At 26.9% G+C, this 72,089-nt stretch overlaps 3 protein-coding genes across 3 annotated transcripts in view; 2 read left to right on the forward strand and 1 right to left on the reverse strand.

The window, feature by feature from the left end:
* Positions 1 to 18,614: 18,614 nt before the first annotated feature.
* Positions 18,615 to 21,038, forward strand: LOC145835983 (uncharacterized). The gene is made up of 3 exons (XM_082943756.1): positions 18,615 to 18,909; positions 19,170 to 19,236; positions 20,086 to 21,038. Exons 1-3 carry the CDS (start codon positions 18,630 to 18,632, stop codon positions 20,483 to 20,485), a joined length of 747 nt encoding a protein of 248 aa, XP_082799882.1. The 5' UTR covers positions 18,615 to 18,629; the 3' UTR covers positions 20,486 to 21,038.
* A 2,693-nt stretch (positions 21,039 to 23,731) lies between these two features.
* LOC145836583 (sperm-specific sodium:proton exchanger-like) lies at positions 23,732 to 51,950 on the reverse strand. The gene is made up of 28 exons (XM_082944376.1): positions 51,947 to 51,950; positions 49,141 to 49,277; positions 48,592 to 48,704; positions 47,322 to 47,542; positions 45,697 to 45,822; positions 45,312 to 45,478; positions 44,791 to 44,885; positions 44,367 to 44,494; positions 41,341 to 41,534; positions 39,709 to 39,855; positions 39,445 to 39,531; positions 39,135 to 39,215; positions 38,997 to 39,056; positions 38,624 to 38,721; positions 37,676 to 37,832; positions 37,251 to 37,301; positions 34,170 to 34,405; positions 33,644 to 33,757; positions 32,991 to 33,142; positions 32,240 to 32,347; positions 31,664 to 31,801; positions 31,293 to 31,420; positions 30,830 to 30,900; positions 30,447 to 30,558; positions 29,916 to 30,044; positions 29,806 to 29,845; positions 29,426 to 29,577; positions 23,732 to 23,803 (listed from the first exon to the last, which is right to left on the reverse strand). The coding sequence occupies exons 1-28, from the start codon at positions 51,948 to 51,950 to the stop codon at positions 23,732 to 23,734; spliced, it is 3,318 nt and encodes a 1,105-aa protein (XP_082800502.1).
* A 15,288-nt stretch (positions 51,951 to 67,238) lies between these two features.
* Positions 67,239 to 72,089, forward strand: part of LOC145835885 (AP-3 complex subunit beta-2-like) — a 22,438-nt gene continuing 17,587 nt past the window's right edge. Inside the window, exon 1 of the mRNA XM_082943636.1 lies at positions 67,239 to 67,363. Within this exon, the coding sequence (XP_082799762.1) occupies positions 67,263 to 67,363 (101 nt within the window). The 5' untranslated portion in view covers positions 67,239 to 67,262. The remainder of the gene's footprint in view (positions 67,364 to 72,089) is intronic.

Here is a 72,089-nt window from a genome sequence, read left to right on the forward strand (position 1 = left end):
TTTTTGCACATTTTATTACGTTTTTGTTTTAAATTTAATAATAATTACTATATTTACTTTTTGTGGTCCTCAAAATATTTTTTTATATAGAGTAGCCAACAAGCAACTTTTTCTAAGAAAATTGGCCTGTGACTTACAAAAGACTTGGCTGTCTACTCCTTATTTAGAATTTAATAGAAAAAATTAAAAGTACATTTAAACATAAAACAGGGTTGCCACTCTTAGAGCCAAAAAATAGCCCGAGTCAGGGTTGCCACTCTTCGTGTCAAAAAACTGTACCAAGTGACATTCAACTGTCTAAAGTTATCCTAAGTATTTTTTTTCAAATCCTTAGAAAAAGTTACAAAACTTTTCAAAACCATGAAAAATCAACTCAAAAATCTACAACAAAATTGGTTATAAAATATTAAAACTAAATCTCAGTTAAAACCTATAAAAAAACTGACATAAGATTTTCATAAATCTTAAAACTGTTTGAGTTTTTTGTAAAAAAACAAATTGATCCAGAGTCAGCCTGAGTTTGTAAAAGAAATTCAAAATATCTTATCTTGAGTTATACTGAGTAATTCTGAGATTTTCCATAATTTTAAAATATACTGAGTTTGTGGCATTCCTGCTGAGTGACCAAAATTTAACCTGAGTTACATCAAACTAGCATGTTTATGAAATTCAAATAAGTATTTATAATGAGTCACAATTTGAAAAAAGAAACTATTTTAATATCAATTTTAAATACCTAAAAATAACATATCAGGGTTCGTGCGCGAATTTTTTTTCATTTAGTCTGACTGAGACTAATTTAGCCTGACATTTTAGAAGTAAAGAAAATCCCCTTTAGAAGTCATTTTAGGTATTGGGGGGGGTTTTGATTAGTACTATTGTAGTCTCTGACTTCAACCAGCTTGATCTCAAAAATATTTTGAGCTCTAAAAATCTGCAAAAACCAACTCATAGCTTAGTTACAACTCAATAAAATAAGACTAAACTAGGAAAAAGGTGATTGACCCTACCCTATGCCTTTAACATAACAAATTCAGTGATAAGTTGTAAAATAAGTGTTATATCTGATCTATTACTAGTGTAAAAATTTAATATATATTACTAAACACAATTGTTCAATTTAATTAAGCACTAAGTAAAAACTTTATAACCAGAAGATTTATAATAAAACAACGTGCATTGTCGTGTTTTATTAAAATTAAAATGAAACCCTTACACAAGTATTAAAGGAAGTAAAAAATGTATATCAAGTATTTTGACTAATACTTAAAATGATACATAATTATAAATCCTAAACTCTAAATAAAAAAGTGATTGTTGATATTATATTAAATTTTTAAAAGCTTACCCTTAAATTTGAAAAAAACATATAATATTCTTGTATTCTTAACTATTTGTTTTTGTATAGATGAATTGTACCTAAAATTTGTACTCCCACAAAACTTGGTACTTATATCTTAAAGCCAAGTTTTAGTGTTGTGAATATCTCTCATAACTTAAAACAAACAGTAAAATATATGAATAAACTGCTAAGAGTTTTAATCTAAAAAGTATTTGGTGAGAAGCCTTAAAATTGGAAATTAAAACAGTTCAACCAACGAAGCTCTGAAAAACATAGCTGATGTAAACAAATTCAAACAAACAGCTAAGTTGTTGAATTAAACTGTAATGTTTAAACTGTATTCTTTTATGAATTTTTATGAATATGACGTATATAATCTACTTAAAACAAAATGATAAAGATTCTTAATTTTGTTTTAGAGATTGAACAAAAGGTTTTAAGCATTTATTTTTACAAATATGGACTGACTTTGTCTTTAATTACTAAATCTTTATTTAGAAATAAATTCAATTCCAATCTGATCTTAAAAAGATTTCTCAATTTTTTTTTATCAAAAATTTTCAAGAATTTAAACTGAGAAAAACTGAGATTCTCAAATTTTTAAATAAAAAAACTGATTTAGCCTGACGTTTTTTAACTTTTTTTTTCAAAAAACTGATTTAGCCTGACTTGGACTGATTTAGCCTGACGCGCACGAACCCTGCATATTAATATCACAGAAACATAACAAAAACATAATTTTTGAGAAAATACAAATTTTAAGTCATAAAAACAAATATTTATAAAAAGTATTTTAAAGTAGCTCAGCTTTTTCAATTAAGTTCAAACTAGCCTGAGTCAGCCTGAGTTTTAAAAAAATTCAAACTAGTTATTCTGAGAAGCCTAAGTGTGTGGAAACCCTTATTTTGCTAGTAAATAGTTTTAGATTTGGTTATCACTAGCTTTAACATAATTTGTGCAATTTTTTTAAATTATTTTTTGCAAATTTTACTGCTAATATTGACCATGGAAACCATAGTCTACCATGGGCACCACACCGTCTACTCCCCTAGATTTCAATTTTTATGACCATTCACATTTTTATGTTGCCCTCTCTACAAGTGCAACCACAAAAAATGCAACAAATATCTCAAAATTAAATAAGAGGGTGAACCCAGTTGAAGTGTGTTGATTTGTTAACACACAGAAACATATGTTGGTACAATAAAGGAAGATTACTGTATAATTTATTTTTATTTATAAGTATTTTAAGTTAGTTAATTTAATTGTTTGTAAATATAAAACTAAATTTTAAGAAACTAAATTAAATAACAAGAATCAGTAAAAAATATGAAGTTTATACACCTAAATTTAGAATCTCTAACTTCTGAAACAGATAAACATTTAAGATCTGGTAAAACAAATAATAAAAATAAAATACACCTACTTGTTTAATCAAACTGTCAATGAGGATGAAGCAACACTATTTAACTTTAGATACAAGAAACAAAAAATTAGAAAACAAATAAATAACATGAGAATAATAAAACTAACTAATACCAATCCAGCTCTACTTGCACCCAGTTTATGAGACCAACAGCCATCAGTCCAAAAAAAAGTACAAACACCAATACATAGATATAAGTTTAACTAATGATATGTAAAGATTAAGCTTGAAGTTTTTTAAGTAAATAAACTCTTAGTCCATATTGAAATGTTCCAAGATAGCTCTGATCTTTTAATTTTCTAGGCAATTCTTCCCATAGTTTACAACTAAGGTAAGATAATGACTTAAGACCATAGAGACTATTTACTCTGAGAAAAAAATAGTTTTTTTTCCAAAAACCTTGTTAGATGATTATGTATTTTATTAACCTTTGTAAAGTAAGGATTACAATTAACTGGTAACAGGGTTGCCACTCTTTGAGTCAAAAAATCTTCCTTGAGTGACCAGAAAATTCCCTGAGTTTCCCTGAGTTTTTTTAAATCCTTAAAAATTTTATTATTTATTGAAAAATTACAATGTTAATTTTAAGAATATTGAAGAACTAGCCGCAAGGTTAAAAACTTTCAAAATAAGCACTTAAACATTAATAAAAAAAACTTTGTTGAACAAAGTATTGAAATTGGGTTAATTAAATCTCATTCTAGATCTATAAAAAAAATTTCCTGAGATTTTTTTTTTAATCTTAAAATTTCCCTGAAATTTTTAGAAAAAATAAAAATTGCCCCAAGTTTCCCTGCGATTTTTGTAACTTGAAAATTCCCTGAGTATGTGGCAACCCTGTGGTAATATATCTCTTTTTAATTTGTGCAAAAAATTCCCAAGTTATTATCCTATCCATTGCTGTTGGTCTCATAAACTGGGTGTAAGTAGAGCTGGATTAGAATAAGTTGGTATAATAATGATAATAAAGCAGAAACTAAAAGCATGTATACAGAACATTGTAAAAAGCAGTTGGTTTTATATTCATAGCCATCATAAATTTTATAAAAACTTTGTTTCTTCTTGATGCCTTTAGGTTTGTGAAGGTTTAATAAAAATATGTTAAACTTTTATTAGCTCTTTTCTGTGAACTTTTTGAGACTTAAAAATGCTAATACATTAGACATTCAGCATTCAAAATTTAAGTCTACAGATAATTTTTTAGGAAAATTAAAATAGTTTGAAACCATTATTTGTTGTTGTATGTTTAATTAACTGTCAACGCTGGGAATTCCTTTTCCATTTTTTTCAATAAAAAAAAATGGAAAAATAAAATTTATCAAAAAACCTAGAAAAAAACACAACTCTAGCTTACTCAAGTGTTTTTAGTTAGAATATTGTGTTATCACAATTTTAAAATGCACAACGTTATATTAAACCATAGTTTCCAGACTTTTTTAAGAATACGGTTATTATACAAACATTATATCTAAGTTAAATAAGAAAACTATTTTTCAAAATTCAGAACTCTTAATTTTTTGATTCCAGTCAACTTTTCTGTAAATCTTTAACTTCATACTATAATAAATAGTTGCGATGAAAGTAAAGCTAATCTAGAAGTCTGGTAAAAATAAAAATGTAGATAAAAAAATTGTATGTTTAAAAAAAAATCTTAGAAGTTGTCTAATTTTACAATTCAACGTAGTATGTTCTTAGTTTATTTCATTTTAAACGTACAATTAAACTATTAAAAGAATATTGTTTTAAAAACTTTATAATTTGTTTTACAAATCAAAAATTATAATACTTCACAAAGTTTTGATTTTATCCTCAATAAAAATTTTCTAATCTAGTTTTTGTTAACTTATTATTAGCCAAAGATCCTAACAACAGTGATAGTTTTTTTCCGTATTTCAAACATCAAAAGAACACTTGTAGACTTAAGACTATTTTACTATTTACATTACCTTGTTTAAATTATGGTATTTAAACTGTTTTAGTGTTTTAACATTGCTCTAATTAATAAACAATAAACCTGAAATTCGATTAAAAAACTTAAAAATAGTTAACTTATTATTAACAAAAGTTTATTCAACGATTATTACTTTTGCTATCACTGTTTTTCTTATAAAGATCTTCATAGCTTTTAACTAATAATCTTTAAGCACTTTAGTATTGAGCACTCAATACGGGTTGCTGTCAAATTTGCACGGGCGTACAAAATTGCACGAGGGGACAAAATTTTACGAAGATACTTTTGCACGAAGGGTCACTTTTGCACGGAGACATTTTTGCACGGGATGTTTTTTTTAATTTTTAATTTTTTACTAATTTTTATTTTTTAAATGTTTTTTAAATTTTTATTAATTTTAATTTTCTTTTTTAATTAAGTTTCTTTTTTACGATCACTGTTACCCCTAACCCTTAACCTCGGTCGGTAAGTTATATTTTTTTAGTTTTAGTTTTTTTTTTTTCTTAATTTTTTTTACTATCATTGTTACCCCTAAGTCCTAACCCTTATCCTCGATTGGTAGCTTTTTTTTTATTTATTTTATTTTTTTTATAAAAATTTGTAGCTTTTTTTTTACTATTACTGTTACCCCTAACCCTTACCCTCGGTCAGGAGCTTTTCTTTTTTTTATAAGTTTATCTTTTAGTTTTTTTTTCTGTGTTTTTTTTTGTATTTTTTTACTCTTGTGCAAAATTGTAACTCACGCAAAATTGACCCTTGGTATAAAATGGTCTTCGTGCAATTTTGTTCCCTCGTGCAATTTTGTGCCCTTGTGAAAATTTGGCTTCGTGCAATTTTGTGCACTCGTGCAATTTTATTCTCGTACAACTTAGTCCCCTCGTGCAATTTAGTAACCTCGTGCAATTTTGTCTTAATGCAATTTAGACCCCTTCCTAGTTAATACCTGTGTATTTTGTTACTATGATATTATTAAAAAAAAATTCTAATTCGTTTTTAATAAAAAAAATTTGAAATACATCATTGTTTAAATAAAAATTAACGATTATTGAATGAGAAGCTTAAGTTTTGCAAATATTCAACTTCCTATCTATAGACATGTTTTCGTAAAAAAATAATTGAGCTTCCATTTCTTATTTAAATTACGAATTTAATTATTTATCAAAAGAGCAACACCTAAAAAGATTTCGTCTTGTATTGTAGATATGACATTTTTGGTTTAGATTAAATAAAAACATCAAAAATATTTATTTTTGACCGAAAAGTTATATTTTTCCCTTGATTACTCTATATAAAACAACTAAGTTTTTAATTAATGAAGCTTACAACTCTTAAACAATTTAGACTAAAAATTCTAAAACGATTTGCCTTGCTTTATATGTTTGGTTTAGATTAGCACAAACAACAAAAACTTATTATTTTATGATCTAAATTTTTTTTTCTTGTTTATACTATATAAAACAACTAAGTTTCTTAAAAATTAATAATGGAGGTTACATTTCTTATTAAATTTGAAAAAAAATCATCTCAAACGATTTATCTTGCTTTGTAGATATAACATTTTCGGTTGAAATTAAATAAAACATCAAAAATTTTTTTTTTTAACCTAAAAAATCAACTTTTTTTTCTTCTTTGGTCCATATTAAGCAACTAAGTTTCTTAAAAAATTAATGATGCTTACAACTTCTAGTTAATTTAGACAAAAAATATCTCAAATAATTTGAAAGCTGTTAGTCTTATTATTATTTTTTTTTAATTTTATAAGCGTTAATCTTTTCTAAACAGTTAATAAAAGAGATGGAATAAGGTTATTTTTAAAAAAGTTTTATAGTTTTCCACACATGCCAAATGCATACAAAACTTTTTTTGATAGAAGATCTTAGAACATTAGGTTATTATCTTAAAAACGCGGTTGGTTATTTTTATTTGTTGAAATGTTTTAAAATAAGTGATCATTTATAAAATATTTGTAGATTATTGGCAACACGTTCATTCGCTTAATTACGAAAATTTAAAAAATACCTGATTTATTAAAGAGATTATACTCCAAAATATATTTTTAGATCTTCTTTGTGATATTCTTTGTCAAAATTTATGACTGAGGTAACAAAATATTTTAAAGTTAAACAAAAAAAAGTAAATCTTGAACTAAATATATGCACTAAATCACAAAATAAACTCTACATGTACGAGGCAATACTGCCATTTTTTCAACTTAATGGCAAACACTGGAGACTGTTTCTAAGTAAAAGTAGTTTATTAAATTAAATTAAAATTTTTCAGTTATTGTAAACTTTTTTTTACAGTATTTAAACGCTGAAAAAATCTAAATTTTTGATCCCTTTATCACAATAGAGTCTGATCAACTTACAAATACAAAAAAGCCTTCGTCAGACTGAAGTAAAGCTTTTGTATCTTATATATTTTTATTAAAAAAGATATGCTATTTAACAGTTTTTTATATTTTTAGCGCTGTTTTAAAACAAGATTGTGGAAGTATTGAATGTTTAATTATCAGGTTTTAGTAAGCATGAGCAACAAGTGGACAGGAAAAGTTGTGGAAATGTAAACAAGAAGTTGCTTAAACTTAAATCTTATTCAATTATTTCAATAAGTTCTAAGCAGATGACTGAAGAAACACTGAGAGTATTTCCAAAAGTACCAAATGAAAAAAATAAAATTTACTAATATGGTTATCAAATCCAAAAAAAAAAGAGTAGACATTGAAATCTCTACTTAAGAAGCTGGAGGTTTGTAACAATTAAAAAGTAGTTTTAAAAAATGTTCAATTAAAGTACAACTATAGTAGTTTTTTTTCCCAATTTTATTAACAGATGAATTAAAGAAAGAAGCAGCAAATGAAAATGATCACGAAGTATAACGTTCAAGGTTGAAGACTTTTAACTTTAATTAAAATAATAAAATTTTTAAGTCTTATTTAATTTTTTTTTTATTTCGTTGGTTTTTTTAATCTAAATAAAAATGTCATGTATACAAAGTAAGACAAATCTTTTAAGAAGTTTATCGTTTAAAATGAATAAAAGTCGTAAGCTCCATGTTTTATATAAATTAAACAAGAAAAAAAAAAGAATTCTTAGGTCAGAAAAACAAAAACATTCTTTGATGTTTTTATTTAATCTAAACCGAAAATGTCATATCTACAAAGCAAGAAGAATTGTTTAAGATGTTTTTTGTTTAAATTTAATAAGAATCGCAAGCTCTATTAGCTTTCTGAAAAACTTAGTTCTTTTATATAGGTTAAAAATTTTTAAAAAATAATTGAACTTTTAATTTAAAAAAAAAAGAATAGTTGATCTTTTAGGTCTAAAATAAAAATTAAATATTTATTATTTGATGTTTTTATTTGATCTAAACCAAAAATTTTATATCTACAAGGCAAGACTAATCGTTTAAGATTTTTTTGTCTAAATTGAATAAAAACTGTAAGCTTGATTATTTTTTTTACGAAAACGTGTATATAGCGAATAAGTGTTCAAAAACGCGAATATCTGATTTCGAATATCTGAAAAATTTCAGCTTTCCTGATGGAACTAAGTAATATTCTTATCAGGTTGACAAAAAGTTTTTTTTTAATGTTAGCAAATGTTTGAAATTTCCAATTTTTATTAATAAGGTACAAATTTAATACTATTTTGAAAATCCTTTACCTTTTTAATATTTCAGCTTAAAACAATCTCATTGAAACGAGCGTTAACTTAGGTCGATAAGAATTTGTGCAACGTTTAAAACATGCCCAAACTTTAGATCCAATTATTTTCCAAATCTTTAAAGCTAACTAATATTTTAATTTTATTCTAGAGAAAGCTCCTTTGCCTTTATTTAAAAACAAAATCCATTGGACTGGGGTTCAAATTTTTGATTGGGGCCCCTTAGAATAAAATGTTTTTTTTGGAAGTTTTACTCTAACAGATGTTTTAGCCAAAACATACAATTTTTTTTAATATACTTACCTTGCTGTCTTATGAAGGTTCGTCGTTTTTTTTTTGAAAATTTCTAATATTTTAATAGTATATATATACAAATATGCCTGATTGTAAATTTTAAAAACATTTTAATTATGTAATGGTAACTGTAGCAAAAAAATAATTAAAGGCAAAGGAGCGATCTCTAAAAATAAAAATTAGTTAGATTTAAAGATAAGGAAATAATTGGATCTAAAGTTTTTCAAAAAATGCTAATCGAGCTAACTCAACGCTCGTTAAAACAATCTTATTGAAAACCCAAATACTGATAATAAAAACTAGAGTTCTGCAATGAGCAACTACTTAGGGATTGCACCATTAGTAAAAAATTGTAAGACAGAAATGTAAAATCTGAGTTTGATATTAAGACACAACTTGAAATGTTTTTCAAAAACCTGGCTCATTTCAATTACAGCAAAGGTATATTTTAAGCCAAAAATATTTCTATTGCTAAAAAATAAATTAAGTTTTTAATGCATTTGGGTAATCTTTGGAAAATTCTATTTTATCAGTAACTCAGTTCTTGTCATTGAGGTCTTTTGTTAAGATGTGTACATATTTTAATCTTACAACTTTTAAACCTTATTTACTAAACTAAAATTTTAAAGTTTTAATATTATTTAGTTTGATTGCTTAACCTACTTGCAACATTGTAGCAACCAGTACAGTAATACAATTGATTTTAGATTGTTTGGTTTTGTTTGAAATATTATAAAACACTTTCCAAATAGTAAACTTCATCATAATTTATTTCCTCTGATCTAGAAATAAGTTATTGCATACTTATCTTTTATGTCTAGTGGTGTTTATAGGAATTTCATTAAAAACTAAATAAATATAACTATTTACAGATCGAGATAAAGACAAGGTTTTTAGAGCAAAGTTAGAATACTGTACTTCTGGTGATCTTTCAGCTATGTACAACATTTTATCTACATGCAAAACTAAAATTTATCTTGACATAAATGAAAAATTGTCCTTATGAAAGTTTGTATTTATTTTTTACAGATGCTTTTAACAGATTAAAATAATTCAAAACAATTTTTGAGGTATAGCCGGTCAAAGTTGGAGGCAAAAGTAGGTTCTTTATGGGAGGCGCAAATTAAAACAGCAAATAACTAGAAATCACTAAAAATCTATCTCCTCCTACATTTTTTGAGATAACTACCTTAAATGTTTGGGAAGTGTTCCTTGCAGTAACGAGGCTGAAGTTTGATAGACATTTAAATATAAGATTTTTAACACATTCAAATTTTTTACTTATAGTCATTACGGCACTTTAAAACCGCTCATACTTACATTAGAACAATGAAACTCTAGAACCTTGTTCCATGTGCGTAGAACTACGTCATGAAAAAAAAAATTAACTTTCTACTATAAAAAATAAAATAGTTATGGTACTCCGAAAAATATCGAATTTATTATAAAAAAAAAAAGAAGAAGCTTAGTAAACATCGTTTAAAACCGCTCATACTTACATTAGAACAATGAAACTCTAGAACCTTGTTCCATGTGCGTAGAACTACGTCATGAAAAAAAAAATTAACTTTCTACTATAAAAAATAAAATAGTTATGGTACTCCGAAAAATATCGAATTTATTATTAAAAAAAAAGAAGAAGCTTAGTAAACATCGTTTAAAACCGCTCATACTTACATTAGAACAATGAAACTCTAGAACCTTGTTCCATGTGCGTAGAACTACGTCATGAAAAAAAAAATTAACTTTCTACTATAAAAAATAAAATAGTTATGGTACGCCGAAAAATATCGAAATTATTATTAAAAAAAAAGAAGAAGCTTAGTAAACATCGTTTAAAACCGCTCATACTTACATTAGAACAATGAAACTCTAGAACCTTGTTCCATGTGCGTAGAACTACGTCATGAAAAAAAAATTAACTTTCTACTATAAAAAATAAAATAGTTATGTTACTCCGAAAAATATCGAATTTATTATTAAAAAAAAAGAAGAAGCTTAGTAAACATCGTTTAAAACCGCTCATACTTACATTAGAACAATGAAACTCTAGAACCTTGTTCCATGTGCGTAGAACTACGTCATGAAAAAAAAATTAACTTTCTACTATAAAAAATAAAATAGTTATGGTACGCCAAAAAATATCGAATTTATTAACAAAAAAATAGAAGAAGCTTAGTAAACATCGTTTAAAACCGCTCATACTTACATTAGAACAATGAAACTCTAGAACCTTGTTCCATGTGCGTAGAACTATGTCATCAAAAAAAATTAACTTTCTACTATAAAATATAAAATAGTTACGGTACCTTCAAAAGCACTTAAATATTCGAATTAAAGTCACAATCTATTTATTTTAATACACATACAACAAAGTAAATAAATATTATTTTATTAACGTACACGAATAAAGAACTGTATGATTACGCTAAAGAAGCATTGGTACAAAAACAAATTTGAAGATTTGGTCAATAACGTTTTTAATAACTTTTAGTTTTAATTTAACTTTGGAAAAAAAAAAGAACATATATATATGCGATAAATATTAACGCATAATGAACTTAAAAATCACTAATATTAATGCACACGAACAAAGAACTGTATGATTACGCTGAAGCAGCATTAGTACAAAATTATATATTTGAATATTTTGCATCAAGTTGTTTAACAACATCTCTTTTTGGTTTCATCGTTTCATTAAAGTGTTATTAGATTAACAAGACTAGTTAAAAAAACACACATTCTACATATATTTAAAATTTCTATCTCTTTTTGTTTTGAAACTGATAATAAACTAACATTTGTGCCTTCAATTAAACAGTTTTTTTCTATTTCTTCCGACTTATCCACCTTTAAGGTATTTAAAATTTATTAAGTAATGAATGTTGAACTATTTGTTTAATTAAAATTTTTATATTTTTGAGTAATATTTAAAATAAATGAGATTAAACTAACAATCGTGTCCTGCAGTGTGTCATTTTTTTCTTTTTCTTCCGACTTATTCACCTTTAAGGTATTTATAATTTATTAATTAATGAATGTTGAACTATTTGTTTAATTAAAATTTTTTTATTTTTGAGTAATATTTTAAATAAATGAGATTTAACTAACAATCGTGTCCTGCATTGTGTCATTTTTTTCTTTTTCTTCCGACTTATCCACCTTTAAGGTATTTATAATTTATTAAGTAATGAATGTTGAATGAAATGTTAAAATTTTGTTTAATTAAAATTTTTAAATTTTCGAGTAATATTTTAAATAAATGAGATTAAACTAACAATTGTGTCTTTTTTTTCTTTTGCAACCAGCTTATTATCCTCCTTGAAAATAAATTATTATATGTTTAATAAATAGGATTTTTATTACGGTAATAAATTTCCATATGAAAACTACAAGTTGTGTAGTAATTTATAACAGTTAAGTCATCACAATTATAGTAAAAAAAATACTGGTTAGGTTTTATAATAATCTAGCGAAAATTCTGAAGTTTATATTTTTTGTTTTAGAACTACAAAATTTTGTACAATTTTAGTATGAAAGCTAATTTTATTTATTTTTATAATAAGTATTATTAATATTAAGATAAATATAACTATAAAATTATATGTTTGTCATCAGTTTAAAATAATTATATACTAGTAGACAATACTTTTTGAATAGTCATCACATTACTTAAATATTCCTTTTTAAACTTACACTTGCTTTGTATCTAATTAACGCTTTCCTAAACTTGTCATTAATTTGGTTTTTCTCATGCTTGCTTGCCTTTTGAAAATCTAAACCTAGACCTTGATATAATTTTGAAAAAGCTTCTGATCTATTTTTTTCTTCTAATAATGTAAAAAAAAAATTACACTTGTCCGCCTCTTTCAACAATTCTTCCTTTTTCAAAAGAGTTTTCTTTACTAAATTTGTATATCTTTTGTTTGGCATTGGCATACTTAATTGTTTGTTTTTATTACAATATATCTAAGTATATTAACATTTTACAAAAACTTTTAAGATAACTTAATAAAATGCTGCAACATATTTAAACCTTAATATTTAATAATAATAATTATTACCTAGCCCATTAACAAATCCTATTTATTCCGTTCAATTTAAAAAGTTAAGTATAAGACAGGGTTGCATGCAACTCGTTTTGTCAAAAATTTTTCCAGGTTTTCCAAAATTATTCTAGGTTTTTAAAAGTACACATTTTTAAGTCTATATTTAGTTTTAAGTTTATTTATATGTAAGAAACTGTGTTAAATAGTATAAAAACATTGAAAAGATTTTGTAAAGTTACTTTAAAAGTGTATTGATAAATGTCTGATGATGACAAAAAATCTTATTTATATGATAGATATTTTGTAACAAATCAAAATTTTACCACTGAACATGTTAAAATTTATTTAAATTCCAGGTTTTTCCAAAATTTTGATCAAAATTCCAGGTTTTCCATTTTTTTTTTCAAAATTTCGCAAATTCCAGGTTTTTCCAGGTTATTTTAGCCTAAATTGTCGAATTCCGAGTTATTCCAGGTTTTTCCAGGTTTCCAGGTAAAGTGGCAACCCTGATAAGATAAAAATTTCTGTCCTCAAATAAATATAAACAAATTCAATCTAATAAAAGTAATTTTTTTTATTTATAAACATTATTCTGGTACTTTTGAAATTACAGAATATCCACTCTTTAAGTCAAATAAATGCCCTATTGACCTAAAGCTGCCCTGAATGACCTTAAAATGCCCTGAGATTTTTCATATTGATAGAAGAAATAAAAAAACTTTTCATCACCGGCAATTGTTAAGTTTTTTAATTAAACTGATTCTAAAATTAATATTAAACTATGCCAAAAGCTAATACAAAATCTATAAAAAACTAAACTTAGATCTTTTAAAATTCCAAAAAATAGCTTGGAACTGTATTAAAATATAATAATTGCCCTGAGTTTGTAAAAAAATATACAATATACACTAAGTTTCCAGAGACTTCCTTACTTTTCATAATATTTTCTGACATATAAAAAATTCTTGAGTTTCCGAGTACTCTGAGTGTGCAACAGTACTTCAAAATTAATCAATTAAAAAAAATTAAATTTAAAATTGATTAATAGTTATCATAAGATCTTTATCAATTCAATGTTTGAAAATCTATATTTTCTGTAACAGGGTATCAAGTTGAACTTGATTACTGGTTAGATTTGACGAAATATTTGAGTTACAATCCATGTTCATCCAAGCGTTAACGAGAAAGCTCGCAAGGTCAAGTTTTTTACTGATGCAAGTTAACATAAGGAGAAAATAAAGTGAAGACAAGAAATTATTGATGTAATGTTGCAAAATTTAAGACGCTGCTGTATAAACGCTGCGGTTTTAAAGAGTGTTTACTAAGCTTGGTCAATTTTTTTGTCAATAAATTCGATATTTTTCGGCGTACCATAACTATTTTATTTTTTATAGTAGAAAGTTAATTTTTTTTTTCATGACGTAGTTCTACGCACATGGAACAAGGTTCTAGAGTTTCATTGTTCTAATGTAAGTATGAGCGGTTTTAAACGATGTTTACTAAGCTTCTTCTATTTTTTTAATAATAAATTCGATATTTTTCGGAGTAACATAACTATTTTATTTTTTATAGTAGAAAGTTAATTTTTATTTTCATGACGTAGTTCTACGCACATGGAACAAGGTTCTAGAGTTTCATTGTTCTAATGTAAGTATGAGCGGTTTTAAACGATGTTTACTAAGCTTCTTCTTTTTTTTTTAATAATAATTTCGATATTTTTCGGAGTACCATAACTATTTTATTTTTTATAGTAGAAAGTTAATTTTTTTTTCATGACGTAGTTCTACGCACATGGAACAAGGTTCTAGAGTTTCATTGTTCTAATGTAAGTATGAGCGGTTTTAAACGATGTTTACTAAGCTTCTTCTTTTTTTTAAATAATAAATTCGATATTTTTCGGCGTACCATAACTATTTTATTTTTTATAGTAGAAAGTTATTTTTTTTTTCATGACGTAGTTCTACGCACATGGAACAAGGTTCTAGAGTTTCATTGTTCTAATGTAAGTATGAGCGGTTTTAAACGATGTTTACTAAGCTTCTTCTTTTTTTTTAATAATAAATTCGATATTTTTCGGAGTAACATAACTATTTTATTTTTTATAGTAGAAAGTTAATTTTTTTTTTCATGACGTAGTTCTACTCACATGGAACAAGGTTCTAGAGTTTCATTGTTCTAATGTAAGTATGAGCGGTTTTAAACGATGTTTACTAAGCTTCTTCTTTTTTTTAATAATAATTTCGATATTTTTCGGCGTACCATAACTATTTTATTTTTTATAGTAGAAAGTTATTTTTTTTTTCATGACGTAGTTCTACGCACATGGAACAAGGTTCTAGAGTTTCATTGTTCTAATGTAAGTATGAGCGGTTTTAAACGATGTTTACTAAGCTTCTTCTTTTTTTTTAATAATAAATTCGATATTTTTCGGAGTAACATAACTATTTTATTTTTTATAGTAGAAAGTTAATTTTTTTTTTCATGACGTAGTTCTACTCACATGGAACAAGGTTCTAGAGTTTCATTGTTCTAATGTAAGTATGAGCGGTTTTAAACGATGTTTACTAAGCTTCTTCTTTTTTTTTTAATAATAAATTCGATATTTTTCGGAGTAACATAACTATTTTATTTTTTATAGTAGAAAGTTAATTTTTTTTTAATGACGTAGTTCTACGCACATGGAACAAGGTTCTAGAGTTTCATTGTTCTAATGTAAGTATGAGCGGTTTTAAACGATGTTTACTAAGCTTCTTCTTTTTTTTTTAATAATAAATTCGATATTTTTCGGCGTACCATAACTATTTTATTTTTTATAGTAGAAAGTTAATTTTTTTTTTCATGACGTAGTTCTACGCACATGGAACAAGGTTCTAGAGTTTCATTGTTCTAATGTAAGTATGAGCGGTTTTAAACGATGTTTACTAAGCTTCTTCTTTTTTTTTAATAATAAATTCGATATTTTTCGGAGTACCATAACTATTTTATTTTTTATAGTAGAAAGTTAAATTTTTTTTCATGACGTAGTTCTACGCACATGGAACAAGGTTCTAGAGTTTCATTGTTCTAATGTAAGTATGAGCGGTTTTAAACGATGTTTACTAAGCTTCTTCTTTTTTTTTAATAATAAATTCGATATTTTTCGGAGTAACATAACTATTTTTTTTTTTTATAGTAGAAAGTTAATTTTTTTTTCATGACGTAGTTCTACGCACATGGAACAAGGTTCTAGAGTTTCATTGTTCTAATGTAAGTATGAGCGGTTTTAAACGATGTTTACTAAGCTTCTTCTTTTTTTTTTAATAATAAATTCGATATTTTTCGGCGTACCATAACTGTTTTATTTTTTATAGTAGAAAGTTAATTTTTTTTTTCATGACGTAGTTCTACGCACATGGAACAAGGTTCTAGAGTTTCATTGTTCTAATGTAAGTATGAGCGGTTTTAAACGATGTTTACTAAGCTTCTTCTTTTTTTTTAATAATAAATTCGATATTTATCGGAGTACCATAACTATTTTATTTTTTATAGTAGAAAGTTAATTTTTTTTTCATGACGTAGTTCTACGCACATGGAACAAGGTTCTAGAGTTTCATTGTTCTAATGTAAGTATGAGCGGTTTTAAACGATGTTTACTAAGCTTCTTCTTTTTTTTTTTTAATAATAATAAATTTGATATTTTTCGGAGTACCATAACTATTTTATTTTTTATAATAGGAAGTTAATTTTTTTTAATGACGTAGTTCTACGCACATGGAACAAGGTTCTAGAGTTTCATTGTTCTAATGTAAGTATGAGCGGTTTTAAACGATGTTTACTAAGCTTCTTCTTTTTTTTTAATAATAAATTCGATATTTATCGGAGTACCATAACTATTTTATTTTTTATAGTAGAAAGTTAATTTTTTTTTTCATGACGTAGTTCTACGCACATGGAACAAGGTTCTAGAGTTTCATTGTTCTAATGTAAGTATGAGCGGTTTTAAAGTGCCGTAATGACTATAAGTAAAAAATTTGAATGTGTTAAAAATCTTATATTTAAATGTCTATCAAACTTCAGCCTCGTCTTGCAGTATTTAAAAAATATGTAGGAACAAAATTGAAAAAAAGTTAAAATTTTATAACAAAACTACTAAAAAAAAACTTTTTTTTTTGTTTATCTTCATATAAAATTTTATTTTTTAAATTTAAAAAAAGTCTTTCCGAAAGAATTTTATAAATATTCAAGGAACACTTCCTGAAAATTTGAGGTGGTTATCTCAAAAAACATAGGAGAAGATAGATTTTTAGTGAAATAGTCTATTTTTGCCATTTTATTTTGCGCCTCCCATAAGGAGCCTATTGTTGCCTCCAACTTTGACAGGCTATATCTAAAAAATTATTTTGAAATTTTAAAATTTGTAAAACGCATCTTGTAGCTTAGTAAAAGCTATATAAAATAAGATAAAATTTCAAAAAAAAAGTGTTTAACCCCCCTATGCCCTTTATCTGTTTTTATTGTCTTTACAAGTGTATGCACATATCTTATTTTAACCAAGAGTTGTAGTTCTTTCCAATAATGTTTGCTTTTAAATGAATAAAACATCACTTTAATATTTATTTGCCTTATATGTTTTGTTTAATCTTTGTAAAACATAACTTAGTTCAAAAATAGTTTTTTTACATATCAAAATGTAAAATGTATGTGGGTTTATCTTTGTTCCTCTAAAAATATGATTTATCATGATATTAGTTAGTGATCCTTTTTAAAATTATTATCAAAACGATTTATAATAAAAGTTTGTTTACTTAAGTGTTAGATAAGTAAACTTTATGTAAATGGTAAGACATATATTGTTTAAGTTATCAAAGTTACAAGTTTGTATTTTTGTTACATTATTAGCATTGGTTTTAAATAAACTTAAACTTTCATAATGATTTATTTTTTATTTATGTCAAGTTCACCAAAAATTAGGGTATTCTATCTTTGCTCTAAAAAGCTTGTCTTCATTTGATATTGGTGCAATATCATCCTAGTTAATTACCTAATTTTTATAACTGTAAATAAATAAGATAACATATTTAAGACAGTTCAAGGTTCTGCACCTACCTGAATAAAGTCTCTTGACCACTGCTAAAATTTATTATTAAAGTGATAAATTTATCTCAGTTTGTCAAATAATTGTTTTTAAAGTATGAAACAAAACATTTTAATTTTTCAAAAAAAAAAAATCTCTATAGAACAATCAAAAGAACAACAAAAGTAACAAGTATTATACAAACATAACTATCATATAAAACTTGTTGTAAATTGTAACACTTTTGCCACTTTGAAAAGTCTGTAAAAAATATACATAAAAGATGTTTTTTTAGTTGTCATTTTTTACTCAAGTATGAAAGAGTGTTTATTAAACCTAAAAACCATTATAGTAGTTGCCATAAAAACAAGAAGAAGTTTTAAATACTAAATGACTTTTAAAAAGGTTTAACTAAAAAGTATTTTAACTTTGTTAGTTATAGTTTAACTTTCTACATTATTGGAGAAACATGTAAAATAAATTAACTAAATATAAATGTTTTTATTAAACAAGAAAATAATTTATCTAACACTATAGATAAAACAAAATTTTTATAAAAACTTAAACCATTATGCTGTAGTTTTAAAGGATACTTGTTGTTTGTTTCTATTTACCTACTAAATAGTGCATGAGAAATATGTTAAACTTGATAGATATTTCATTTACATAAATTCTTAAATTTTATTTTTTATCCTAAATTACAAAGTTAATATACAAAACAAAGTTTAGTACATATTAATTAAAACATAAATCGATTTTTTCAAATTATTCAAGTGTTTTTTAAGTTAATGATGGATGGTCCAACAATCTTTAAACATAATTTTTTTTAGCAATATAAGTTTACAAAAGATGGCTTCTAAAAATGATGACTTTGATAGTTTTTCTGAAGAACTCAAAGTAAAAACTCAATCAGTTCATGATAAAGCAGATAAATTTGTTAGTTTGAAATTAGCCATAGCTTTAACGGATAAAAAGTTGTATGTAAGTGTCTTACGAGATTTTTATGCTGTTTATGAAACTATAGAGAGTCAAGTTCAAAAACATCAAAGCAATGACTTAGTAAACGCACTATGGTTGCCTGAAATGTCAAGAACTCCAGGATTTGCAGAAGACCTTAGCTTTTTTCTGGGTAAGTCAAAGCTTAATAAAGAATAAGTAGTGTCTAGTTTGAAGTATTCATATTAAGTTTTATACATATACTAGTAACAGTTATGTTTTTAAATTAATTTTAATTTTCAATTATCTTTTGAACCTTAGATAATGCAATTTAGAATTATTTTATCTGTGCACTTTTTTTAAATTTAAAGTCTTAACCTACCTAAATTTTAAAATATTTTTATTTCAGTTAAGCTGCTTACCTAGAAATTTTAATTTAGAATTTGTTAATAGGTGTAGGTTGGAAAGAATTGCAACATTGTTCACCTGCAGCTATGGATTACACAAATCACATTTGCAGGTACTTATCAAATATGTCACATACTTAAATGTATTTAATTGAAGTAGTACTTTTTATAATAAACATTTTTAAATATGACTATTTATAATTGTTTTACCAAATTATTTACCTTTTGTGTATAGAAATATATTTTGTGCTATAATATCTAATACCAAAGTTCTAAATACTTTAAATTACAAGTTGTCCTTCACTTAAATTTGTTTCAGTGTTCTATTAAACTCAGACTAGTTTAAATTGTTACAAAGTTAAGTGATTCTTCTCTTTAATTTTGTTGCATTAAAAAAATTGTCATCTAGTTTTGTATGTTACAAATTACTTAGGAATTTGTATATTTACTTATTTTAACTAAATTGCATCTATAATTATTTATACATTAAAAAAGTTGAAAGTAACTAAGTGAAAACAATTATAATTGCTATAAAATAGATTTTACTTCAAATTTTAAATCTAGTTATAAAAAAAGTAAACTTATCAAACGTCCACATTAAAACAGATCAATTCGTATGAAAAATTATTATATCTGCTCACACTGTGCAATAACATGTCTTTAAAAACTTATTATTTTGAGCCTGTCAACATTTTGCCTTTAAAAATATTAGTTTTGATAGCTGCTGTACAAGTCTACTCTCATACAGTCAGGCTTGGACATTTTAAATTATATACAATTTACTAGAGGTATAACGTAAAACCAATAAGAGCAATTCTATATAACTTACTCAAAAATTCAGAATGTTTGGGCTAAAAAGACTTTTTTTATTCAGCTATTTTTGTCAAAGTTAAATTTGAAAGTTATAAATTCTTAAGTTATATTAAAACTTACATCTATAAACTTTGTTTTTAACCAAACAGCGTGACTGACGAGCAACCAGAACTGCTTCTCGTGTACATGCACACCATGTACCTGGCCATTTTCAGCGGTGGCTTCATCCTCAAAAAGCTCATTGTCAACTCTTTGGGACTTCGAAGTGGAGATCGAGGAGTCTCTTCATTCGAGACACCACCTGAAGTGTCAAGGCTCACCTTAAAAAATCACCTTAAAAAAACTATGGATAGTTTTGAATTGAGCAGGGATATAAAAGATCGGATGATACAAGAAAAGCTGGTGATTTTCAGGAGGAACAACGAGCTGGCTGCCAGCATCAACCCAACTTGGAGTTCTGGGAAAAGAATTTTCAAATTATTTGTAATTGGATCAGCTGTTGTTTTTGGAACTTATTACATCATTGCTCATATGCTTAGAAAAACTTAATTCTGACTTTTTATTTAAAATTATGTAATATTATACAATTTTTTGTACATTTAAAATAAATTTTTAGAGGTATTTTTAAAGTTATTCAGTTTTCTGAGTTTAAGTATTTTAAGCACATCTAATGTAAAGTTGATGAAAAAGCATACTTAATGATTTCAAAAAATAGTGTTAATACTAATTACACAGGTATTTAACTTTACTGAAAGTTTTTTCCATGAGTATAGAAAAATGCTCGTTTATTTAAACTAGTAAGTTAGTTGTTTAGAAATAGTTTATATTTGATTCTGTCACTTTTGGATACCAAAAGTTTAAAAAAAAATATTTAAGTAAGTTAATATTTAAAAACCTGAGAACTGAAGTCTTAAATTAATCTTTGGATTTGGTAATAAGTGTTTAAAATTTTTACGATTATACCTTTGCATGCTAAAATTTATTGTGATTTATTCTCAGAATGAAATAGATAATGTTTTATGAAGTATTATATATAAAAAACATTTTTACATGAAATATAGCTTAATTTTTTTTTTTAGCAAACTTACAACTCGTTTTACTATTGACCCTTTTTTATAAAATTTAAAGTAGGGTATATATTTTATTCAAAGATGTTAAACATTTTTTTTAGCAAAAATAAAAGTATTTTATCAATGGTTCAAGATAGGTTTTACATATTATTTATTTAATAAAATTTTGACTTTGCTATGTTACTTATGTTTAAGTTTATGGACAAACTACAACTAAGTTGAAGAATTTATAACATTTTGAGTATCAAATTTGTCTTTGAGGTTAATCCTTAATAGATAAACAATCTTCTTCCTAGTTATATACTGATACATTTTTTAATCTAAAATTTTAATGTATGTAGTTATTAACTTATTATAGGTTGTTATGTTAAACAGTAGAGTATCTTTACTTTTAAGTTTTTATATACATATAACCATTAAATACCTCCAAGAAGCTAGGCTACACGATTCGCCTATCACGGCGCCTTGTTTGTAAATTAACAAAAAGGTTCTCTAACAATCTGTCAATTTAAATATTTTGTATTAAACCTATATAACTTGCTTAAAGTTTATTATAGTTCCTTATAATATCAAAATTGTAATAAGACAAAAATCTTTTTTTGTCAAGTTTAGCTTTTTATAAAACATCCTATTGTTTTAAATTGAAAATAACAATTTTTATTTTAAGAGTACATCCTCACTTTGCTCTTACGACAAAGTTAAACAAATATATGGAAGTTGTTCTAGTTGAATCGAAATCGAATGTGTTTATTTATATTTAATATTTAAATAAATACAAACTTTTCATTTCCTTAAATATATGTTATTGTATTGCAAGATTTTTTTTTTAAATCCTAAATAAAAGCTAAAAAATATTTTAGTCATAATTAGAAGCTTCCAAGCAAGGTTGTCAGAACTTAATGTTTTTTAGTATAATGTGAATCTTTGTCCTAACTAAAATGTTCTGCTCGAGTAATTTTGGGCGATACACTTATCACCACAATGGCAAATGTGCTTTCTATTTGCATTTGTACATAAAAGTAAGTTTGCCAGTTTTTTCTATTTGAAACAGAATATGTCCTTTACTATGCAATATGTTTGTTTCATCAAGTAACAAAATAAAAGTTTAAATGGCTAGTTATTGTTATTTTTACTAAACTCTAAACTTAAGATAAACTTAGGTTCAAAATTATATGCAGCGTAGCCAAAAAAACTAGAATGTGAGAAAAAAAGTGAAGTTTTGTACAAAAATCATTAAAAAAATAGGAATTTTAAACAATTTTTACATCTAAAATTATAAAATATTTTTAGGTACGAAAAGTATATCATATACATTATTAACTTTTTGTGCCACTTATAATTTTATTTATTGTAAAACACAATTAAAGTATTATTACAGTATCTTCTCATTATCTCATACTTTTTTACCATAAACTTAATTTCTTACTCAAAATGACAAATAAATTTGTAATTTTAAAATCCTTGAAGAAATTAAAAAAACCTGGTAAAATTTTTCAAAAAACTTTGACAACTTTGTATAGAGCAATTGAAGAAAAATAGTTTTTTGATTCTAATTTGGTCTTGTAGTAGAATTTATTTTCTTAGCTAAAAAGATATGCACTCGTGTATAGTTTTTAGTCTCAGTAAAAACAAAACATTGAATATTTTAAGTTTTTAAAATATCTATTTAAAAAAGTTAAATATAGACAAATGTATAATCAAAATACTGTTAAACAATGTTTCAAGTTCAAACACATGAAGTTTTTTTCAACTTATAAATCTGATTTTTTTGGTAAAATTTCCCTCTTTAAAAATATTTATTAGAGTTCTTATCAATTTATAACTATTACAAATATGCTTTTATATCTAAATTCATATCTTGAAAATCTATTGTAATTTCTATAAGTCTTTCCTTTTTTCCTGAGCCTTTTAAATGTAGAAGTTAATCACCAAAAATATCTTAAAACTGCCTTAAATTTTTTATATTCAATCCATATTATAATTACACTGCTTATAACAGTGGTTACAAAACATATGGACAGTAAATCATTAAACAATATATGTTTGCACACTTGATTATTAGGGGGTGTTTTTTGTAAGTCGTTTTTTTAGTGTGGTTTTGTTTGAAAAATAGTTCTTCATTCAATCTGTAAATATAATAGTTAATGAAGTACGATGTAATGAGCTAATCAACTCTACATCCCTCTGACTCAATAAAAGCTCGAACCATACTTTTTATTTAGAGGGAATGAGAAAAATTGAAAAAATTTGACACAAAAAAAAATTGTAGAAAGTATTACTTAGAATTTCATCATAATTTAAAAAAAATCAAGAATCTAAATTAAAGTGCATACAATTTGAGTTATCTAGAAGTCTACACTAAGTCCATCTCGGTCAAATGGAAATGCTTATTGCTTTATTATACCATTTACTTCACATTAAAGTCTTTCTGGTGCATATGATCGTTATGCAAGTGGTACAACATTTTTTCTCGGAACCACTGAAGCAGGAACGTACTCTTTTTCTATATGACTTGTAGTTACTTGGCTAGTAGTAGTACCATTAGAATGCTCACCATTGTTATCAAGAGAATTATGAAAATCATGACTGGATATATTTCTAAGCTACTATGAAACACCTGTGAATCATTGTACTGGCTTCTACTTTATTTGATTTGCTCCTGGATAGTACTGTAATAAATTTTTTATATCTGCTAGGTTGATCATAATATATGCTGCTACTGCTATTATGTCTTGGACTGGGGCTTATATCCCTCGATGAGGACTAGTAGTGACTTCTGCAGGGAAATTTTGAGCCTCTGTAGTGTTGAGAACGCAATCGTCTATTGCCTAGGCGGCTAGATGACTTATACCTTTCTTTTTCTGTTATCAGCAGCAAATTGAACTTGCAATTTATGACTCATCTTTAGATCCAATCTGTCAATAGCATTTTCAGCATTCCTAATGTGTTCAATATCGGGTAAATGATTCGGCTTGTTAGCCAGATTAGCTACAACACCTTAAATTTTCTGAATGCCTGTCTCAAGTGTGCCTTCTCTTTGGTATTCAACCGACTTATTCTTTGCAAACGACTTGCAGCAGTCTGATATACAAAAGGTTGCTTTTTGGCTTACCATTGTGTTTGCTACAGAATGCAGTGTCTGTAGAAAAAGAGTTGCTGTACCCACTTTAAAAACTTTTAGTTTTTTATGTTTCACTTTTAATTGCTTCACATGATTGTGCTTCTTCTTGTATATCAGCTTTGTTTACAGAGGACATGACTGCTTTCCTACTTGCGCCGGTCGCTGCAGCTAGGAAATAAAAATCTAAAAGATACTTTCCGTCTATAATGTTGCTGACCAATTTCTTTCTTTTACTGACACATCTCTTCTGATGCTCTTTTTAGAATCTCGCAGAAATTTTGTTTAGAGTCCAAAAATTTACTGTGTCTTTACACTTTTCCTCAGATGTTATACGTAAAAATATATAGAAAATATTTTGCTATCCACTTCCTACTACATAACTGGTGTTACTGTAGGCAAAATTAAGTCTAATATTGAGAATATAAATGTACTATTTACCACAGAAGTCGGCAGCCTTTTACAAGTCGCAGGAAAATTTTTCTGAAAAAAAAGCTTGCGGGCGACACAGTGGACCAGCAACTCGAAATAGGGAATTTTTTTTTTGACTTTGTCTTTAATTTAAAGCTTCTAACTAATTTCTAAAATTCTGTTTCGAACAGAAGTCATGCCAATTGGCTCGAGACGAGTTGAAGGGTTTTTGCAAAGATCAAATTATCTGTGTTTAAAAATTAAAAATAAATCGTTAAAAAACAAAACTGTATAGATATTTATGTTTTTGAAATATTTTTTTTCATAGTTAAGGTGTTTTAAAGTTATGTTTTATAAGTTTTAAGAAAAGTTTTTTCAAAATTTTAAAAAATTAAATTAAAATAATTTAGAGAACTAGAAAAAATACGTATTTTCTCACAGTTTTTGCCATTAATACAGTAAAAACTCAATTGCTAACGTATTATTCTCGAGAGCTACATAAATATGTGTAATGTGTATTTTTTTCAAAGAACCTTAGTTTAAGTAGACTAATTTTTTTTGAAGTCTTGGTTTTGAGGATACTACAGTAATTATACAACTAATTATCTTAATAAAATGAGGGCATAAAAAAAAGGTAAATCACGTTTTTTAACTTTATACTACTTTGTAGAGTTTTAACTAAGCTATAAGTTGCTGTTTACAGATTTTCAAATTCAAATTATCTTTTGAGATATGCTCAAGTCGGAGAGTGCAACAGGTTCTTCATAGGAGGAGAAAACTAAAACGGCAAATAAATAGAAATCAGTAAAAATTTATCTCCTACCTTTTATGAAATAAATACCTGAAATTTTTAAGAAATGTTCCTTTCAATACTTATAAAAGTCAATTGTAACATAGTTTAAAAAAATTAAAATTTTATTACAAAAAAATCAGTTTATTTTACTTTTTCGTGATACACTTTTTTTTAGCTTTAATAGCCACAAAACCTTGAAGTTTTTAGTTTGAAGTCTGTAACAACTTTTTAATACTTGAAATATATTATAAGTTACACATTAGAGAAGATTAATGTAGTTTACATAAGTTTCTTCAACTGTATAAGCCTATTTATTGTTCAGCGCGATTCTAGCCCACTGTGGGCCAGAGTGTAAAGAAAAAGTCTTCGGGGCAGCTGTTATCTAAAAAAGTTTAAGTAGTCAATAAAAATTACTATTTCACACAAAATTTTGATAATTAAGCAATAATAGAGAACTAGTAATTAGTAGTAATTAAAATTATTTTCTATTTGTAAGTTTTTACAGTATAAACTTTTATTTTATTGTTTTTAAAGGTCTGTTATAGCTAAAAAGTATCTCGTGGGGCGCAGATTTAAGCTTTATTGGCCGCATGAGGCCCGCAAGCCGCAATTCGCCGACCCCTGACTTTAAGTTTAAAATTTTAAGCATTGGTTGACTGTATTTAATAATAATAAATACATGATTTTTTTGAAGGTAAAACATTTATTTAAGTTAAACTAAACTAAAACTGTTAAATGAAAAAAAAAAACAAATCATTTACAGAACACTTCTATCAAAAAAGTTCTCCCGACACGCCAGAATATACCAGAAGAGTTTACAGTTTTGAAGGTATAGTAATAATAGGCAGAGCAAAAATCGTACTGTCGATGAGTGATAATAGTTTTGTAGGTAAAAACTATTAGTTTTTATTACAATGTTACAGTTTTAGTGACAATAACAAATCTTAAAGTAGTCTTTGTTTGCTTTAATAAAATTAAGGCTTTATAAAATTCAACTTAAGAAAATTATACATTATAACAGTGTATTTAAAAAAAATTATAATTATAAAAGCAAGGCCAAGAAGCAGTGTATACTGTGAGTTTTAGTTGCAACCGGCAGTACAGTATTCATAATAGCAGTTTGTACAATTGTGTGTCTTAAAAATAAAAGGCTTTTATTGTTTATTAAACCTAATTTTTTTTAGGTCTTTCATTAAAAAAAGATTTTTTTGATTTTTTGTAAATTTTTTATTATTGTTTAAAGCTTAGTAGCACTTCCTAACCTAACATTGTAAGTAAATTTGGTATTAAAACGACAGTATAATTAATAACACGCACACAAATGTTGAGAATGCAGTCAACCCTGAATTGAAAAGATACATCCGTGATTACCAAATAAAAGTAAGAAAGTGCATCAACCTAAATGCATAGTTGAATGACGTGTAGGCAACTTACTGAATATTTTAGTAAAAAACTTAACATTTATAACTACTATGGAGACAGATTGACTTTCAACAACAAGGTTACCATGGACGACAATCCTCCAAAGAAAATGGGCCCAGTTTATAGAGCTGAGGACAAAAGACTTAAGTTTTGGTATTAAATAAAATTGTTTTTTTTTCGTAAATAAAACAATGACAGTTTGTGGTTAAACTAAGTTTGGACTTATAATGTAAATATAAATAGTGCTTTAAAATTTTTACCTTTAATAAGTACAATTTTCGTCTTTTACAAGTATCAATCAGTATTGCTCAAATGTTTGAAATTAGGTTTTGTAAAAGCATAAACTATTAAGTTTCTAACTTGAAGAAATTAAAAAATGATTTTAAAACATAAGAAGCTTTTTTTACTTTTAAAACAAATCTTTATTTGCTCATGCAATACATAAAAATATGTCTTAAAAAGAGAGATAGAACCCAGTTGGTGACCATGCTAAAAAGTTTTTTATAACTTTATAAGTACAATCTGCTGTGTTTTTAAGCTTTACTAAAGATTAGTTTCTACTAAAATAAGTTAATATACAAACTAAGTTTTGTATTTATCATGTAAACTGTTTAAAACTAATGTAATTGCAATAAAATTTTACAAGATTTACAAAATATTTTACATGAATTTTAACTAAATAATACTTAAACCGAAACCCAAAATACGTTAACGAACATATTTTAAAAACCATAGTTTTTTATGTGCTAAAAATTGTTTAGTAATATGTTTTACTTTTTCTTAAAATCTTAAGAAATTTAAACAAATTTGTACAAATAACTTAAACTTAGCTCACAAAAATATTGCTAGTTTACTTGAAATAAAGAACTAGAAATAAAACAATCTAAATCTATAAAGTTATGTTGCAAGTTTTATCCTTATAGTATTTTGAAACAAACAAAAAAAAGGTATTATTCTTTTTTATTTTTAACACTATAAAAGCATACTTTTAACAGCTAGCTAAACACAGTTATAAATTATCATTTGAAACTAAAGTTGAAAGTAAGTCAAGTAAAAGTATAAAGAAAAATTATATCATTAAAATATGATATATCCAAGCTATTTTAATTAAAAGTTTAGTTTTAAAAAAATAAACTTTGATTAGTTATTTATTTCGAGAAAAAAAAAGAGTGTGTATAGAAATTCTGAGCAAAAATTTTTTTGTTGTAAACTTCGTTTTCTGATTGCAAGAATAAATTTTGTCGAGAAGAATTCAATTTATCCGTGTTTTTTTTCCACTGCAAGCATAAATTAGTTAAAATTTCTATCATACTTGCAGTAAATATTACATGCAATTTACATTTAGTATGTATTAAATACAAAAACAAAACTTACTGCAAACTATAGTTCACCACAATTAAGTTTTATACATTTTTTCTCAATAACGACAAAAACTATTTATGTTTATTTAATGTATGTTTATTATTTTAAACAAAACTTAACAGTAAAAATCTTACTTCAAAAGTGAAGCTTCGGTAACTGGAATAACCAATAAAATTGCTGTATTTGAAAATTCTTCATTTAAAGAAACCTGCATTTATAGTTAAAACTTCAGTCAGTTATAAAACACAAGCTAAGATGTTTTACTAATAAAAACTGCATGTAGTTAGATCGTACAAGAATTCTAGTATTATAAAAGAAAAAAAAATATATAGTGAAATATTTAATAACATTTTCCTTAAATTTTACAAAAATTTAAGCTGTGTACAACTACTGTAAATTGTAAAGGTTTATTTTATTTTGTTAAACTTCTATAAACGTTTCAAAATGCTCAAATTAATTTCAATTTAGACAGTTGAAACCCGACCATCTTTCAATTGCATATTTACCGTAAATTATTCAAAGTACAGTAACCTCTCGCTTATTTACGCACATTGTGTCCACAGAAAAAATGCGTAAAGATACGAGATATCGTAAAGATACGAGAGGTACCAAATATACATACTATAATGGCTGTTTTTTTTTGATATTGCTTCTAGTTAAAGGAGACTGAAGACTTTCCCACATTTAACAATTTCTTTACTTTGTTTATAAATATGAAAACAAAAGATAAAACTATACTATACATTTATTGAAAAAAAGAATTAAAATTTATACAAAATAATAAAACTTGTAGAAAAACTTGACTAATTTTAAAAATAAGTATATTTTATCTTTAATTATATGTGACTTATTTGATACTTAACATTTATATTCTATTCTGCTTAGCAAATTTAATTTATAATTTTGCATTTGTTTACAATTAAAAAATGGTGTGGTGTCTTTAATGAAAACTGTTTCTATAGCCTTTAACAAAAATATGCATTTGGTGCTGTAACAGATTTATTCTTTGAACAAAGATATATAAAATATAAGAAAAATGTTTAATAAAAATTGTTTATGTTACTACAACTTTTTTTAACTTGACCTTTGCCCACATAAGGATAAACTTGTCTTGCATTGTATTAAAGATATATAATTTTTTGAGTAGGAATGAAATTTCATGCCATGATTTGTGCAAAATTTTTTTTTTTTTGAGGTTTTTAGAATTCTAAAATGCGTAACTAAATGAGAGTGCGTAACGTCACGAGTGCGTAAAGATGCGAGAGGTTACTGTAGCTATATTTTATAAAACAACAATCAAATAAGTTTTTAACCTCAACAACGTCATCGGAAATGATGCAAGGTCCGGTAATGAGTTCATCGGTCATCAGGTCTCTCACCTGCCCGTATATCAGAACCACTTCCTGAACGCTGACGTCATCGATGTAATAGTATGACCTCATATCACTCAGTTCTACTGGGTAACCTGTGAATAAATAGTCGAAACAATTAATATTCCAGCAAACGTAGTGTAAAATGGTTTTAAAAAGAAAAACGATTATATCGAATATTGTCATAGATTTAATTTAATTTAAGATTTTATTTTATTAAACTTTTCCATTTTTTACTCGTATGTAACCTTAAATACATATGCTACCATTAAGACAGAACAGTCTTTTATTTTAGTTTATTGTCATTTTAATAACAAACTTACCTTCAATTAGATGATGAGCCACAACTAGACTGGTTTTACCCTGCAAACGAAAACAGTTATTCTTAATTTAATTACAACTTAAACATTTTTTTATGATTACAAATAGGAACCTCGTATTTTCTGCTGGCAATATACAACGGCAACGCAATTCGAAATGACAAGATCTTCCAAATTCGTTTTTCGAGGTTGTGGAATCTTTCGAAGCCCTCTTCAAGTACATCACGCGGCAGAAATAAAGTCTGGACATTAAAAACAAAACATATGTAAGTTTGTAAAAGTATTAGTAACAAACTGATGGATTGTTACGCAAAAAGATACCTGTAATGCTGTTCAAATAACAGAAAAACTACTTTTAGTACAACATGATAAAAAATACTTTTTTTGATAACAAATAGTTTTAGTCAAACCTTTTAAAACACTTGAATAATCTGTTAATTAAAAGATTAGCACAATTAAAGGTAAAAAATAAATAAAGTTTTAAACAGCTAAGGATGTTGATAAAACTTTGTTTAAGTATAAACCAAAAATACCAGTAGTTAGTTTTAAAATATAATTGGTCATATTGGATTGAGCTTGAGTAATCTTGTTTAAACAAAACTGAGGTTTTTTGCCTTTAAAAATATTAATAATAATAAAAAAACCTGCACAGCAGTTTCGCAAATCACAGCTGGACTAAATGTTGAGTTTGTCATGAATCTGAATTCCCCTAATACGCAACCGGCACCAAGATAGTTGGGATACATTTCTTTGCCTCTAAATTTTATCACTTTACTTTTGTCTAGTTTTTTTAAGTGATTTATTAAAAGATCAGTTTTTAAGATAAATTGTAGAGATGGATATAGTTTCGTTTGTTTAAAAAAACTTAACTATTATACTTTACACTGATATATATAAAATGTATAATATATCAGTGTATAAATTTAAATTGTACTAGTTTTGAACAGTCTAAGGCTAAACAAAAAAAAAAGCTTTAGTTGTACGTTTTTAAATTTCTATCAACATATTTATATTAATTAACACTAACCTACTGTATCGGTGCATTTTCTCCGGATAAAACGGAATAAAACTAACATGACCGTCAGGTTTTCCTTCGATCTAAAGTTTTTTAAGTACTTTGAAACTATTTACTGGTTTAATATTGCAAAAACTTAACTCTAAAACAAAAAGCGTAGATTTTATTTTATTATTTTTTTAAACAGTGTAAGTTTATTTAACAGTATAGCTTTTATTATTTTGTAAAAAACTATGTCTACTAAGTGGTAGATAAAAAATGTGCTACTTTTTCTTTTAAACTTTAATAATCTGATGAAAATTACTTAAAATATAAAAACGATTAAAAACTGAGAGTTTGTTTATGTTAAATAGTTGAAAATTTTTTTCAAATACTTATATTTGAGTTATATGATTAATTATATAACAACTAAGTTTTTCTAAATCAAACCAGCTAGTATGATAAAAAGGACTAATACTTTAAAAACTTTTCATACCTTAACCATACCATAAACAATTATATGTATTCCGTCAGAAACGTCATTATCAAGTAAAACGTATTCGTTTAAATCGTAGTTTCTTAATTTTGCTCGTTTGAAGAAATAGTTCTTCATTTTTCTATTTCCTTTAATTAATTTTCTTAAGTTTTTAACTTAAATTACAATTTTAATTTAAAAGGCTTGATTACTTTACAGTTTAATAAACAGCTGTATAAAAAATGTTTTATAACTAGTTTGTTTTTAGCAATAAACTTGTAAAATGCTAAAACTACTGAAAAAAAAGTTTATTTGAGTACATAAGTCTTAATTTTTATTATCTCAGTAAAGTAAATATCTAACAATCTACATTTTCCTAATATTCAATTTACCTGCAATCCAACTAATGTGCTGCAAAATAACACTGGGGTCTCTCTGGGGCAGCTCCCATGGAAACGAAGTCTCTATCGTCATCTGCTTCTTTATTTCGTAATGAATCAGCAGCTTTTCGTGCTCGCTAAAAATTCCCTCTGTTAAGAAAATAGTACATTAGTACTTTATGACGTTTATACGATCAGATAAAACTGTAAAAAAACGTGTATCTTAAATGTACTTTACAGTTTTTTTAAGGCTTCAAAGGTAAAAATTTTAAAGAGTTTTTAATAATTATGAGGATAGACATATATATTTTAAATTTGTTTGATATATCTTAGTTAGTTAAAAAAAGGTATTTTTAATAAATAGTTACTTCTTCACTATTTTAGTACATTTTCCTAAAAAAATAATTTAACTTTAGTAAACTAGTTTCAATAGTGATAAAATTTATACTGAGGTGTATAGTGTGCACAAATTATATAAAGGAATTTAATGTGGGCAGTTTTTGAAACATTGAGGATCACTATTCTGAACAACTTTTGTTGAGAAATAATAACTAGAAATATTGATAAAAAATGCTTTTACAAAAAAACCTGTAAGTTTTTGTTCAACATAGTCCCACAAACTGTTGAGAATAGTTCTTATGGCACTTTTCGTGCGAGCTCTCGATCCAACATTCACGTATTCTCTCTGCAGTTGACCTAGCATGATATTTAATAACAAATACTTTTCCGAATAACTTACCTTAATTTTTAAACTAACTATGTAGAAGAAACATGTCTAAAAAATCGTATGAAGATATGTTTATAATTTTGACTGATTGCATTTTACTTAAGCTTATAATTATGATTTAAAATAGTACTTTACTAGATTACATTCTGTGATTAAAAATTAATTCACACATGTATGCTATTTTTGCAAAAATAAAATGAGTTAAATAAAAACTCAACACTTTAGTTTATATTTACTTTAACTAATTTGTAAAAAAAAAAGTTTTTTGATTTAAGAACTACACTGTTTAAAGTTTTTTTACTGTAGTAAACAATTGTTTCGATTCTAAAGTTTTATGATAAAAAAGCAGTTCTTATCAAAACTTTTTACTTCCATAACAATCATATCAAAAGTTTTCGTGTTGTACTCAAACTGTATAAAAAGGTAACATTTAAAACAGATACAACCAAAACAACCAGTAATCTGATGTTTTGGTTCAAAATGTTTTTATAATTAAAAATAATTTTTTACAAGAGCTATCTACGTTTACAACAATTTAAAAGCCTTTAACTAGATTGCATGCAGCATCTAGCAATGTGCAAAAAGAAACGCATGTAACAATAAAAAACAAACGAAGTTCGTATGTGGAGTCGATTCTGTTCTGTTCGTTGTTTTTGATGAGCATGTCCAGAACGTCCCTCCTTACGTATATAGAATGCAAAAGCTTGCTTATCACCTCCTCCCCGAACAAAAAACCCTTTCCTATGTTGAACTCGTAAGCCACCCTACATTTGTTGACATGAATTTAGAATTATCACATGCAAAGCTGTGTAATAGTTCGCTACACGCTTGGGTCCTTATGGCAATTATGCCCTGCAGTTACATTTGTTGTTCGAACATATAAAAGATAGATATCGTAAAAATTGTAAAATTATTTACTTGAACAGATTTTTCTTCAAACTAATACTTGTTTCAAATCATTGGGCTTAAACCAGATTCGAAATTAATTAAGATTAATTGTTTCAAACCTTGGTTTAGTTTGGACCCATGAAAAAAAAAGAGCATAACGATAATCAAGTGTTACAAAAAAAAGTTTAAAACTAAATAAAACAAATATGTTGTGACCTTAACACTACGAAAACCCAAAAATAAAATTTATTAATTATTTGTGTATATTACATGATATACACATACGAAAGTTTAAATAGGCAGAAAAAAAAAATCATTTTTTTGTTTTATTTTTACAGAAAAACTCGTACAAAAAGTACAATAAAATAGCATCTTACCGTTTGTCAATTTGGCGAGCGGCTCTCCTCTGCACTCTGGGCAGAGCTGATTTGGTGATCTTCAAGATTCGAACCGTTCGGAACACCCGAAGAAATTTGATAAAGCCGAACGTTCTAAAGTAAGAGTTAGTTTTACCGGGTTATTAGAAGAAACGTTTTTAGTGCAAAAATAAAAATTTCAAGTATTTTTACTTACTCGAATACTACGACGTTCTTAATACTTGTAAAAGTAACTTTTAAAAGAACTGTTTTCCCACTATAAAAAACTAGCTCTATAAAAAAATAAATTACAGAATTTAGTTGTAATAAACAGGTATATTTTTAAAACTAATTTTAAAAACATATAAACTTTGAAAAAAAACACGCAAAGTGTAAGTTTTATTAAAAAAATAAATTTCCAATCTTGTATACTTAATTTCAAAATTAAGCGTGGTCAACAAACTTTCCGTTTGCTTACGAACATTGTTCACAAAACTTTCAACAAGCAAGTTTTTTAAGTTCACAAACACTACCGACAAAAACTAACTTCAAGAAGTTGGTGTTGTTGGACTTGACGAGCGAAGGGTGGAGCAAAACGAGGGAGTTGTCCACAACTTGCTGCTCGGCGTTGTACATGAACTCGATAAGCGTAGTGCTTGACTGACCATGCGTGGCGAACAAAATTTGCTCGACGGCTAGCTCAGTGAAGGCGCTTATGAGTATGAGCACGTCCAGCTTGTTCCAGAATATCTTGGTGTACTGCCGCGGACCTAGCCCTATTATCTGTACTCAAATGTTAAATAGTAAAAGTAAATATATAGTTCAGTAAGAGCTAACAGTTCAATCTTAGCATGGTAAGCTTTTGAAAATAATTAGACTATGTTTTGTGTTCTTTAGGTTTTGTGGATAACTAATTAAAACTAATTAAAACAATATATATCTTTTTTGTAAATACATAGTTCAAAAGAAGTTTATTGTTACTTGGTTTACTGTTTACCATAGTTTATGTTTTTCTGCCTCGGGCCCAGTCCTTTGTCTGTATTTATATGTTGTGTGCTTTTTATGTTGTGCCACAGTAGCCATTTTCGCGTCAATTTTGTTGCAAAAAAAGTTTGTTTTCAAGTACTCATTATAAATATAGCTTCCTTAAATCTACAACTTTTTTTTTGCACTTGAGCCCAAGCCCCTAATATCTTTGTTCAAACATCATATAACTTCTGTAAATTTTTTAAGGTAAATCAGCAGGTCGGAAATTTAAAAAAACATGTCAAATACGAGGAAACTCTATACAAACTTGCTGTTTAATCTCAATGTAAATTTAAACGTAGAAAACATTTTTAAACATGTTTGACTATGTAAATGCGTTCTTGAGGTTTTTACAGTTAGCAAGACAGAACTAACTTGAATGATGCTTAGTTGGTTTATAGAGGTAGACGATTCCAAAGAAGTTTTTTTCAATTTTTAAGAGATAAAATCTATGTTTTTTACAAAACTCAATAGGTAAGTAATGTTCCAAATTATTAAAATATTGCATTTAAGAGCGTAAGGGGTAAGGCAGTTTTTTTACATGTTGATCTTGTTTTAAAGATCTTAAACTTAGTTTAAAATTGTTTTTACCGCTTTTTTAAAATAAAAATTAGTTTTTAAGATATACGGGGACAAAGTCGGAGAGTTCAATAGGATCTTTATGGAATGGGAAGTTAAAAAAGCAAAAAAAGAACATTTCATGAAAAACAAAACTTCTCCTACAATTTTTAAGCAATCTTTCTCAAACTTTCAAATTTTATTCTTAACTGAATAATAAACAATCCTATTGCAGAAATTTTTGAAATTTTTAGTAAAAATAACTATTTATTTTCTTACATAAAAAAATTTCTTTCACTAGAGAAGTAGAAGAGAACAACCAGCTGCCATTTTAAATATATTGATAATAAAAGATAAAACAAGCTTCTTAACGAATGTCTGTAGAAAAACAACCTTCACTGGGCAATACTTACACTACCAATCATTTTGTAGTAAGAAACAAAAAGTAAACTTAATCAAAACACTTTACCATAGACTATAGAGCATACAAAATCTGATCGAAAGAATTACTTCGTTTAGAGGTTGAGAGAATGTAAGAAATTTTAATAAAAAATGGCTACCCACCAGATTTGATTAAGAGGGTGATAAAATCACACCACATTAACATAAATCAACCTAGGATATATGAGAGAAGTAGCCAGCAATTTTAAAACTACCTTATATTGGAGAAAAATCACGTGTATTTGAGAGCAAAGTAAAAGACTTAACAAAAACATCTTACAATCAAATGTGTCCAAGAGTTATATTTCTTTCAAAACCTTTATTAAAAGTGCAGTTGAAGGACCCGATACCAGACCAAGACAAAAGTTGTATAGTGTACAAGCTTAATTGCTCTTGCGAAAAGAGCTATATCAGTCAGACTTCAAGGCACTTAAAAACCAGGATAAAAGAACGTCTACCTGCTTGTGTTTTGAAATTCATTGAAAAAGAACCAGAAGTCAAGTCAGCGGCAACAAAAAACGCAGCAAAAAGATCTTCAGTTGCAGAACATCTAATAAATAATAGAGATTGTGCTAGGAAATATGACATATCCAGATTTAGAATAATCCATCATTGCAATAGTGTATTTGATCTCGTGAAGTTGAAGGCTATCTCCATATTTTTGGAGAAACCAGAACTGTGCAAACAAAAGGAATTCGACAACAAATTGTCTTTATTTAGTTAATTTATCCATTTTTTATCCGTTAGTAGTATTTGAGTTTAATTATTTATTACTTACACTGATTATTTATATTGCTTATTACTTTGTTAGTTTCAATTTTTTGTGTTTTTGTTTAAAAATTATTCATAATTTTAAATTTGTACTACTGTTAAGTTCTTACGAAAAGTAGTGTAATACGTATAAACTATCACAGAAAAACTTGGGAGAGTGTTATATATACATGTTATGCATTATTTGCTTAATTTTTTTTTAAATTTTAGTCATATAGTTTTTATATTTGTTTTTCTCTAAATTCTTACTATAGAATTTTTTCATAAAATGCAAGAAACACTTCTTAAAAGTTTGAGTTCAATAACTTGAAAATTGAAAAAAACTATATATTTTTATTGAACTTTTAAATTGTGGAGTAAATTGACGGTGAAAAAATTGCAGTATATACGTTTGCATCGGAAATTTTTACAAAAATAACTGCATATCAAAATTTAATTATTTTTTATTCTATAAATAAACTGACTTTTATTTTTTACTTTTAAGCTTTAACACAAATTTTAATTTTTTTATAAAATGCTTTTAAAATATCGTTTTTTATTGATGAAACTTTAATGATTAAGAACTAACTTGATGAATACCCGACTTAAAGCAAAGTAAGAAAAAGTTTGTCGTAAAAACAAGAGTATGTATCATTTGAATAAAGAAAATACTTCTTGTACATTATAAAGTTATACTTAACTTCGTTTTAAAGTTTGTTATTTCTGATTAAAATAATTACGGTTCCTCACATAATATTACTTCAAAGTTTGATAACAATTTAAAAATAGTAATAATTTTATTTAGATATTATATATGACGATTTTTTCAAAGTTAAAGTAATTCAAAACTAACCTTGATAACAAATTCAATAAGGTAGAACACAATGAAAATGATGTTTATTACCTGCAATAATATAAAAAAATGTTGTTATTTTATTAAAAGCATAGAAAAAAAGTCTTTTTAAAAGTGAAAGACATTGTAAAAAATATAAAAGTGAGACTTTTAAATTTTTATAAAAGGTTGTTAAAATATAAAATTAAAAAAAAAAAAATTAAAAAACGTTTAGTTCTTTTACTAGCAAATCTTTTTTAAATAATCAACTTTTCATTTGCTTGTCGTTTAAATTATTTTGCAAATAAGATAATACTGCATAACTGTTGAAGAAAAATGGATAAACTATAACTACAAATACTATAGATTTCTTTTAAAAGTTGTTAAAAAATAAAGTAAATTTTCCTTTTAACTCAAAGAGTTTTACATAACAGTTCCAAACTCACAAAAAGCCATATATACCACTGGTAGTTGTGTCCCCATGAGTTTTGATAACTAAGATCTAAAATTATAGGAACTAAGTTCAGTACGATGATGATCTGCATTAACAAGTCAAGTTGCTTTGATTCGGCAAGTTTGAAAAATTTGCGTCTCCAATGCACTCTGTAATGATGAGTTTCAGATTATACAAAACATAGAACCTACACTATACATTAAAATTTTAAATGTTTAGAAAACCTTTTATATTTACTTTATATTCAGTTTTAGTTGCGGCTAAGTTTGGTATAAACCTTAATTTATAACACTTAAAACCATAAATGACATCAGTTAGTTACAATATATAGAAAAAAGGAAAATAGACAATTTAAAACATTTACAAAGTATATTCAAATTGCATTTAAACAAGTAAATATAAATTCTAAGATAAAATATATAAGTAAATCACAAGAAATTTATTACTTTGGAGGAATTACATGTGTTGTGTTTTGCCCGTAAGTAAGCTTTTCTATTTTTGAATTTATCCAGACCCAGAAACCTTTGTTTACTTTGAAATGCTTTTTTATGTCTTCCGTTTGAAGAAACCTAGTTTTATTAATTTGTTAGAAGGAAAAACATGATGAACGAATAAAAAGATAAAAATTTAAAAAAATGTCACATTCAAAGTATACAACTTTTTTCACATTATCCACATTTCTTTTGTTTTTCAAAAAACAAATATATATAAAGTCAAATAATAGTATGAAATAAAAACAAAAACCATAAAATTTGAAAATACGGATATATCATGTATGTCTAGTTTATTGTACGACAAAAAAAAAACGCTCAAAATGTTTGCTTCTTAGACCTGGCGCACGAAAAACCTTTTGGTGTTTTATATGTCTTGGTTTTAGTTGTATAAATTACACTAGTATTAATGTTTTTGAAGTAAGTTATGTTACAAATAAGCTATTTACGATCCAGTTTCGCTCGAAATGCTGTTTGCCATGTTCAAAAGTGTCCTTGTTTCTGAAAAACTCAAAAGCCCGGCTCTTTGTTGCTTCTCAAAAGAAAGCTGTTTTGAAAAAAATATTTTTTATTGTTTTAAATCTTACATAAGTATTAATTAGTCTTTTTAAGCTCTACTACCATCGAAAAATTCAATCCAGTACGTTAAATAGCTACTATTTACATAAAGAAATTTACTCTAATGTGTAAAACTAATATTCTTTATTTATATATATTTAACGACAAACTTTAAAAACTTAAAGATATTAAAAAAAAACAAGTTTTCTTATCACTAAACAACCACTTAAAAAACTCTAAAAAAACATTGTTTCGTTCACTTACTTTAAGCGCTTTTAAAAGCCTCGCTCTGGCTTCTTCAAAGTCAACATTTTCATGTAGGTCCTGCAAAAGGAACATAACATCCAAAAACAGTTATACTCATAAGCTCAAAAAAAAAAACGTAAATAACGCAGAACTCACTCGTGGATTCCATCCTATTTTCGATCCGAGAATCAAGCTGAAATACGAAGTTCCAGAACTCTGCCTCCTCTTATCGTCAGACTTGAAAAAAAAAACTCCGTTTAGTATAGTAAAACTCCGTATTAAGCTATAATATACACCGCGTACTCAGTATAAAATATGTTATTGCAAGAATAGCCATTTAATGAGGTTTAACTTTTTAAATGAATTGGTTTTGTTTACCGCTCATTTAGTTCCAAAGTTTCAACAAATTAAAAAAAGTACTTGTATTAAAAAAAATAAGATATTTTATTAAAAAAAACAAGTTTACCGATTTAGAATTGACTCTGTTGGAACTTTTTCTGTTTTCCTGATTCATTTTGCTGTCTTTTCTCATGAAACTGCTAGATTTTGTCTCCTGGTAAAACTTCGAAACTTTAATAACAAGCATCATAATATAAAATAAACGTAGTTGCCAAAATGAATCTTACTATAAAAATACAAAAAGTTATAAATTATATCACGTCGTAGCTAAAACTATTTAATTTTCCAAGAAGTCTTCCACTTAAATCTAAAACTGAATTAAAAAAAGTACCACTTTATACGAGAGATCATTAGCAGGGTTCTCACTGATGCTAGTGTTACTGTTGTTTGCTTTTTGCTTTACTTTTGTTACTCGTTCTTCCACCTTCTCATTTGTTGCTGCTTGCGACTTTTCAGAATCTTTGGAGTTTATTTCCGTCTAAAAAATAATATAGTTAAAAACTGAAATTATTTAAAAAGAAAACACTAGCGTAAAAATACTTGCTTATTATCAAAATTATTTTCTGCTTTTACGCTTACTCAGATAGATTTAAAACCCCTTATGAAACTAGTTTAGTTGTAGCATAGCGTAATTATGACTTACAATTAACCAAAAAAAGGAGTAAAGTTTAAACATTAAAACAAATTTCAAAAAAATTATTACTTAAACTTTCATTCTCTCAACAAACCAACAAACGAGCTTTATATGACCCTGTGTGCAATCTGAAAATTATTTTGATTTCGTTACTTTGATATCATTTTTTTGATTTTTAAAAACAATGTTACGTCCTGTTTTGTCATAAAAATTACATCTGTTAACAAATCTTTACAAACCATAAGTGGTGTACAACTCGATAACCGCAAGGTTGCTTTGTACACCAGTTCCTTAGACTAATTTTTGAGCGTATTTTTTATTGTTCAATAAAAAATATAATAAGAAGTAGTTTTATTGTAGTATAGTAATCATAAAAATGTGCAAAAGGCATGCATTATTTTAAAGTTTTGAGAAAAAAAGTATTTTGGAACTAAAAACAGCTATAAAAATTAATGTTCTCTAAGCATTCTGAAAGCAATTTTCCAAATTCCCAAATCAACATTGTTTATTCGAAGGAGTTAATTTCTTTCCGATGCGTATATATCGGCGTTTGTCTTTCAAATACGCATTAGTTTTAAATTGTGATGTGTGCCGTATTAAGTTACGATGAAGTTTACATGATCAACGAGTCATTAAGTTAAACTCAACATCTAGATAAGAGCTACGAGTTTAAAAACAGCGAGCATCTAGTTTCTAGATCAAGAATATCAAATAGCGAATAGTAATTCTTCTAAACTGTTAGTAATTATAAACTTTCCGATTGTCAATACTTATTATATATTTTACTTGTGTAGTGATTGAAACAGTTTCTTTCAGTCTTGTTGTAATTAATATATAAATAATAAAGTACTTTTAATTGATTGAAAGTGTGTTATAATTTATAACCTAGGAATAAGTTACTTTAAGTAAGAGTACATTATTTGTAACTAAAGTATTTTAAGCTACTCGTAAGTAAGACATATAATTTAGCTAAGTAATTGGAGACCTCATATTTAAGACCATATACATAAGTAGTATTATGAATACATCTCAGTGGTTATAAAAAACTTAAAAATGAAACTAAAAATTATTCTACACGACCCTGTACACATTCTTTAAATAAACTTTTATGCTAGGAATTTATAAAAACGTTGAACAATAAATATCAATAGCAATTTATCAACAAATCTTTACAAGATATAGGAAGTAGCTTTATTGCAGTGAACAAAATTATGGCATATATAAAATGAAAACTAAAGTAAAATTGTATACGATTCTGAATTCAATCAGCAAACTAGCTTTTATGCAAGGACCCCACCATAAACAATAGATAACAATAGCAACAGTAACCGCGTTCTTTATGGACTTTGGAGCGTCGGCGTAGGGGTTCTTCACGGAAATGATTTCTTCCACTATGGTCCACTTGGCGTCGCTGTACAGCGAATGTCCCTTCAGCTGGGTGATCAGACGCTGCGTCTCCTCCTCGATCTTCTTCACCGCGTTCTCCATCGTCTTCTGCTGCGCCTCCGTGATGTTCAGCAGGCCTGTGATTAGAGGAAATAAATTATAACACAAACTGCAATTTTCTAAGCATACATTTGCATTGTTTAACTACTGTTTTGAGAGTGAAGTTGTGTGGCTGTTGTGAAAAACAAAAAAAGAGAAATTTTTATAAAAATAGTTCTTATAAGCTGCATTTCAAGAGGCTCGAGGTTAGAGAAAATAAAATAAGTTAAACGTTTTTGTGTTGAGAGTGGAAACTGTTTGGTTGTTGTAAAAAATTTAGGAAAAAAATAAAAATAAAATATTAACTCCGTAATTTTCAGGAGACGTGTTTTGTTTGGTGGTTTATACAATTGTATCACTAATGATAATAAAAACTTTTTTTCATTATTTTCAGTTAGTAAATTTTAATAAAAACATCATATTAAGCTTAACATTCTTTTTCTTTTTTAAAAACAGTTCAGGAGACTTGTAATAAGAGTGAAACCTCTTTGCTATATTATTCGCGAAAAATTTCAAATAAGAATGAGTCGTATGAGATACGTTATGCTTAAAAAACGTGTTTTTTTAAACTAAAGATAATAAATACTGAAAAAAAAACAAGTAGAAATGTTGGTGTTTATATACTTTTTTGAGTGTGGGTGGTCGGTTGTGAAAAAACAAACTAAAAAAGTTGAGTTATATGTTGAGAAGTCCTGATTCTTATTTTGATTTTCAGTCAGCTTGTACTTGATTGTTTAATGTAACAAATTAGAATTCTTGTTGTTTGCCAAAATATATACAAGCTAAAACTTTGTATGTAGACTTAAACAAAAACTTTAAAGCTGAAATCGAAAATTTATGATAAAATGCACTGCTTAATTACTAAACTATAAAGTTATGCTTAACAACACACTTTTTTTTCAATGCTTTACACTACTTAAAAAAATACTTGTATTTAAATAACTTATACTTATATTTAAAAAACTTTTATACAAAAGTTGACTACCGAGTATTTTCATCACATATTCGATGGAACTGTGATTTACTAGTAAGTTTATAAGAACCACTAATCCTACGTGAACTGTCACCTGTATAAAAAATCGACTAGTTTATATAAACTTGAACAGAAACATTTTCAAACTAGAAACTGCATCTAGATCAGCGATATTGCCCCTTTTGGTTGGTTTTAGTAAGTCGTGAGCAATAACTAGAAAGGGGGCGACAACTAACTTAGACTAGATTTTCTGGGATTTGTAATGAAAAGTAAAAAAAAAGTTTGAGGTAACATAATTAAGGGGAAATTTAAATCTATATATTATTGGGTTTGTAATAAAGAGGGGCGATTGTGAAAAAAAGTTTGGGAAACTCTGATCTAGATTGTTATTTTTTTCTTAAGCCGAAAGAATCATAAAACTAATAAGTTTTTGAACTGCATGTAGTTATATTAAAAGTAGTAACTATGTTTTATTTTTTCGTTTACTAAACTATTTTAATTACGAATTTTCAGTAATAATAAAAAAAAACATATATATCAAAAAAAAAAAGTACCAAAATAAAACTTTTATTTTAGTATAAATAATTTTAATAAAAATAACAAAGTTTTACTTAAATCAAAAACAACGGAAAAAAGAACTTTTTTAAAATAGATAAAGGTTAGTTTTACTGAAGGAAAAATATATGAAATGCTGTGTTTTTTATTATTACAGAAAACTCGTAAATAAAATATATTAACAAAAACTTATAATTTTCACAACATACCTTTTTATATAGAAACTGAAACCCTTCTGTTCCAATATAGGCTAAAATTGTTCGAATTATTAAAAAAATAAAGTTATTTTGCTTGCTTATATTTTTATGCATATCTTAATTTTTTAGAACTACTTTGTTTGCTTACAACTTAATAAAGTATAATAAAATGTTTTTGCAAAACAACTAGTGTTAATGTACTATTTATATTTTAATTATAAAACTGCTTACACAAAGCTATATGTTCGTTCAAACTTTTTCTGCTTTTTTCTTTAGCATAAAGGCTATCATACACTCTGTTAGAAAATTGAGTTTAATTTTATCTATTAACATTAATATCAATAACTTTTACTATTTAACAATATTATTACTGTTTTGTAGTGAGTGACATACAATTTAAGTTTAATAAATTAACTTACTCGGATGTTGTTTAAAAAAATGCAATTTCCTGTCTAGAATTTTTTTTTATATGATACCAAAACCAATAAGATTTTACTTTTTTGTTCCATTAATTTTTTTTCACTACAATACTTTTAATTTTAAAAAACTTCTCTAGATAACAACTCTACTTAACCTAATAAAATAAAGTTAACGAATCATTTTTTGTACCGGGAAAGTTATAAAACTTTGTACATATGAATATAGCAAATTAGTAAAACCTGCAGTCGTTATAGTAACTAAAGACCATCAAAAGGCACAAGGAACTTCTCACCCCGCCCCAAGTGGCGGCAACCATGTGTTTCCAGTTGAACCCGTAAGTTAATCTGCGCACGACAGGTTTCACACAACTTATTGCAAGCATTCTGTTTTTAATAAATCTTCAGAAGCAGATCGCAAAGTTTTATCTGCTCGTGAGTTATTCAAGCTCAATAAAGGAGACTTTTAGCAAATTGCAGTTTAATGTCACCATTGTTTCTTACTTTAACTAAAGCTCTACATATAGTTCAAATTAGTAAGTTATAAACTCAACAAAAAAAGACTCATCTTTTAAGTTTTTACCTTTTTTTTTCTTTTAGTTTTATTGATGGCTTTAATCTTTATTACTATAATATGCATAGTATTGAGTTAAGTTTTATTTAATTAAACACGTCCAAAAATATTTCAAATATTCAAACAAGAACATCAACACGACCTGGTAAGCAAACAGACTGAATAAAATATGAATATCCAAACGGGATCTATGCTCGTCAGTACGCCCATGTTTTCCACCACTAGGAGTCCCAAACAGCCGAACATTATTTGATTTGCGATGCTGTAAAATATCAGTGCGTACCTGTGTATGTAGTAAAGTCATGAAGTGTGAAAAATTTTGTTGGTGTCGGTCATAAAAAAAATTATGTCATGCCTGAGCTTACTCAAAAACAGTTTAAAGCGAAATTCATTTCATTCTATTTACAGTAAAAATGTTTTTGAAAATTGTTTATTACTAAAACGTTCTTAAGGTATTTCATGTGGAACCACTTTTTCTTATTTGATAGCAAACAAAATAATCAGCCGTAAGTGTTGAAAATATTCGCACGTAACAGGTTTTCACGGCAAGCTAATAACAAGTTGGTCAAACTAACTAACATTTTAACACAATCTCTCGCTTCTGGAAAAAGCAGGGTGTGATCAATCGTCAACCCGTATACTGCCACCCCAATCGTCCCGGATGCAAAAGTTATCTGAAAAGTTTGTTTGTTTGATTTTGTTTAATACCATTTATCCGAAAAGTACAACAAGTACGTGTTAAACTTCTAGGAGAAAAAAATTAAAGAGAATAATAATTAATAACTTGTTTGTTTGGACATATCCGTAAAAAACTGAGTTTAATTTCAACAAAAAAAAAAAACTAAGCAAAACTATTTTAAGCAAACGTGTATGCAAAATTTATCTGAAAATTTTGTTTGGTTAAGTTTATATAATAGAATTTTTCCAATAATATAACATAAAATGAGTTCAGTTTCATAAATAATATTTATATAAAACCAAGCAAAATAGCTTTAACGAAGCGTGTGTCATTGTTTTTTAAACTCTAGCCTACCAGTACAGTTTATAGTAGCATAATTAAAACAAACACAAACAAAAATAAAATAGAAAATTCAAATAACTTTGCAGCAAAAGTCTGTGAGGTAAATGTTGCTGAAAATGATCAGTATCTGCATGAGCGGATCGGAATAAACGATATTCAGTATTCTGCTGGTAACCAGTCCGAAAAAGTAACCAATCAGCGGAGTTACAAAAAACTGTAAAAACACAATCAGCAGTGTCCAGTCGTCTGAAATGTTAAACAATATTTATGCTAACAAATTAAAGCTATTGAAAAAATATATATCTATGTTTTAGTGTTTTACGTTTAGAATATTAGCTTTTGTCGCATTAGTTTAAGCTTAGTATGTTTCCACAAACCTTTTAAGATGCTAGTTGCAAATAAATAAAACAGATGTGATTAAACATTTTACGTAAAACAGTGTATTTTGAAATATCTGTACTCACAGTCGTAAGCAACGTCGCCGATGTAGTAGTTGTGTGACCGCAGCAAAATACCGAAAACAGCGATTGAGACCGCTTTGTTCGCCAGATCGTACCCCTGAATCAGCTCTCCTATCGACACTTGGTTGCCTTGATATATGATGAATAAAAAAATAGTTTTGAACGATAGTAAAAAAAAGTATTCACTTTACAGAAAAAGAACAGGTATAGTTTATTATTGTTCCCAAAGACTTTTTTGTAAACAAAGTTTCGCTCAAAGAGCTCACCAGTGCAATCAATAAATTTTGTTCAAACAAAAAATGTTTGACTTTTTGAGAAGTTAATATATTTGAATTAACTGTTCAAAATATAGTTTTAATTGTTTGCTAACAAAAGATCCTAGTAAAGTAACTTCACTGGAATATAAATAAAAACAAATTATACAGTAATCTTCCTTTATTCTACCAACATATGTTTCTGTGTGTCAACGAATCAACACACTTCAACTGTTTATACTTAGCATATGACTACCTTGTTGTTTTACATTTTAACTTTCATATATAACACAATTTACTTATTAAATATATAAAATATCTGTATGGGATATTTAAATTAAACAGCCGACTCCTACTTTACCAACTAATTATTTTATTAATTATAAAATACAATATATATTTAACTCAGGTCATTATGATTTTATGTATGTCGCTGTAAATTAATTATCGGTCAGTACATTGTAAGCCTAGTAATAATTATGTTTTTTGTGTTTTGTTTTTTCCTTAAAGTTTAATTTTTTTCCTTAAAGTTTAATTTTTCATTTTTTCACTTTTTGATTTTTACATTTGAACTAAATCTGCTTCCTAATTCTATATAACTTTGATTCAATCATTACTAACATTCAATATATAATATACATGTTACACCGAGTTTCTGTGACTTTTATTGCCTTCAGCGTCGTTAAGTTTTATTAAATTTTATTGATTTACTAACTAATGGTTAATGTTTTATTTTTGTTCAAAATAGATTACATAAAAACAAAATTAATGTTCTTCACAATACAAATTAAATAGTTTAAATAACCTCATTTACATTGTGACGTAATTATTAGTTGTAACGAATGTATTTTTTTCGTTAGTTAACAACAGTAAATTTTGATTTAGTTATCTTTCCTATTAACGTGAGTTGTTTGTTTATATTATGTTTTGTTGTGTAATTTAGCTTACTTATTTATTTTAGACTTAATAATTACAAATATCATATAGTTTTATAACAGTCGGATTTAATATTAAGTATTTCACTTATTAATAACTATTATCTATAGAAAATACCTTATTTTAATGAAAACATGTATACACCTACTTTATTCTATGCTTCTATTCTCTCATTACAGTAATTATTTTTTTACAGAACCCAGTTGAAGTGTGTTGATTCGTTGACACACAGAAACATATGTTGGTAGAATAAAGGAAGATTACTGTATAATTTGTTTTTATTTTATATTTGAATTAACAACACTTATCTGGTACACTGATGAGCTTGTTGAGAGAAACTTTTTTTGAAAAAAAACTTAACAAAAAGAGCTACAACTTGATAGCGCTACTAATTACACTACTTTACACAATTTTATTTTTATACGCCAAGCAAAAAACCTGATTTCTTCAGGTTCTTGGTCACGTGACCCAGATCGGTGGCTCTCAAAACAGAGGCGAATATGAAGCAGGCGAAAGTTATTACGCCTTGTGGGACGTTGTACTGCTGCGCGACGTTGTAGCCCGGACTCAAGTAGAAGCACAGGTAGAAGATCGCTCCGGCTATCAGAGTGCCGACGATTATGTCGCTGAAGCAGAGAAGCAGTATGCTGAACGCGTTTCTGTGTTTTTTTTTTGTATTATGATCACAAACAAGTAAGTTAGGTATAAATATTAATTGTAAAGTGTTAGTTTTGTATGTTTGAAATAGTGATAAGTTGTCGTAAGGTATTGGCTTATATACGTTTGATTTCAATAATTACTGTGTTGTTTTGATAAAATTTATTTTCAGATAGTCTTCAAGTGTTTTGAATACGGCTTTCATATCAATTTTAAATTAAAAGCTTTTTTATTTAAAAATTATAACATTTTTTACAACTTTTTTTTTTGAATGAATATATACTATAGGTCTGAAATATAAATTTTTAGTTGTAAATTCAAATTTTATTTAAAATAGTTTAACCAAGTTAAAAATAGCTGGTCGCTTATGACCAGTATAAACTTAAAACATTTACTTAAGTTATGTAGACAGTTTTTAAATAACCTCGCAAAATAGTTATAAGTCTAATTGAGTATTTAACAAGCATAACATTAGCTTATACAAAAATTATTAAGTTAATCTAGTATAGAAAAAGAGTTAACTAAACTAAAAAAATTCTCAGTATACTTATAAAATCATGAAGATTTATGTGTTAGAACGTGCTATGAAATTCCCATTACAAGTTTCTAACAACGCGTACTACAAAGTATTGGTTTATGAACTATAAAAAACATTGCGTATGAAAAAAAGTATGCACAAAATGTATTAGTTTTAAACGTATTATATTAAAAAGTTATTGTTAAACAAATGGTTATTAAGCTCTGTTAAATTGAGTATCAAAAATTTGTTCTCAATACATATTATTTATTATTGAATTATATCGATATCTTAAAATGATTTTTTCTACTTATCTATTGATAAACACGCTATTACATTCTCAGCTAAAATTTATAGTTTACGAACAACTATAAAACTTTTATACTATTGTTAAAAGTACTAAGGTATACTAAAAATACGTACTAATTGCTGATTTTGTACATTTCTAAATAAAAAATCTAACGCTAGAAACATTCATACTATTTCGATAAAATTTTGTTGTATAAGTTATTTAAAAAAACTTTCAAAATTTACCTTTTAAACACGCCAAGCTCGAGGCTAAATGCAGATTCAAATACAACTACTGGAACTAAAAGTTGAAAAAGATACTCCATCTCAATTCTGTCTAACAGATTTTTCTCGATGATCTGAATTAAACACTTTTTTAAAGAAACAATCGGCAAGTAATAGTCAATTTTGCATAGTTTTCAAAATTTAATAATGAAAAATTATAACCTTACTTTTAAATACGTTTTTTTGTTGAAATCAATTTATATTAAAAGAAAAGTTATTTTTTTATGAAGACTTGTTGAAATACAAGTAATTTATATACTTTTTCACTGTATGTTATGATGAGCTAATATATAACTGGGCATAAAGCAAGAAAGTTTTATAACTACCTTTTTGATTTCAATCTCAAAAAATATAAATAACTTTCGATGCTATGCACATATTTATGTGTGAAGTAAAATAATTAAAATTTTCAATTAAAACCTTATTTTTCCAGCCAGGGCTTGGTTCATTTCTCAAAAAAAAAAGTTATTGATTAAAAGTACACAAGTTGCAACAATAAGCAAGACTAACGTGAGGAAACGCACCTCCAATCAACGCTTTCACACATCCTAACAGAAAAACTAGCGCCAAATAGCTGACGCTTAAGTTGATTGGAACTAAAGCTTTGGCATAAAAAGAAGCCCACCGTCTAGCCACTCTTAATAATGCTGAAATAATAAAAAATGTAACGTTTTGGTTTTACATACACAGTATTGAAAAAAGTTTACAATTGTTTGTACAGTTTTTTTTTGACGTATAAATAAAACAAATAGACCTCTGGATAAATGAAGGTTTGACAATTGGTTATTGAATATTTAAGTTAAAATAAAATTTAGGTTTTCAATTATAAGTTTTTGGTTTTTGTGGTTTAGTATTATCTTTTGAAAATTATATATTATACGGTTGTTGTGTAACAAAATCCATATAAGCTATTTACACATGATTTTTTAGGCCTTAAGTATAACAAAAATGGAGATGGGTAACTTTTGCACGAAAGGTCATTTTTGCATGGAGGGTCAATTTCGCATGAGTGATAATTTTGCAAGAGAGTAAAAAGAAAAATAATGATAGTAATAAAAACTACCGACCAAGGGTTATGTTTATGGTAAGTTTATGGGTAACAAAGGTGGTAATGAAAAATAATAGACAATTGAAACACAAATTAGATTAATAAAACATATAAACAAAATCAATGAAGTTTTAACCCGCGCAAAAGTGTCCCTTCGTGTATTTTTGACACCGAACCAACAAAAGCAGTATGCTCTTTACAATGTTTTGTATTAGAACTACGGTATTTTAACAATGATAAAAAAAACTTATCAAAAATTAAAACTTTAAAAATAAGTTGTTGAACTTGAACTTAAATATATTCCAAATTTTCTCACTTAATCTGAGCTTATTAAATATAATTTAAACTTTTTACATGATAACATTGATTTAAAAGGGTATAAAAATACAAAAAATACGGATTTGATAAATCAAAATAGTAATTTTTACATTAGTATTAGAATATATAGCTAGTGTTATAAATAATGATTTTTACTAAGAATGTTTATGCAAGATTTATGGCAAATTAATTTTAGAATATATTTATAATGTAAAACATGAAAATAGTACAAAACATTATTATTTCTTCAGACATAAAAAAAGACTTGAAACTGAAAGTTCTATCATTAAATAAAAAACAATGAAAACTATTAGAACTATACTACCGCTTACCTCCCAGATGAATACATAGTATGATAAATAAAAACTCTGCACTGGTTGAATAGTTAACTGCAAAACCATTTTGAAACAACCTTGAAGATTTTTCTGGGTTATTAGAATAAATTATATGTTCACTGATGTTAGTTTCCATCAATAACTAACATTTGTAAAATAGGTTAAACAAAAGTATTTTAATTGAAAAATTGCAGTGGTGATACTTTTGAACGGGAATTAATTAAACGTTATATTATCACGTCATTATGAAAAACTTTAAATTTCGTAATTTTACGACTTCTTGTAATACTTTTGTTTATAAGTACAAAACAGATCGAACATGATTTACCAGAAATTAATTCTTTTACATCTAGTTGAATTTATCAAAAACTTGTAGAAACAAAAACATTTCTTTTAGTATAATTAAACATTTTCATCACAGAAGCAACTCTAACAAATATACTAGTTTGATTTAAATTTTTTTTAGAAATACATTTTGTTTGAAATAAATTGTTTTACCATGTAAAATTTGCAAACAATTGAGAGCTGCTTTAATTTCAATACAGTGCTTATAAATATTTGTCAAAAAAAACAAACAAAAGTCACAGGTTTATGTTGTAGAAATAAAGTATATAAAAAAAAATTATGACAATGGACTTTAAAATTGTTCTACTAAACTAATCATTATAACTTATTAGTAGCATTGCCTTGATTTTGAAAATTTTTGCAAACTCTTTGAAAATTAGTATAGATAAAAAACAAAACTGTTGTTTACAATTTTTCACCAAAAATAGAACAGCATTAGTATAGAAAATAACTTACAATGGTAACAAAGTGTAAACTTTTAACCCTAAAGCTTAGTACTGGAGACTCAAATAAGACTTTTGTGATAAACAATTTCTATAACCTATTTAACAGGTTCTGCTCAACAATCGAGAAAACAAAACGATGTTAAGTAAAAAACTGACCAAACCTTTATGTAATTAAAGTAAAATAAGTAACTAAAGTACTTTTTTACTTGATAGTGTTCACCAACTTTAACTAGTCTCTTCATTACACAGTTATTTTTAGACTCCTCTTTCATAATCTAAATTTGTATATCAAACCAGCTTATCTTTAAATAAATAGACGTTTATATTTGTTTGTATTGACTTATTTCTTAGGCCGATTTTAGGTACTTACACAAGAAGCTTTTTCATAAAAATTATTAAAATAAAGTCTTCCTTAAGTGCAATAGTTATTGCTATTTTACACCAAAAGTTAATCTCCGTATACCTTAATAAGGGTAAGGGTTAGTAGTAATTAGTTTACAAACTAAGTTCGTCGGGTACTTCAAGCAGAAATTTTCGTCTCATGACTTATGTTTTATGCAGTTGTAGAAGATCAGTTGTACAAAACAAACAAAACTGTCTTAATTTCTAACTAGAATTACAGCTATTGTGTTTAAGCAACAGTATTAGCTAAATGGTTGGATAAATGCTTTTTCTTGTTTAATTTTATAATTTTTCGTACACATATAAAAAACCAAACAATCCTTGAGACTATTCAAAAATACACACAACAAGTTTGAAATGAAGCAATTTATTTGGCAGTAATATAAAACACTAGATTACAAAACTAAAAGTACATATGTTACCCATATTATCAAAACCCAAAAAGTTACTAAACTTCTAACTAAAACAGATACTAAAATTCTACGAAACTATTGTAACCATTTGTATGGTTGTAGAAGTCCAACAAGAAGATCTATTTGCTCGTCCAACTTAGAAAAACTTTTCGCACTCAAAATATTTCTGTTCAGACCTTGGTTTCCATTTATCAAAAATGAAGAACATAATGTTTCATTGTTGTAAATACTTGGGTCATTATGATATTCAAAAAACTCTTTAGAAAAATCTATTGTTTTTAAAAAACTAATGTTTTTTTTGTTTTAATTCAAAACAAAGTTAGCCAAAAAAACCTAAATTAAAAGATTTTTTTGTTAGATACAATTTATAAGAGAACTTAAAGTTAACAAAACAGCTATAAATTTGATTTGAATACGATAATAAGACAAAACGAAGAGAAAATTCTTCAAAAATTATTAATAACTGTTTCCGTGTTTTATAAAAAATTATTTAAGAACTGACAGATAAACTTAACAATAAGTAATTTTTTAATAAGGTACAAACAAATTAACACTCTGTTTTTTTGTGGCAGTTTAGTAAATTTTCTACTTATCGTCAGAAACTAACACTAAATACTGAAGAAGCAAATATAAACAGTTTTTTGTTAAGAACAACAAAATTAAAACTAATTAATTGATCAATGAGAGTGTGCTTTTTACTTATGAGATCACAATAAAAGTTCTCGACTTAATAATAAGGAGAATGATCAATCAAATTTTCAAACTATATTAACAAAACAATGTTTCACTTTTTTGAACTAAATCAAACGAGATCATCAGTTGAATACAATCTGTAAATTTTTTTTTAAACATCCAAGAAGACATTAGGCTAAACTCGAAATAAAATTGGTTATTATAAGTAAAAAAACAAAATAAAGCTAATAGTTTAATACTATCAATTTAGGAAAATAACAATGTTACCAGGTTAGTTCATGTTAAGGTTAGAAAAACGAAATTACTTAATAATTTTATAAATTTTAAAAGTTAAAAAATAAACATACTTACAATTGGCAGGCTTGTAATATTTGTATACAAAAAAAAAAAAACTCTTGCGACTAAAACACTAGACCAGGGGCTGGCAAACTGCGGCCCGGGAGCACGTTTTTTTTTTGAATGGAATGCAGCCCGCTGAGCAAAAATATATTTGAAGTTAAAATTTTTACTGTTATTTGGTTTAATTTGATTAGTTTCGAAGTCGCTGTTAACATTTTAAAACAATCAAAAGACTTTACAGCTTTGACTTAATAATGTGAAAAAGACAGATTAGCGTTCAAGCAGTGTTTTTATTTCAGTTTCATAACAACTTTCTTCTTACAATAGCAGCTTATGATTTAAAAAATAGAGTATTTTTAAACATAAAGTATTTTAAAAAAAGTACTTGGATTCAGTAAATTGTTTATATAATACCTATTTAGTAAATAAAAAAATACAAATTATTTCCGTTGTGTACAAAATTAATAAGTAATGCAAGTAATCAACTAGAATTTCATTTTTTTACAATTTAGGTATTTTGTTTAACATGTTATTTATACTAAAGTTTCTCTTATAGATGTTTTATAACTATATGTTTTATTTTAGTGTACACAAAAATATTAGAATAAAATACTAATAAGAAATAAGGTTTTTATTATTTTGACTTTTTTTGTGCAACTTCTCTGAAATAACTCCTATGCATACCAATGTCCACAGATGTTCACTTTTTAAACAACTTTTTTTATTTCATACTCAAGTTCGATTAAGTGTAGTTTAAGCACAAATTTCTATTACTAATGTTTTAACATATGATATCTAAGTGTGTACAGACACATGTATTAAAATGGTTTTCGTTTACATAAGTTAGAAAACTGTATAAATTAGAGTGCTCAATACATAAAAGCGAAAGTATCAAATATCAAATTATTAAATATTAAGTATTGTTACTTAAAAAGCTCTGAAGATACTTTTAGGAGAAACAATGTCAGCTAAAGTAGCAATCTTTAAACAAAATTTAATAGTTTTTGTTCAGTATATATTTTCTTTTTCAAATAATATTTTTTGGAAAATTAAGTTAATTTTTATACGTTGCATACTAATGAAACTCAGATACTCTTTTTTGGAACTACCTATTTATTACAAATTGTATTTAAGAAGGTTAATTTATTGATTCTGTTATATTATTAATCAAAATAGTTCAAATTTATGCAAATAAATAACTAAGCATTGCCACACACTCAGACTAAGTCAGGCTAGTTTGAAGACTTTAAAATCTCATACCAATTTAGGAATTTTTGTGTCAGTTTTTGGCTTGAAATGCTAAAAATATTGTTTTAAAACAAAATCATATTACCATCGTGTTTTCAGCAATATTTGCAGTAACAACATTGTTTGTGAAAAAAAATTAAGATCAAAACCCATTAAATTGTTGCGTTGCAACATTGTTTTTAAAATGTCTTTTGTTGTGCTTTGCATTGGAATTATTATTATTATTAAGTTTATTGTCCAACGAAGGACCTAGGCATTAAAACCTAAGCCACTTAAACTGAAAGACACTAACATAAAAAGAAAAAACAAATTACAGTGATTAAATAAACATAAACATAAAGCTTATACAAAGCAGAAACTGAATAAATTAAAACTTTCACAACCAAATATTCAACAATTCCAAAGTCACCAATCTCCAATTATACGTTCCAAAGCAACAAATTCCTGTAACAAGCATTTATGTCAAATCTTCAGAAGCTGTCTTCATCTTGCAGAACATTCATCTCAGCTATTATTTGCCACTCGTTATGACGGCAAATTCAGTCAAAAATCACTTCAAAAATTTGGCAGCAACAGTTCACAAATCTAGCTTAGGAATCAACTGAATATCCAACAATTTCAAAATCTAAAGCCCAAAGCACATTAACAACAGCCCTTCCAAAAAATCAAAGTTGAAAAGTACCTAAAATCTATAAGGGTAAGGTGTAGCTTACAGATTAAACTACCAATAAACTACATACCACACACCAAATCAATGGCTAAAGAGATGAACAAAACTAATCACTTATAAATTTTACTGGTAAATATTTTATTTAAATTAAACCTAGAAATTCTTCTAAAATATTAAATTTATTAAAAACACCTCTAATAGATATTCTAAGATAAGAAGTATTTGTTGTATCACTCCTCTCATCTTAACAAATCGATGAAAGCCCTAATTTGGTTTATGCGACTGTATAATCTTCGGTCCTTTCCTAAACACAACTTTATGTTGTCATTGAACAAAAAAGCTAAAAGTTTGTACTCCCGTGAACACAAATTCTTTAAAAAAAATTAAATTTTCATTGGTGTCTTCTTTTTAGTAATTACTTTTATGACTTTATAACTTGCCTCGACAATATTTTCTGATCAGTCTGTAGTTACTGATGTGCTTTGTTTTGAACTAGCTAATGCTATTTGTTTTTTTCGTTTCTCGCAATAACTCCTAACTAACAATTTTTAATTCTTAAATTTTTGTCTTGTATTCACAGTTAATTTTTTTTTAAAAGCTATATCTTTATTGTAGATAAAGCAATAATGAATTGCCATAATGCTTAATAAAGATAAGTTTTTCTACTCAAATAATAACTCAATAAATTTTTATATTTAGTATTGAATATTTTAGAAACTTATCTATCCATTCAAGCTGACCAATTTAAAATAATTTGAAAAACTCAGGTGTGTGTAAAGTTTTTATTTCAAAATTTATGAATAAATTTTCGAATTCTTAGAATAGTTTTTATGACTTTAGTCTAGTTTCTTAGTTGTAATTTTTTCTAGTCTAGTTGCGTATTATGTGCTTTTTTATAATGATGATATTTAAGCTATATACTTAAGCTTACTGTGTTGCAAGTCTTTGAATTTTTCGATTTTTTATAAACTTAGACTCATTTGATTTATCTCGGAATTATTTCTTAGAAAGTGGCAACCATGTAAAACACTATTTAATTACTAATATGGTGTTTTATTAAAGTATTTTAGCATTTATTATGCTAAAAAAGTTAATAAAGTTATTTTTTATTGACAAATAGATATTGATTATATTTAGTCAACTAATTACTGAATTTTCTAAAGATTTCAAAATATTTAAAGCGTGAAAATTTTTTTAAAAAGTAAATAATTAAAAACATATATAGTCTAAAACCACTTATTTTTTTTATGATTTGTTATTTTATTTAGTATTTTACTTTACTTTATCTAATTTAGACTTAATAATTGTAAATATTAATAGTTTTATAACAGGCGGATTTAACATTAAGTATTGTATCTATTACTAAGCATTAATCTACAATAATCTGTAGTATTTAAATTTATTTTTAATATACACATATATATATATGTATATGTACCTACTTTAGCTTCTATTCTTTCCTTACAGTGTTTCTTTTAATTTGTTACTATTGAAATTAAAATTAGGCATTCTATGTGCAGTTAAAAATTATTAAGAATATAAACTGAATAAAAGGAAAACTTTTTTTTTATAAATGTGACTAAAACCAAACCCATTAAATAATTTAAATTTCAGTAAAACTAAAACTGCGGCCCCTGGAAGATTTTAGAATTTAAAATTTGGCCCTCGAGCACCAACTGCCTGCCGACCCCTGGCTTAAACTAACAGTTAAAAATGTTCAATAAACTACTCCTGTTTTGTAACCTTGTCTCATTTGCATAATAGTATTGCTAAAAAAATCCAAAACCTTACTACTTCAGTGGACTAAAAATTAATTGCGATCTGTTCGGGCTAAAATTTCTAGGCTAAGGTTATGAAAAATCGAGTATATAACGTTCATGTGTAACTACACTGCTAAAATAGGCTAATATTTTGCAAACTTTATCATGGTACACGTATGTGTCGATTTCATACTTTTTCATATAAAACTTTATTTAAATCCAATAAAACACATGTCAATACGTTCCTTAGGCTTTGTAGTTAATGAATAACTTGTTTATTTTTAGTATAAACACTTTTTATATACTTTTTAAAACCTCGAAGTTTAACTATTTTTTTTCATATATATTCTTTATAAAAGTACACGCATGTGTCAATTTCATACTTTTTTCATATTAAAATTTATTTAAATTTAAAAAAACACATATCATACGTTTCTTAGGCTTTGTAGTTAATGAATAACTTGTCTATTTTTAATATAAACACTATTAATATACTTTTTTAAGACCTAAAAGTTGGACTGATTGTTTTCATATTTTTTCTTTATAAAAGTACACGAATGTGTCGATTTCATACTTTTCCTTATTAAAATTTATCTAAATTTAATAAAACACATATCAATACGTTTCTTAGGCTTTGTAGTTAATGAATAACAAGTTTATTTTTAATATAAACAATTTTAGTATACTTTTTTAAGACCTATAATTTTTATCATATATTTTGTTTATAAAAGTACACGAATGCGTCGAGCACCAACTGCCTGCCGACTCCTGGCTTAAACTAACAGTTAAAAATGTTAAAAACTAAAGAGACATAAACAAACACTTTTCTTGACTAAATCATTAACTTTTAAACTTTTTTTGTGTTTTCCTTTGTATTTTTAATAAAAAGTTTTTGTTTTTACTCAAAAGTTTATTACTAGCTTAATTTTATTATCTTGTCCATCACATAAAACAATATTGACACATTTCGACTAAAGTTCATCATTTTGGCGGCACATCGACCTCAAATCCGCGCTCGACCCGGCTTTCTCCACTTCTTCCGCGCACCCGACCACCCAGTCCCTGCTCGCAGCATCGATCATCGCAAACTTTTTGTTCAAACCGTTCATCCTGTGCAGCTCCACCGCCAGAATCCTGTTCTCGCCCTGTTCGTCCTTGTAGTGCGCCAGTGCCGAGTGGTGCGTGAAGCCCTTGGGCACTTTCAACTCGGCCTCGTTGCCGTCGTCGTCCATGTACATGGCGTCCATTGTCATCAGCTCGCCCTTCACAGCGTCCTCGTGTTTGTTGAAAGCGGGCCCTCCCATGAGCGGGTTGAAGTAGCTCAGCTTCGGCTTGCCGCCGAAGAGCATGTACTCCATTTCTTCCAAATGTTCATCTTTCGGCAGTTTTACGTCCTTGACATTTCGGAAACCGTCGCGAAAGTAGACCAGTGCCACGCTGCCTCTGGTGTACCACGAGTTTGCTTCTTTTTGATCACGGGGATTTCCCCCAGATGGAAGGCTGGTCACGTGGACCGAATCGATCCTACCGTTTCCGGGCAGATTGTTCCTCTCCATGCAGTGGCCGGCAACGATGACGAAGTTTTCCGCCAAAAAAGCTCCGCTGCACCTAGTGTAATAAAATTCTTTGTTTCTTTGGTACTTGGAGATGACGACGGCCACGAACCCGGGGTTCCTGTGTTGGCTGTTCTGGTGTATGGTCTGCTCGGGCGTCCACTCGTTGACCGTCGGCTCGATGAAATTGTCCACAAAGTACGGAATTCTCGTCGTAATGAGCCTCGGTTGTTGACAGTTCACGTCGTTACCCCAAGAAATCAGGGCGTGCAAAGTTCCTTCGAAGGTGACCGGACCGCCGGAATCGAACCTGGTGGCCATGTTCAGTTGCTCCTGGTGCAAACGGCCGTCTCTCTTTACCATTCTGGAGTATAACAAGCTTATAATGCTGTCATCAAACGCATCCAAATGCATGTAGCCGTGCCGCAGCCTTAGTTGTTCTATGGGTACTTCCTGGCAGGTGGGCGCACCCCAGCCGTATATCTTCAGCGTGCGTCTCTTCTTCAAGCGGTCGTCTTCCTTTCTGTTGGCGATCACCACCGGGCCCACAAAATCGTCAAAGTTGAACTTCCTGTCGGCCAGCACCAATCCGACGTCGTTCCTCGCCTCCTCCACGCTTTTTATGCCGGCGGGATCCTCCGGGTACTTGAAGTCCGGGTGGCTGAACCACCGGCGGCTTTCGATCACCTGGCGGTGGTTGCTGTTGTTCAAATCGGGCCTCACTTCGCCAGCGTAGATCTCGAAATAGGCCCGGTCGACGTCATTGGAAGGGTGGAGGCAATGGGCCGCTGTCAGCACCCACCGCTCGTTGATGATGGACCCTCCGCACACAATCAGCACTTTCTTGAGGTTCGGGTCGCGCTCGGAGGGCTGCAAGGCGCGCAGGTAGACCAGGTGCCTCGGCTGGTCGCGCTGCTCAGTCACTTCTGTTCCCTCGAAAACCTGACCCCGGGTGAAATTGAGGAGGGAAAGTAACAAGCACAATAAAGTGCACCATTTTATTTTTCCCAACATTTGTGTGTCCACTGATTAAAAGTTTAAAGAAATTTAATGAAAAAAAACGTGAAAGCTTGTAGAAAGATGATGTAACAATAAAAATGTTAAAAATACTTTTTTGTTAAATTTAGGCGGATTTACTTAATATTTTTTTGCAGTTCTTAAACGAAGAAGTATGTGTTTGGTTAAGAGGTCGACACACTGCAGACCTAATGCGGCCTGCAAAGTAAAAAATGCGGTCGGTGGTGTAGTTAACAGATACAAACATACGTAACAAATGAATCTTCAAGAAATTACCATGTTTCTATTAATATGTATAACAAAATACTATTTATTTATTTATTGAAATAATAATCCAACTGTGAAATTGTTAAACACATCAGTTTAAACAAACATAAACAATCAAAAACTTATATTTTTTCTTACGAAACATTACTTTTCGAATTTTAGCAAGTAATGAAAAAATTTATTATAAAAATGGCAAATCCTATTATCCGAAGTCGATAAATACATATGGCTTTAAAAAGATTATCAAGAATGGATAATTCAAGTTAGATAACTTTTATAAGGAACAAAAGAAGACAAAATCAATCTTATCATAGTATATATCAGGATAAAAAACAAAGTACCATTTTAACAGTTTATCTCAACTGCATATGATTAAATATTTTGAAACTATTGAGAAAAAATGCTGCACCGAAAAAGTTTTATTGAAGTTAATCAAACAAGTAGATCTCAGCATTTCTATTACAATTTTTTAAGTTTAGTAAACAAAAGTTACAATAAAATTGGTTTTTAAAATAATAAAGCATTTAAGTTGGAGTACTAAGACATTAAAATCCAGATGTATTAGTTTAAATATCTTCTAAAGTTGTCATTAGTTATTTATATACCATTCTTTCGTATTCTATAGTGTTAATCTATAATTTAGTCTTATCTTATTCCAAATTAATAATACTTAAATTTTATTGAGTATTATAAATTTTTGTCATATAAAATGAAAGCTTTACTAAGTTGAAGTTAAGAAACTAAGCTACACTTTTTTATCTTCCAAAAAAATTTTTGGAATACAATGTTTGAAAAGTTTAGATTTAAAGTCATTGAATTGTTTTTAAACTAAAGAAAATAAAGTTTTAGTGCTTACTTTAATAATCAATTTAATGTGTGGTCCTGCTTAGAGGGTTCTATAGTTTTAATAGTAACTGTAAATCAAATCAGCTGAGTTCTACAGTTTAATTATGCTTTTTGTCCTAAAAACTTTCCTCTAGGTTCTTAATTATTATCTACCACTTATAAAGTGTTTTATTAATGCTTATTTTATAACCATACTGTTTTAAAATAACTAGGTCGTATGCAATTTTTTCAAGGAAAATTGGCCCACAAAGTATAAAAGACTGCCGACCCCTGCATTAAACTGAACTACTGCTTTTGCTGTTTAAAAAAATTAAACTGTCCTAATGTGACGTAACTATAAGTTAGGCTTTTAAAATCTAATAGTGCTATAAATTTGAAACTTTTTTCGATTTTAATATTTGCTTGTACAATTTAAAAAAGAGATGTATTTATCAACTTTTCTTAAGTTTTAAAACAAAGCTTTTCATAATGAACACATGAGCATTTTAACTCGGACTTTTTATTAAATGAAGTTCCACCGTCAGTGTTCGCTGTTTCCATATTCTCACAGGTACACGTACAGGTCATGCAGATTCTCTGTGGATTCCTTATTTTGACGATGTGATGTAAAATGTATCAGTTAATGTTGTAATCAGTATAATTGTTTTTAATTTCAAAATATATTTCGACAGTTCGGTGCCGTTTTCTTTGTGGACTTTCAAATCACTAATTTGACCATACAACCTTATTTAAAAGGTCCTCTAGTGCTTCCTTAAATGAGAGTAACAAATAATTAATGTAAAGCAATCATTAAATCAAACTAAAATACAATTAAAAAAAGAAGCTAATTTAACTTAATAATGACACACTATAACTAAATCATTTTTGTTTGCTCAACTCTGTTACTCTGTTTTTTTAACATTTAAATAACTCTCACTTAAGAAAGTCAAAAACATAATTTCAATAATTAAAAATTTTAAACATATATACTTAATAAATCAAGCACATTCTTTTTTATTTATCAAATGTTCAGCTATTGAGGAATTTTTGACAATTCGAGTCAAAAGGTAGGCACTTTATAATAACCACTTTAAAAAAACGGTTGTTCATGAAGAATAATACCTTATCTAGTTTTAAATAATGAAGGATTTGTAAAGATGACAATTTACTGTTAAAAATTTACAATTTAATGAGCCGCTTACATTGTTGTACTTGTACAATGTTTTAGATCCTAAGTAAAGTATAACACTTTTCTTTCAATATTACAGTTCAGTATTTTCAATATGAAGTAATTTAAATAATTTATGAGTCTTTTTTGCTTTAATTTTTTCAACCTTTTATATGTTCGGTTTTTGTAAGACTACTATTAAACTAGACATTAGAAACATAGATAACTTATTAATTATTTTAATTTCTAAGGAGTCAGATTTTAGGATAAACAAGCTAGAGTTAAAGCCAATCTAAATTAACTAAGTCATACAAATTTAAAACAACGTATTACAAGATAAAACTTAAAAATCTTTAGTTACTTTATTTTTTTTTAAACTTTAAAGATATCAAATTCGCTATTTGAAAATACACAATAAGTTTTAACTGTAGTATAAATGGAAAAATCATGTTAAGTGTTCTAACTGGATCAGCATAGACGAATTTTTTTAATTTAATACTTATGTATTTACCACATTGTATAACATAACTTTTATTGTGGTGTGGTGTATAAAAAAAAATATTTTTTAAGTTCTAAGTTTAAACAATGCAAGTCAACTTTTTTAAGTAACATCCAACAAACGAGAAAAACAACTTTAAAATACTTTTCTGATATCATAAAATATTTTGATTTATTTTTACAAGTATTTTTTTTATAGAAAAAATATTATGTTTAAATATTAAGCGTTATTCTAGTTTAAATAATATTATCAACAAAGAAATTAGTGACTTTTATTTAGGTTGTTAAACTAATATAAAAAAGTTTATTGCTTTTGTTTTTAATAATTAAAAACAAAATCTTCAATCTTTTAAACAATATTTTTATATTAAATCTCGCCAGTTTATTTAAAAGGCTGCCGGTCCCTGGAAAAAAGGTATTGCCTTAGTTTGTATTTGTACTATCTATAAAAAGAATGTTTGAAATATGTAATGAACTAGTGTACATTGCCTCATTAGTATAAATAAGAATTCCCTAAGTTAATACTAAAACAAAATCTCTGAATGTGTGAAAAACCTGAAACACAACTATCAAATACAGGGTTGCCACACACTCAGGGAACTCAGGGAATTCAGGGAATCTCAGGGAATTTTCAAACTGTAGAAAATCTCAGGGAAACTCAGGGAATCTCAGGGAAACTCAGGGAATTTTGGCATTTTTCTTTTAACTCAGGGAAACTCAGGGAAGTTTTGATTTTTTCTCTAAATTTCAGGGAAGTTTTTGAAAATCTCAGGGAAATTTTTTTCTAGATCTAGAATGAGGTTTAGTTAATCTAGTTTCAATATTTTGTTCGAAAGTAGTAATTTTTTATTATTTAAGTGGTTATTTAGAATTTTTTTAGCCTTGCAGCTAGTTCTTCAATATTCTTAGTATTAACATTGTAGTTTTTTTAAGTTTTAAATTTATATTTACTTAAGTAAAATCAAACAGTTTAGAGAAATGAAAGTTGTTGTTAACTATTCATTGAAAAGTTCTAATAAACTTTTTATTTTTAGTTACTTATGTAGTTTAAAAAACACTATGTTGTACTATTAGTTCTTATTTTTTAAATAATAAAGTTATTTGTTATTTGTTTACAACTACTTGTTTTCAGTAAAAAAAATTAAAATGAATACAGATTAGTGTTGTATTACTTTTGTTAAAAAAATAGAGGTTAATTTTTTTTTATAAATAATATTTTCAAAAGTAGTAGCAGTAATGGTAATTAATTTTTTAGTGTGAATGTTTTAATATACTTTACAACTTTTTTGCAGATTTAATTTAAAAGCTTTTATAAGTATTATGAGTAAAGTACAGTTTAAAACCTTGTTTAAAAAATGTTGGCTTAACCATGAAGACTTCAAAGATTGGTTACTTGGGGATGTAGACAAAGAGAAGTTTAAATGTAAGTGGTGTGGTGATGATACACCAATGGCCTTATCCAACATGGGTATAAGGGCATTGAAATCGCACAGTATGTCAAAAAAACATATTAAATTGAAAGCCTCTAAGAGTAAAAATAATGCAATTACTTCTTATTTTGGTGGTTTTTTTCATAAACTTAATGCAGAAGCATACACATACAACCTTCCTTTTATTATTAAAGAAAAAAAATGAGAATGAGGTATTAATAATTTGTGTTAGAAGAGAAAATTTTTTTTTTAAGATCTGAAAAATACTCAGGGAAACTCAGGGAAATTTAAGGTTACTCAGGGAAATTTTTGGTCACTCAGGGAAGATTTTTTGGCTCAAAGAGTGGCAACCCTGCAAATAGTTTACCTTTTAAAGATACAATACATAATTATCCAAGGCAGTGAAATCAAGGAGTCAAATATTGGCTTTGACTTGATTTCTGTTTATTTAAACTACGTATTGAATAAAATTTTTGGGTTATAAGTAGAACTAATGTTCTCCATTGATTGGGGTTTGAAAATTATTAATGAACTTGGTCCTGGACAAAACGTTTAAAGGTATCACTCTATAACAGATTTTCCCAAACTTTTTAAAAATTGCCCCCTTTAAAAAATAAAAAAAGCTATGGCATCCCCCAACAAGACTACTCAAAAAACTACCGTTAAAAGCACTTTTTATTTATGTCCTGGCAATGAAATAGTGATTGTTATAAATTATTGTAATAAATTTTGTTAAATGCTTAGTTGCTTTACTTGTTTTAATTTTGTTATTGTGTTAGATTTAAGATAATTCATTTTATTTATATTTTTTATTAGAAATTAGAGGTAAAAGTTTTTTAAATAGTACAATATTCAATTCTTACGTCATATTGTTTTTGTTTTTTTGTAAACTTTTACATCTTTGTTTACTAAAGTGCTTTTTATTTTAAATTTGAACTGGCTGAAGATTAGAGACAATCTTTTTTGTCTTTATGAAACATATGTTCCAGCATTTTTAAAATCATCATTTCAATAAGTTATTTAAAAGCCCTTCAAGTGGGCTCATTAGAAGGTGTTCAAGTTTGAATATTAACCTTATTTTATATATATTTTATTTTTTTCAATACAAATAGTATCTTTTTTTCCTACTTACAGTATTTCTTTACTCTAGTTATTTTTTTATTTATTTTTATTTTATAGAATTAAATACTTAAAATTAGATATTGGTTTTTTGAGTTTACAACAGCTGATTGTGAGTTCACACTGGTGGCAGTGATCACATGATTGGATTGTTGGTGTTTTTATTGTTGTAGCATCGGCAAATACTTCTTTGGGGATTTGAGCTTCATGATTTTCCCACACTTTGTGGTTTTTAGTGTTGAGATTTTAACCTTGTGAGTGTTTGCCAAATGACGTGTCACCAGAGGTTTTTTCAATAAAGGGTTAGGATAAGTTTTTATTTCAGTTAGCTAAATTTTTTGTTTTTATTACATAGACATTTTTAGTTTTGTTTTTAGTTAAAAGGTATTTTTTTTTTCTTAGTAAATTTAAAGATAGGGCAGGTGGAATAACATGTGATAAGCACAAACTCACTTGCTTGACCTTCAGAAAACGTTTATCATTGCAGAGAGGAGAGTGAGTATTTTCTGATGTTTTTCTACCTTAAAAAAAAAACCTAGACCTTTTTTTTTGATATTAGTAATTTAGTTTTTAAACTTGTAATGTGTTCAGTCCAATTTAGGTTACATCTATTGTAATATCTTAGTACTTGTAACTATTTACCTTTTTTATAAATGAGTTATCTATCTTAATATCTAAATTTATGTTTTTCCAATTGTCTGTTTTAATTGAATGAAATAACATGCATCTTATTTTATCAGCATTTAGTTTTAGCTTATTATCCTTTAACCATTTATTTAAGATAAATTATCTAATTCCAATCTGTTTGGGCTAAAACTTATAGACTAAGATTATGAAAAATTGAGCATCTAAAGTTCCACTTGAGTAATTACACTACTAAATTAGGCTAATAATTTGCAAATTATATCTTGGTACAGGCATGTGACACAATTGTATACTTTCAAATTAAGTAAAACACATATCCATGTGTTCCTTAGGCTTTGAATTTAGTCAATGATTTGTTTAATTTTGATATAATCACTTTTAATATACTATTTTAAGACCTCAAAGTTGAACAAACTTTTTTTCATATTTTTTATTTTTTAAAGTACACACATGTGACAATTGCATACTTTTCCATATTAAACTTTATTTAAACTAAAACAAATACATATCAATACGTTTTTATGGTCAATATTGGCAGTACAGTGCTTAACACTTTTCCGGACTTCACTTATCCAGGCGCTTACTCATCCAGACAGTTTTGGTAAGAAGAAAATTCAAAAAAAAATATTCAAAAAATTTGGAACTTTTTAAATTCCATTAGTTTTCTGCTAAAAAACGTGGAAAAATTATAAAACAAACGTCTATTATTTCTAATTTTGTTAAAACTTCCAATAAAACTAGTTTGTTAAGAGTGATATGTTTCCTTTAAATTGACTTTAAACGTCAAAGTTTCCCGTTTTCTTTATGTCTGTTTTTTAGTTAAAAAAAGTCTTTTATTTCAATTAAAGAGAATGGTTTACATTATTTTTTGTTTTTAAAGATAAATTTAATTTATATTTTCTCTTAAACATAAATTGATTTTTTTTTCAAATTAAAATATAGGCAGGAGGAATTGCAAATGATGAATTTTACTTGCTTGACCCATAAAAAATGTATATAGTTGCCAGAGGGTTAGTAAGTCTGATGTTTTTCTACCATAGAAAAATAAATTAATTAACCTTAAGTTTAGCTTTTATAATTTATCATTTTATTATATATTACTTACAATTACTATGTATTTGTTTTTACCATAACATTTATTATGCATTGCATAATATGCAGCAGTTATATTATTATATGAAAAAAAAATATTTTTGTAGTTATCCGAATTTTTAGTTATCCAGACGCGTCGGGCAAGATTTATCTGTAAACCGTGTTATCATTGTAAATAATTGATAAGTGAATAAACATTGTAATAGGTTAAAAAAGGGTGCTTACCATTTTTAAACTAAAAAAATTAGAAAAAACATCTTCTTTTTAATGAATATACCATTACTTTTTGAGTTTTTTGTTTTATTTATATATATTTTTTTCATTATTGTTTTATAGTTAGCTCAAAGTATTAGTTACAAGTAAATGGTGCACAGCTGATGACCAAAAGGTCTTTCTCCACACCAATCCATTAAGCTTAGTTGTGAGTGTTCACATTTTTCTTTCTTTCTCTTCATCAAGAACTCCAGAATATCTAGTGTAAGTTTCAAATTAACTTTGCTTAAGGTAACTTTGTAAAATTTGTTTGTTCAGGTGTTCAGTACTGATTGGAATCAACTAACAAAACGTTTGGTTAATGAAAAAACGTTGCATCATCAGAATAATAATTAAAACCTCTGTCTACAATGGACATGTATTGATTCCTTCTTTAGGTTTTGCCTCTTACAAATATTTATGTTTACAGTTATTTTACTTTTTCCTTTTCTACAAGAACAACTAAAAATAAATAAATGATGAATAATCAGGAAATTACTATAAAATAATTACAAATAAGCTGTGTAGTATAACCATATTTCTTTAAAAGCACAATTTAACACTAAGAATAGTTTAATCCTGTAAATACCTATTCTGTGTACTTTAGTTCTGAACATTAAAAACAGATTCTAGCTTTTAATTACTGTGTGAGTATATATTCTTATCTCTACTTGTTATTATAAAGTTTTCAACTAACAAAAAATTTTTGTATAATCTGCAGGATAAGTAATTTAAAAATATTAAAAAGCATGGCAACCTACAATCAAAGATCAGCTTCTTCAAGCAACAACAAAGATGATAAGTTGAAAGATCCATCTGCTGGTGCTCTTTTTAGTGTTAATTATAGAAAGTTAGTTGGTTAATTTGTTTGACATAAAATGACTAAGCTAACCAATAAAAATTCATTATTTTTAAAACAGTACTTTTTTTAATAATTTATTTAACATAATCATATTTTGGTAATTTATTGAAATTATTACATCAAAACTTTAAAATTTTACTAGTTAGTTAAAAGTAAAAACTAGTAATACATTTATTTAATAAAATATTTTTTTGTTTCATTGGTTTGTAAAAGACTCAAATATATTTTTTCAAACATGTTATATAGTTTTTTTTTAAATAGTAGTACAAAATTCTGTAGGTCAAAAAAAAATTTATTCTTATCTCACTGACAAAGAGCCAGAATGTCTAATCTATATTTTACAATGGGAATATTTTTTGTATAAAACTAATAGTTATAAATAAAAAAAGGTATATAGCTTACCAAAAATACTAATTATTTCCTTTTTCAATCTAAGTTATACATTTTGTTTTAAAACAAAAGTTATCAGACTTAAAGTAGGAGATTTTTAAAATTTTATGCTTGATGTTTTTAAAGTTTGAAATAATTTTTGATAAATTTAATATTTTTAATAATAATTAACATTTTTATTAATTTTAAATAAATTTTAATATTTTATTTAGCTTGAAGAGGTCACAATTTTTTTGCCACAAAAACCGGTCGTGAATAAAATATTTACTTTGCACACCTCTATTTAATTTAGAAATAAAATTATTTCAAACCTCAAAATGGAGAAAGTCAAACAAATACTGTAATATTTTTTTAAAGTAACTTATAAATTATTTGTAGATAACAAATATAAAGTTTTGATAATGGAATAGAATTTTTTCTACCGAGACTAAAAAATTAAGCTTGAAAAAAAGAGGACACGGACTAACAAAAAAAGTTTAAATAATATTTCGAAGATTATTTTTTAATATTTTATAACATTATTAAAAAGTAATAAGTCTATGGTTTGTAAAGATATGACATAAATATCCCTTAATCGTTCAGAATTTACCCTGACCTTTCAAGGTTTTATGGGTTAAGAACGAAAACAGCAAAGATAAAAATAAAATTCAGAAAAAACTCAGTTTGACAACTGATTAAACTACTAATTAAACAATCTAGATGCTTTTTTAAAACTATGAGAAAATAAATAAAATACTCACAAATAGTTTTTTCATTGATGGTTGATTTTCTATTTTTAAAGACATCAAAAACTTTTTATATGCAAAAACAGTTCAAATTGCCTAACGCCAACTGGCATAGTTTCTGATGTCAGTAGAGTTTTTAATTTTGGTCTTAAACTTTAAATGCATTAGAATTTTGTCTTTATGCTAAAGATTTTTAAATAATTTTTTTTCCTTATTTCTAGTTTCTTTCCTACTGTGTAACTAACTACTTTATAATAATGCAAACTAAAATTTTCAAACAGTTTCACAGCTTGAGGCAAGCTTAAAAAAGGTATTTATTAGTGATTTACCAAGTCCAAAAATTTTGGATTTGGCCAAATCCAAATATGAATCTCAATTTTGAAATTTGGATTCGACCAAGTCCGAGTCCAAATATTTTAATGATTTTTTATAAACTTTAATTGCTTTTGAATCCTTAATGTCCCAGAGTTTTAAAGACTTATAATCATCAAGGCTAGTTTGCTTGATAACTTCAAGCTTTCTTTTTTTCGGAGGTTCAAGTGCAATACAACTTCTATCTTTGTACAAAGATTCACTTTGAGACTTTTTGTAATTCTTGCTGAGTTGAGTTTTCAAATACTTGTGCATGGAAGAGGTAGTATAGGACTTAGACTTACTACTTCCTCTTTTTATCTTAGCTCCGCAGATATTGCATACTGCAACGGAGTTATATTTCTAACTTATAGTGAAATATTGCCAAACTATTGAAGACATTATTGATACTGTAAAACAAAAATAACTATAGAACAATAATATTATAGAATTATAAAATTAACATCCACTAAATCTTAATTCTAAATAGTAATTTAATTTCTATATTGTGTAAACTATACTTTGATAAAGCTGTTAATATAGCTCGTTATAGTTTTGTTTTTAAATTATGCTTTTATTTAAATAAAACATTTTATGGATACAAAAAAACTGTATTTTAAACTACTAGGCAAAACATAATACTACAAAATACAAAACAATATAGCATCAAATAGCTATTAAGCTTATGCTATTAAAAAGCTCAAGCTTTATTTATTGTGATCTAGTGAGTCAAACGTATTTCATGAAATTAACAATTTAATTACATTGTATTTTAGCATTTGTATGTATTTACATTCCTAACAGAATAAAAATAGAAAATTATATAAGCATAATAATATAGAGCTAAAAATTTGCAAAATCTGCTTCAATATAATTTATTTTTTACTTATTTTAACGATTAAATTTATTCATTTTCTTGGCATAAATGTTTGACATTAAGTAAAAAACTTTAAATATAAATAAAACATTTCTAAAATCTACACTAACTGAATCTCCAAAATGAAAAAATTAACAAAATAAGCTTAATAAAATTGTGAGAATATATAAAAAATATTTTAATCATAAACATACTACCAAAAAAAAATACATTATTCACGGTTGTCACTCTTTAAGTCAAAAAATCTGCCCTGAGTGACTATAAACTGTCCTGAGTCACCTCGAGATTTTTCAAATCCTTAGAAAAAAATTAACATCTTTTCAACATCAATAAAAATCAAGTTTTTAACAAAATTGGCCATAAAACAAAGTATTTAAACTAATTCAACTTAATCTCATTCAATATATATGAATACTAGCCTAAAATTTTGAAAGTCTTAAAACTACTCTGATTTATTTATTAAAAATTAAAACTACCTTGAGTTTCCCAGAAACTCCAAAAGATTTTCTAAATTTTTAGAAAACCCTATGTTTCCTTGAGTACCCTAAGTGTTTGACAACCCTTGATTGCTATAATTAATTAAAGATAACAATTAATTTATTTAAAAATAAATGGTTTACGTAAACTATACTTCTGCACTAAAAACAGTATAAAATTAGCCGAATAATTTTTTTAAAGCTGTTGTCTTCAAAGATATATAACAAATAAAGGTCTCAACTTATTGCTAAAGACAGGGTTGCTAAACGTTTATGCAAATTTTCTCAAGGTTTTAAAAAATTCCTCCAAGTTTTCGAAAGTACACAATTTTAGGTCTATTTTTAGTTTAAAACTAATTTTGAGGTTAAAAACTCTGTTAAATTGTATGCAAACATTCAAAAAATACTGTAAAGCTCCTTTAAAACTGTTTTTTTATAAATAAATTGTGATGATGCTAAAAATAAATATCTATATGATAGATTTCATTGTGTTAAGTCAAAATTTTACTACTTAATATCTAAAAATTGTTAAAATTTCAGGTTTTTTAGATATTTTTGTTTAAAATATCACGTTTCTTTTAATTTCACAAATTTAAGATTTTTCTAAGTTTTTTAGTCTAAATTTTCAAATTTTAGGGTTTCAGGTTTTTTGGCAACCCTGTAAAGAAAATGATATAACGTTATTTATTTTAAGACTTTGTTTTCATAACAATCTTCTACTCCAAAGAAAAGAACATCAAAAAAAAAATTAAAAGTTTGTGAGCTATGGATGTTGGTGGGCCAACATCCAAAGTTTCAGTTTGGTCTGGTTGACTGTCTGTGAGAAAATTGTCAACCTGACATTTTTGCTCATATTTTTCCTGCAGACGGGGTGACTTCCTAGTACGTTTATGCTTAGGACCCTCTGCCGGCAGTTTGGTATTTGTATTATTTAAATTAGACATATTAAAAATATAATGCTTTTATATTAACTTATTATACTGTATCAGTGAATTTTATTACTATACTAAAGACTATTCTAGACTACTTTAAATAAATTAGGCGATATAGTATGGGTGAAGTATATATTATACAAAAGAACCACGCAACAATCTTACAAAACTTCTTACTCGAAAAATATATGCTGCTTTCAAAGCTTTTATAAATGACTCGGCAAATGTTTTACGATGAAATGTTGCACCATTGATTTTAAGCCTTATTTCTCATAACTGCAGTAAGCTCTAAATATTCTCCTTATAATCAGAGTTCAACAATGAATAATGAAAGTATTTGCAGCAGTTCATTGCAAATTAATTTGGATTTTATTGTTAACGATTTTTTTTACTTTTAGAACATTGTTTAAATAATGCAGCTGTTCATAACAACGAGCAAACATAAAAAAATAAACATATGGTGAATAAATAAGAGCGGTTATCTAAAAAGCTGAGATTAAACGCCTTAACTTTTTACTTAGTTTTATTTGACAGTCTAACAAAAATAATATATCATAGTTTTTATACTGTGTGCAAAACTCTAAATCAAAATTGATGATGCTTTTATAAGTAAGAAAGCCCATCTTTTTATCTACTCAAACATGAAATCATTAACTAGTTTTACACTTCATTTAAATGTTAACAAACAATTAAGTAAAATTCAAAAAGTTTAAAGTGGTCTACCGAGTCCGAAACTTTGGATTCGGCCGAGTCCAAATCCGAATCTTATTTTGAAATTACGACTCGGCCGTATCAGAGTATTATTTTAAATTTAGGATTCTGCTGAATCCGAGTCTTGTTTTGAAATTCGGATTCGGCCAAATCCGAGTCCGAATCTTGGATTCTGTAGATCACTAGTATTTATTAAATAATAATAAACATTTTGTATTCATTTTTACATATCTAAAATCCTTTTTTTTTTGA

Source organism: Thalia democratica, chromosome 5 (genome assembly GCF_965202585.1).
Source record: "Thalia democratica chromosome 5, ktThaDemo2.hap1.1, whole genome shotgun sequence".
Lineage (NCBI taxonomy): Eukaryota > Metazoa > Chordata > Thaliacea > Salpida > Salpidae > Thalia > Thalia democratica.

Excerpts from the sequence above, each read along its gene's own strand:
- LOC145835983 (XM_082943756.1), top strand. The coding sequence starts at position 18,630 with ATGGCTTCTAAAAATGATGACTTTGATAGTTTTTCTGAAGAACTCAAA. Across the intron at positions 18,910-19,169 it reads AGACCTTAGCTTTTTTCTGG|GTGTAGGTTGGAAAGAATTG; the intron begins GTAAGTCAAAGC and ends ATTTGTTAATAG. Across the intron at positions 19,237-20,085 it reads TACACAAATCACATTTGCAG|CGTGACTGACGAGCAACCAG; the intron begins GTACTTATCAAA and ends TTAACCAAACAG.
- LOC145836583 (XM_082944376.1), bottom strand. Across the intron at positions 41,535-44,366 it reads ATTCATATTTTATTCAGTCT|GCCTGCTGAACATCACGGAG; the intron begins GTTTGCTTACCA and ends CTCTAATCACAG. Across the intron at positions 39,532-39,708 it reads ATGATCTCTCGTATAAAGTG|GAGACAAAATCTAGCAGTTT; the intron begins GTACTTTTTTTA and ends AAGTTTTACCAG.